This window comes from Gossypium raimondii, chromosome 12 (genome assembly GCF_025698545.1).
Source record: "Gossypium raimondii isolate GPD5lz chromosome 12, ASM2569854v1, whole genome shotgun sequence".
NCBI lineage: Eukaryota > Viridiplantae > Streptophyta > Magnoliopsida > Malvales > Malvaceae > Gossypium > Gossypium raimondii.
Genome location: NC_068576.1, coordinates 39,392,170 through 39,464,258, shown reverse-complemented (window position 1 = coordinate 39,464,258; position 72,089 = coordinate 39,392,170). Strand labels below are relative to the sequence as shown.

Here is a 72,089-nt window from a genome sequence, read left to right as displayed (position 1 = left end):
TTAAAATTTCTATATTAATTTTTAAGGGTTTATCCACTCTTTATTAAAGAAAATATTATTTGAAAAGATAATTATGAGAGTTTCGAAAATACAACATAAACATGAAATTGCCATTATAGGTAAGCTGCTGATTGCACCAACCAATTGACATAAACAAGCAAGAAAACATTGAAAACTAAGAGTTTATTGTTTAACATTTGAACTCAATGAACCTACAATGTAATAAACTACTAACAGTTTCGGATTTCAGAACCTATAGTTTCCGAATACCCTCCCTCTATCTCTCGAAAACTTCCAGGCCGAAACCGATTGAACCGGAGTTCCCTTCCATCCAACGATCACACTCTTTCCGCACTTGTCGAGCGTGCAATAACTAGCGGCACTCGGAAACTGTTTGATCACCAAACTACCTTGGTATAAGGACGACTCGCTAAACCCCAATTCGGTCATTCTAAACCTCGCGAAGAATGCCGACCACACTTCCAACTTCACACTTCTAACGACCCTCTCTTTGCCTTCCATCGCCACAATGTTCCGAATCCCATTGCAAAGCACGGACTCGACCCCGGCTCTCAATTCACCTTCATGTTCCAAGCAAGTGTCAAGGCAGTCAAAAAATGTGCTGTAAAAGAATAACGCTTCGATGAATCGGTTCACGAACGACGGAGAGTTGTGGTTTGCTTCGATTTCGATGACAATTACTATAGTAGGGTTCAAAGTTTTCATCACCCGCATCAGATTTTCCAAGCATGTAGGCCTTGAAATCATTGTTCTAAGCACCAACGGACAGAAAACAACCAACGATTCGTCGTTTCCGATTTTGAATAACTCTTCCTTGATGTCTTCCATGTCTTCGACGTAAACCGCAATGAATGAAAAGGGTAACTTAAATGACGCAGCAACACTTTCCAACCTCTTTCCGGTCTCCGCTATCTTCTCGTTGCCGACAAATCCCACGGCCGTTATCTTGAGAATCTCGACGTGGCGAACTTCACGTTCCGACAGAGCTTGCATTAGGCCGGTCCATTGAACTCCACTCCGAAGTTCAAGATCAATTATATGGATCTTACTAGCCGATGCCACGTTCTCTATAATGGCTTGTATTCCCATGAATTGCGTTACTTGAGAAAACGGTACATACTCATGCATTCTAACCGATATAAGGTTCGTATTCAACCCGTTTTCAATACCGGTCTTAAATATCATCTCCGGTTCCTTCGCTATAATCCTCCCCATTCCTTTATCAATCCTTTCTCGAAGAGCTTCGGCAAAATAATATACGATCCGTTGGACCGGATTGGCTCGTTCCGACGCAATCCATTCGCAACGCGAAAGCAAGCGGTTAGCACGTTCGAATTGTTCGTAACCAACTTTCTCCGCTGCGGTTAGGAGTAAGTGCACGAGCTCGACGTCTTTCGTCTCGTCATCGGACAAACCCGAAAGAGCATGACCGAACGGATGCATAATCATGGAGAAATCATCGTACCTCATGTCCGAAAGCTGTATGTACCTCGCTCCGGTCACCCTCATGATCTCCTCCGCTGAAAGTTTCTTCTGGCCGCCACCACGTTTATCCGTTCCATCCCCGCCGTCACTCCCAACGTATTTGCTGAATCGCAATTTCTTGAAACCATTTCCGTAATTGGTTAGCAGTTCCAGAGACGACAACCGACACGAAGACTGCATATTGCAGTCCTTAATGGGTTTCATGTTTTCCGGCCTAGAAAATTCTTGGAACGCCATGTTTCCCGAGAAAACAGAGCTCAAACTGAATTCATCGGAAAAAGCTGACTTGGTTGCTGCTCGTCCCTGTTGTTGTTCTTGATTTTCAGACATCTTTGTTACGTTTTGATAAAGACCATGATTAGGAAAAACAGGATCATTGTCTGGATCATCTCCAATTTCTTGGAATCCAAGCAGAGGGTCATGTTTTCCTTTTATTACAGTACCATCTTTCTCGAAATCAGGAAGACTGTAATTTCCTTGGATTCCATTGAAGTCGAATGGACTACTGAAAGGGAATAATCCATTATCCATCTTAGAACTTTTGAAACTTTGCATCAAATTTTACTTCCACAAGAGTATCTATGTAATAATAATCATAATAAATATCAACTCCAAAAGATTTTTTTTATACCTACTAATCGGGTTAATTGCATTAGACATCCTTGAATTACAATTCAAAATTTAAATTAGTTCAAAGAATTTCAAAATATCACTATCATATTAATTAGATACTTCTATCAACATTGTCAAAAATATATATCCTATGAGATAGAGCATATTTAATACATTAGGATTAAATTGTATGCACATTAAGCACGGAAGGCTTTTTAGATTTTAGATATAATGATAAATTTAACTTTCAACGTTTATTTATTTAGATTTTAGATAAAATGATAAATTTATTTATTTTGTCATTTCGCTTTATTTTTTTTCTTTATCACTTTGGTTCTCAACCCTCAAAGTGTTGTTAAATTGTTTTTTTTTTAATGGACAAAAGATACATGAATTGTTTAAAGTTGTTTTGCCTGACGTGAATTACCATGGAAGTTGTCGTGTTAATGTCGTTAAAATTTTAACAATTCAATCAATTTATCTATCCAACAAAAAGCAATTTAATTAAAATTTGAAAGTTGAGGACCAAAATAATAAAAAAAGAATTAAGATCAATGTAATGAAATAGATAAATATTAAGAGCCAAATTTATCATTATGTCTAAATTTTATACTTATTATATTTTTTAACATGTCAGACAGCGATGTGCCTAGAGGTTGGAGCCTTAGCCCCCGATTAAAATGATACAATTGCAATTTTAGTCTCTCTCATGCAATTTAATCCCTTTTAGTTTATTTGTTAAATAGAAAAATTACTTTTTTTTGCCTCATCAAAAATTAAAATTTCAATTTAAATAATTTCAATACAAAGTTTTTAGCTTTAACTCCCAATTTTTAATTTTATCTGTCTTCCATCATATATTTCTTAACTTTACATTTCACGTCAAATTTAAGTTATTCATGCAATAAATATACGCGTGTCTATAATTTAACCAACGTATTTCAAATATGTTCCATATTAAATCTAAACTTTTACATTTAATGCCAAAATTAACAGTTAAATTAACAAAAAGAAAAGAAAAGAAAAACTTGATTGATATAATATTATACTTGGGAATCAATTTAAAATTTAGACAATAGTTGATGACTTTTAATGGAATTAACCCATTCTTTAATCTACAAACAGGGCGTAGCTAGGGGTTGACACCCTAAAATAGAAAATTTTTCATTTAGGCCTTTTAAATATTTAAATTAGTAAAAGTAAAATTACAATTTGACCCCTTAAAAATAATAAAATTTTAAATAATCTATAATTTTTCATAACAAAATTTGACCTAATAAAATTTAGACAATAGTTAATGACTTTTTAATGGAATTAACCACTTCTTTAATCTACAAGTAACAGTGTAGCTAGAGGGGCTGGTAGAGGAGTTCGTCCCTTCCATTTAAACCTTTTAAAATTTAAAATTAATAAATATAAAATTATATTTTAATTCTCTTAAAAATAATAAAATTTAATTTAATTCTTTAAAAATTATAAATATAGGAACTAATAAAATAATAAAACTATATTTATATTATTATAAAAATTTCTGTACATCATAGTAACGTAAAGGAAAAAGAAAATGGGGTTGGATTGCGATGGTGAGACTGATATTTCGATGTGGGCAACATGTCCGGCCGCTCACGCAAAAAAAAAAAAAAAGAGCCAATTAAATACTTAAATGGCATGTAAAAATATTGTGGTTAATACAAATGGCACAAAGGACGATAGGATATAATATTTGGTGATTATTTCCACATAGCAAACGAAGGCAGCCATCCAAAATTAATGTTTAAATTGTGGGATCAAAGCAGACATTTATGAATTAAATAAAAGGAACGAAACTACATGACAAGGAGATAGTTGATAAGTACGAGAGAGACACAAAATAACAGCACGAGTATTAATTTTGGTGATTATTTTTTTATGATTATTAAGACCCATAATTACATTTCTGGGGATAATCAAATTTCTAACGTAATGTACATATGCTGAGCAGCAATACAGACTGAAAATAAGACATGAAGCCAGTTCGATGCGGGCCACTGGAAAAATATTATACCCAAGAATTTCAAAATTAATCCACCAAAAATACCTTTTCTTGGGATAATATATGGACTATTTGTATAAAATTTGAAAGAATTTAAACAAAAATAATAAGCTTAAAATGGGTTTGACCAAAAAATTAAGTTTATTAAATATACGAGTTGAACTTAGGTTTCAATGTACACAACTCAAGCTCAACCCGTTTACAAATTTGTAATATGATATTTTTCTTTTCTTGATATATTATGTAATTTATATCATGTTAAATTAAATATATCAAATTAAAACATAAATATTAAAAATGTTAAGTTATTTATGTTTAGAAATTTAATAAAATATAACTAGTTTGTATTTTCGTGCGATGCATGGTGGATTGCAAATATTAGATTTATAATGCTTTTATAGGATTAATATTGGATACATTGACAGTTTACTTATTTTTATTACTCAAGTAACATTAAAATTGACATATGACATGTCAACCAATTGACTTGCTTGTAGAGTCTCATTTTATAATATTAATTTTTGTTTAAAATTTTAATGAGTTTCTTAAAAAATCATTAATAAATTGAAAAATTAATGTAACTGCAAAATATTTAACTAAATTAAAACAAGTTATATTAATTTTATTTAATTTTAAAATATTTAATATCAAAATAATATAAAATTCCTTGTGATTGATTTTAATATTAATATATTATAATTTAAATAATATTATCAATAATTTCTTACAGATTATTTATTTTATATATATTGTTAAATAAATTTATTTTAATGTTAAAATTGTTAATATTTATTTTTAAATTTTAAATTTATTTTTCTCTAATTTAATCAATGAAATAACTCTTATTATATTAGAAAGATATAAATTTAATTTGATAAATATTATTAATATGAATATATTTAAAAATTATATTTTAAGTTTAACAATTTAATATTCATTATTTTTAATGTTATAGCATTAAAAATTAATTCAATTAAGTGAAATCTTGAAATAAAGAGATAATTTATTTAAAATCAACTTTATATTTAATATATAAAAGAAATGAAATAACTTAAAAAAAATAAAAGGCAAAGAGTAAAAAGTAACTTACCCAAATTGTAAATTAGTATTTCAATTAAAAGAGTGACGTGTGTCAAAAAAGTTGTGATGTAAACATAACTATTTATTTTCTTTTTTTTTGTAACCTCATAATGCTATAGTGTATAAATAAATAAATATATATATATTACTAGATACAAAATAAAATTAATAATATTTTTTAAAAATACTATGAATGGGCCTAATCGGGATTAGCATAACCATTTACAAATATGGGCGGATTTAAGTAAAATTTTAGACCCATATTTTTTTATAATCAAGCTTAGGCAACTATGTATGATATTAATATCATGCATAAACTTGACCTAACTTATGAACATTTCTAGTCGTAACCCAGTTATTGCCACTAAGTTCGTTAAGTCAAATTTTGCTATTAATCTCTATACTATGCGTAAGTTGTGGATTTAATAATTATAGTTTAATTTGATTATTTGTAGTATTTGTATTATGTATAAATTGTGAATTTAGTCCTTGTACTCCAATTTAATTATTTTTAATCTATGTACTTGTTTAACCCTAAACATTTATTTTTGTAAGTGTTATGTGAAAATATCAAATTGACATAACATTATATAAATTATAAAATGTTTGAGAGATAAAATTTTGACCAAGGAAAAATTAACCTTTTTTCCTTTTAAAAACGAATCAAATTAGAAAATAAATATTAAATACAAAACTTTCACTTTCACCCAAAACTGAATTTTCAAATTTTAAAAATAAAATAAAATAAAAGTATGTAAATTAAATCAATAATTTTTTCATAGTGTAGCAAAATTTGACCTAATAAATTTATGAAAGGCCAAGCATCATTATTGGAAATATACACGTGCCAAGTGGAGATTGATTGCGTTTATGGGAACAGGAGCCAAACCATGCTGAAGCTAATGAAGTGGAGGATGTGGCCGGCAATATTGTTGTCCTTGAAATATCAACACACATATATTTATATGGTGCAGCAGTTTGTGTGGATATAAGGTAGTTTATTTTATTACAAGGTGGGGGTTCGAGGGTTGATGGTGAGTGACAAGAAAGGTTGAAGAGAACCCAAGTTGGAGGAGGTTTTTTTTTTGTTTGTCATATTGCCAAAAAACCCAAAGTCCCTTTTGTTCTTTTTTCTCCATCACAGTCTGATTGGAGCTCTTCATTTCAATCCTTTTGGTTTTTATTTTGCCCTCTAAGTTCATTAATCATTATATCACCACCAAATAGCTTTCACTGTCTCTTTTTAATCTCTTTTTGGCCATTGCAGCATCAAGCAGAAAGTTGCAATGGACGGTTCTATCTCTCCAAAACAAAATCAAAGCCAGGCATCCAAAAGAAGGTTTCTGTTTTATATACATACTAAATTGGTTCATAGCAGGCAGCATGCATTTAACTTTCGTAATGTTTTTAATTACCAGGAAAGTGGTTGAAAGGACTGTTGTGACTGTAAAGATGGGAGAAAATGGTGGAAAGTTAAAGAATGACGGACCACCTTATGATTCATGGTCATGGAGGAAATATGGTCAAAAGCCTATCAAAGGGTCTCCTTATCCAAGGTATTTCATGTTTTTTTCTGCATTTTTTGATTCACGGTTGTTGAGTTCATGTTTTGATCATGCAGGGGGTATTACAAGTGCAGCACATCAAAAGGTTGTTCAGCAAAAAAGCAAGTAGAAAGATGCAAAACAGATGCTTCAATGCTCATCATTACTTACACCTCTAGCCATAACCATCCAAGCCCTCATCTGCACAACACCAAAACCTTATCACAGTCACCAACTAAAGAACCCCAAAGTGATGATGATGATGGTGATAATGATGATCGGGCCCCAACCACTAAGCAAGAACACCTACCTGATAAAGATGAAGACCAATTTCATTATCTACAATCCCCATTAAGCTTTCCCCAAAACCAAGAAGAAGATCCTTTCAGTGGGAATCTAGAGAGAAGCACAGTGGGGTTATTGTTGGATGAAGAGCCAGTCTCTTGTTGTTCTCGTATGAAAGCAGCATCATCATCTCCCACACCAAAATCAGAAGAAAATGATTTCTTCGATGAGCTTGAAGAACTACCCATATGTTCAGCTTTCACAAGGTTCATGAGAAGCAAGTTTTTCGATGAAGGAATTCCTGTTGTCCCTCCTTGATCTAAGTGTATATATATTTTTACAGCCTTGGAAAACATGTAATTAATTAAGGCGATAATTGAAGGGATTATTATGCCTCCATTACCAATGGTTCATTTTCTTTTCTTTTTGTTTTGCCTGAGGGCTCACAAAATGAGATAGTTGGATCACTGTGGCTTGAAAACTGGAAACCAAAAAAAAGAAGAAGCTTGTGAATTGGTGCCATTTTTATTGATATTGGAGATTGGGATTTTTTGGGGGAGAAAGGTAAAAGAAAAAAATCTAGCAAGTCGAATGGATAGAGAGATAGAGGGGGCTCTTTGATTGATGCTGCTTTTTTTTTTGTTAGGTGAGCAGCTCCTTTCGACATTAAAAATGGATCCACGAGGTTCACGCGAGACTGCTTTGCTTTAAGAGCTTTTGTTTTTTCTTTTAAATAATCTTCTTTTAACGGATGCTTAGATTCCATGGGAAGAGAAGATTTGCATAATGAGTTTTTGTTTACAAGATTTAAATAAAAATTTTATTTTAAAATATTAAATTTTTTTATTATTCAATCTAATTTGAGGTATTTAATGCATTGAATATTGTTATGGAAGGGGTATGAGACTGGCACCAAATCAACATTGTTGGTGGCGGTTTGTGCTCACACGCTTACGGGTTAATATATATGTATACATCATTTCCAGTCTCTACAATCACCAATTGTAATGATTTAGTAGAGAATCTCTGTCTCTCTGTACAGTCACCAAATACATTGTATGATTCTGTAGATAACATATTTTGTTTAAAATTGAACTGTACATAGAATAAATAATTGTCATATCATTTTTAAACAATAAATGGTAAGTATATTCTAATTTAATCTTATTTGATTTTTTAATAGTACAATGATTAAATTAATCCATTTAATAATAGAGACGCTAATTTGATTAGGAGGGTCTTCGTAAGTACATTCACCTAAAGAAAATATTTAAAAATAGTGACATAGGTTCAAATATCACCATATGTTAATTTTATAATACTAAAAAATACTCAAAAATAGTATTTAATAAGTTTCACAAATACAATCCATTATTAAACAAACTTAAAATAAACAAGCAAAAAATTATTATTCCATAAATTAAACAATAATTAATCTCATACTATGCATATAACAGTCCATAATTCAAAAATCAAAAATAAATAATAAAAAGTAAATTAAAGTTAAAATATATTTAAAATTAATTTTTTGATACAAATAAATAATAAATATTCAAATTAAAATTTAAAATTTATTTTTTATGGTACCGGTTAGTACACTATTCCGATTGGTAAGGTGAAATCAACCAATACACACTGACATGACTGATACTATCAAAATTCGAATTGAAACAAATCCTCAAATTTTTTGTTTCAGTTTACTACTGGAATAGAGCGTTCCAATCAATACTGGAACGAAATTGTCTACCATGACTAACACACTTTGGTGATGGTCAATTTTTTTTAAAGAAAATTTGCAGCCAACGAGGAAGAGAGACAGAGATTCTCTACCCCAAGTCGCTAACAACTGTGGTGATTTGGCAGGAAATCTCTACCTCTCTGACCCCAATAAGACCCATACATACCCCTTTCCCACCAACACCCCTTCCTCATTATAAATACTCCACATAAACCCAAAAAATTAAAAAAAACCCCAAAATAATGGGGGAAAAATCAAATCCTAAAATATATTACAAAAACCCTAAACCACTTATAAAATACCACTTACAAATTCCAATATGAAACTTTTACCCATATCTTGCTTGCATCTCACAACCAAGATAACAATAAGAATGGTTGGCTCAACTTTAACCAACAGTTTAATGCATTTACATATTAATTTCACATCGAGTTTTCGGTAGTCTTGCGACATCCACATAACAATACAATTGTCAGGTCCTTCATACTTACAAATCTCCCAAAGTTGTGACCACTTTATAAATGAAACCCGTACCCTCCACCAACACTTCAGCACTTGCCAATGTATAATGTTGAAGTAAATATGATGTCTTTGTAACCAACCCACACATTTACGCTATAGAGCTTAATAACAGTTACAGATACATCCTTATATAGAAACTATAACCCTACACACATCTTTTTTGATGTTACATTTGGCTACAAGATATGACTACGTACTATATCAAGGTATTTGATGAACTCAAGTGCATGTGTTGCATATGGGCCAACGCTAAACATAAGAGCCAATGGTTCGTTGCGTATAACTAATCCACTAGCATAATGCCCTGGTTGAGGGAAGTAATCATAACCATTTATTTGTTCTTCGTTATACTCGCCTCTCACCAGGCACATCATTAGCATCTAGATCACTAAATTCCTCTACCTGAATATTGAGGACATCATCCTTAATGAAATCTTCTACAAGACAATCCCCAAACCCTACACTGGTTTGAAAACCAGATACCAATGTATCTACTAACAAAACATTAAAATCAAAGTCATATCCATTTACTAAAGACCTAGTAATTGATTGTCTCAGTGGGTCAATATACATGGCATGAACTTGGTATTGTTGGTTCAATAAAGTTGAATTGTGAACATGTCTTGAAGACAATGACATAGTAACCATTGCGACCCTCTAATCCCCGTCATCCAATTCCAAATAAAGTTCAACGACATAAAGGTTATCATAATCAAAATGTATTGATATCATTGTCAAAGAGTGACAATGTATTATATGTACGATGTGTCGAGGATAATGGATATTTATAGATTGATCTTGATAAGATCAATTACAACATCTCACAATTTTTGAACCAATCTTCTTCTTTATTTACAAAAATGTAGCACTAATACTAAACCTCATTCTAAGTTGATTCTTGGACTCAAAAAGACAACCATGGTTTGTCCAGCGAAGGATTAGTTATTAATCTTCGAACCCTAAAACTACACAATTAATTAACTAGACTAATTTAATTGAATCAATTTCAAATAGAAAATATTATCCTACTCACAATTTCAACTATTGACCATTATTTGTAACACCTCTATACTCAATCCAACCGCCAGGTCAAGATATAGGAATGCTACATTTGTTGTCAAAGCAACGAAGATCATACTCTAGTAAACTGAGTTTAATATAATGAATAATTTGATATAACAATCATAATGTTTTTATGTCAACCTGATTTTGTATAAAAATCAGATAAATTTTCGAGTGAAAATTTATTTCGTCATTTATATGTATAAAATAATGCCAAGTATCGGTACTGTGCATAAGGTATCAGTACATTGTCTCAAGTATCGATACCCCTGCCTAGTATCGATACCAGTTTAAGCTTCGAAATTTCAGAAAAATTCAGTAAAAATCAAAATATCGATACTCTTGTTAAAGTACTAATACTTCCCTCAAAGTATCGATACTCTGTACAAGGTATTAATACCATTTTAAGGCTCGATGTTTGAAAATTAAGGGAAATTTGCTTAAGTACCAAATCTATAACACTTAAGTCCCTGCACCATAAACCTCAAAACACAACCAATCCAATTTTCATTTCAACCAAATGAACTCAATTTCAATGATCACATAACTTACCTCAAACTCATTTAATTAGAAGTAAATTTATAGACTAACAAAGTATTCAAGTTCTACAATTTAGTCTATTAAACATTTCATTTTCTCCTAACATAACTTATGTACATGCCAAAACTAAACTAAAATGTTTAAACATACTGTGTTCCTAGCTCCTACCCATGTGTTAAAAAGAAATGCGTTAAGCTTGTAACAACTTAATAAGTATTTTAAGAAATTTAAACTTTTTAAAATTGAGAATTACCGCCAATTATCATATATATAATATTATTCCATACATAGGAACCAAACATGAGTGATCAATTACTAATACCTACATTACTTAACATATTGCTTTGATAGTTTTTCTTGTCACATTTTTCCTTCATAGCCCATTGTAGACTAAAGAGAACATTTAGGATATACGAAACAGGTACAAAGGTGCATCAAAGTGCCATTTTAGAACAGAACAACACCAATGTGCTTAGCCAGAACAAAACAACAACATAGTGTTTATAAAAATAGAACAACATTCTAGTGCATATCATAACAGAGAGCACGCTAATTTTTCATTAATGGCATGCCATCTGTATCCTAATAGTTCTGCTCTCACCTACATGGACTTTAACACAATTAGAACATAACATTTTTTCAATCAAAGAGAAATAAGACAAACTTTTCAACTTTTCACCTTTTACAATTTGATCATTGTATCTTTAATTTCAACATAACTTATAACTTCACTATTCATTCAACATTCATATCATCAATGCTTAAATACTCTTCTTTTATGATATCTTTTCAAAATTCAAAACTTCACGTCATACTTTATTTACTTTTCAAATTAGTCGCTTTCTCGCTATAATATACCATTTCAATTTTTCCACATAAATGGAATTTAAATTATTTTCATCTATACTTATCAATAAATTATACACTTAATACTAATATATTCATAATTAAACTAACTATTTAACACTATTTTTATTTAAATTTAAATAAAACAAAGCAAAAACACTTGAAATACTTACAACCAAATCTTGGATAATATGTTTTCCTTTATTTTCACTCAATGACCACTTGTTTTCCTTTGTCACCAATACTATTTAACACTATTTTTATTTAAATTTAAATAAAACAAAGCAAAAACACTTGAAATACTTACAACCAAATCTTGGATAATATGTTTTCCTTTATTTTCACTCAATGACCACTTGTTTTCCTTTGTCACCAATTTGGTCTTCACCTTTTTTTCATATCAAAACTATAACAGCTCGTTTTCAGTGAAATTGGAATAGTAGTTTCGGGACCACATATCCGAGCCCGTAAGAAAAATTATTTTAATATTATTTCATAATTTTCATTATGATAGAAATATCGTATAGAAATTTTGATAAGAAAAATTTTACCGATTTCATATTTAATTGAGAAAGGACCAAATTGCATAAAATGCAAAAGTTGAGTTCTAGTACTATAAGTATCAAATAACTATGGAATACAAAATTGGAGGTCTTTATATGGAAAATAGACCATTAAAAGGAGTTAGTAGACAAGTTTGATGATTCATCTATAGAAAATTAGAAAAAGAAAAGGACTAAATTGGAAAGTGGAAATAATAAAAGATGATAAATAATTAAATAACAAAATATCATCTTATTTCATCATATTTCCCAAATTAAAAAGATGGAAACCCTAGTTTTTGGGTGTTGAGTTCAAGCAAGTTGTTTTGGCTCAATTAGGTATGTTTTCTTGCCCCATTTTTAGTAATATTTATATTTTCGTGATCGTAATAGCTTAATCTAGCTATCTCGGGGATTAATTTGTAAAGTTATCAAAGTATTAAAGTTTTGTCATGGATGAATATGCATGAATTATGAAATTTATGGTAGAAAATGAAAGGTTGTTGATAGATAAACAACTTTTGTAAAGTGAATTTTGATGAAATTGTGATTTAGGGTCTGAATTGTAAAGATGTAAAGTTCATGGAAAAATTCTAAATTTTGTGAAATATATGGGCTGTAAATGTTATATGTAAAAATTATCTAGGCTTGGAATAAGGATTAAATTACATGAATTTCATTTTCCGAGCCTAGGGATGAAATTGTAATTAATTAAAAGTTTAGGGGCAAAATGGTAATTTTGCCTAAGATGTAAATTGAATTGAATAGAATATGAATTTTATTAAATTGAGCTAAATTTACTTGTATAGATCCGGATAGACCAAATACGGAGTTAGATCGAGGTAAAAAAAAAGTAAAGGATTAGTAGCATACAAGTTCACGAACATTATCGAGGTAAGTTCATGTAACTAAATTGTGTATATTTATATGCTTGAATTGAATGTTGTTTATGAGATTGTGTTGTTGCTATGAATATGAAATTAATATTATATCTGACAATTGCCTGACAAACATCAAGTCCCGGTTGAATAAATGAAATTTGATGGATACAGGATTTCCCGTATTAGTTGTGTTTCTGCATATGTTACGGACAAACCATAGCTCGAAAGAGCATCCCGTGTTATGGTTCTTGTGAGCTTCCCGTTAATAGCTTTTCGGAGCATCCCTATCAGTTGTGATATTGCATGTGTTGTGGACACACCGCAGCTTTTATGAGCATTCCGTTATATGGCTCTTCGTGAGCTTCTCGATATGGCTTGCTTGAACTTCCCAATATATGACTATCCGGAGCCTCCCGTTAATGGCTTTTCAGAGTTACCCGTTATTGGCTCGCATGAGCTTCCCGATTATGGCTCTTATGAGCTTCCTGTTATATAGCCCGGATAAGCTTCCCATTACATGGCTCATATAAGCTTCCGTTATATGGCTTGAGAGAGAGCTTCCCGATTATGTGCTTAAATGAACACCCCCGAAAATGAATTGACGGATTTCAGATTCGTACACTTCATGTGTACTACCCTTTTATCCATCGATATTTTAAATGATTCAACAGGTAAAGTTCTGATATGAGATGGTATGAATTCAAGATGAATTATTATGAGAAAACTTGAAGTACAAAGATATGATATGATATGATATGATATGATATGATATGATATGATATGATATGATGTGATATGCACATGTTCATGAACACTTGAAATAATAAATACATGCATGTGGAAATTGAATATTGATGAGCTCATTCATGTTCTTGATATTTATGTGAATTACTTGACTAACATGCTTGATGAGGATATGTGCTAGGCAATTGGCCAAATTGGTTTGAGCGTGTTTATTTGCTTATCTTAAATATGAAATTAATTGGTAAGTTAAATTTTTGTTATAAACTTATTAAGCATTAAATGCTTACTCTGTTTTAATTTCTCTGTTTTATAGTACTCGGAAGCTCGTAAAGGTTGGAAGCCAGTCGGAGCAATATCACACTATCATTCATCTCACTTTGGTATAAATAACAAAAAATTCTTTTGGGTAGTAATGACATGTATAGGTCAAGTTTGGCCAAATGATGGCATATATGTGTGTTGGTTGTGATTTGCCATTGGTATGGCTTAAGTGAATATATTTTGATGTAAATATATATGTGTTTGGTATAAGTAAACAAATATGAGTTTTAATCATCATGGTAAACGTGAATGCTAAGATATAAGTAACAAAACGACTTGTTTTAAACTTGATTTGTATTTATTTGAGTGATTGGTATTGCCTTGTGAATGTATTAATGTGTTGATGTAGGTGTGAGACAAGTTGGGTGAAAAAAGTGGCCTTGGAAAGGGCCTATTTTCCTCCACACGGGTAGAGACACGGGTTTGTGTCTCAGCCATGTGTGACACACGGCCTAGCACATGGGCGTGTGTCCCTTGTATCTTAAAATTTCAAAACAGAATGCTTAGAAATTTTTACACGACCTGACACAAGGGCGTGTGGCTTGGCTGTGTAACCCAAGTTAGAGATATACACGGGTACAGACACGGGATGGGACACGACCGTGTGCCTTATTTCGAATGCCCACACGGCTCAGGACACGGACGTGTCACATGACCGTGTAAGCCACACGGCCTGACAACACGGGCGTGTGTCCTCTACACCTTGGAAAATTTTTGAGATTTTGCGAAAATTTCTCTGAGTATCCGGTTTAGTCTCGACTTGTTTCTAATGTATGTTTTGGGTCTCGAAGACTTATATAATGGACTTTATGAATAATTTCTGATATGAATGTTACATAATATGAAATGTCTATATTTGATCTGTATATTTCGGTAATGCTCTGTAATCTTATTTCGGCGACGGATACGGGTTATGTGTGTTACAAAAATATTCAACATTTACTTGTTAAAATCATAATCAAATAACATATCTATACTATATTAATGAAACTAACATGAATTTCATGAAGAAACCTATTATTCTTACCTTGATCTCTTGAAATCAAAACCTAATTTTTATTTTCTCTCTCCTTCAAGGCAACTATGAATTATCTTTGCATGAAATTAAGGTGGCTAATAGGTTTCTCTATTGATTTTACTAAGAAATCATAAAAGAAATATGAGCAATTAAGCTTGGAAAGGCTTGAAAATGGTGGAAAGACCTAATTATAATAAAAGCAAAAGTTTCATGATTTTGGTGAGTGACATGAAGCACATATGAAAGATAAAAGGTTCTTCTCATCTTTTCTACATTTTTCTACTAAAATATCTCTTAATTAAATAATCATAATAATGATTTGCAATTTAGTCCACCAATCACTATTCCACACAATTTCATCCTTAATCATTAAGTTTTTTCATAATTATCTAATTTAAGTGATTACTATTTAACCCTTCAACTTTCTCTACAATACCATGCATGATTCATGCTTTACTTTGGTAAAATTTCACTTCTAGTCCTTCCTCATTTTTCCTCCAATTCAATGTAATTATCTCAACCTTTTGATTTTCCTACTTTTGCCCCATCACTTTCCATTCTCCTACAATTAAGTCATTGCCTCGAATTAAAATTTTTTATCTCAAAAATATTTCTAATTTTCTACCAACTCTAACTACTTTCTACATTAATACTCGAAATTCCTATTTTATTTATGTTTCTAAAATTCTATAATATTTGTTAGCTCGATAAATCAAACCAAAATTCCCAAGAGGGGGTGAATTGGCTTATAAAAAATTTTGAGAAAGCTAGAAAAAGAATTGAAAGATGAACACGATAATTTAGAGTGGTTCGGCCTCAATTGCATACTCCACTACCTTAGCTCTCCACACCTAAGGATTTTCTCCAAATTCACTAATTTGGTAACCCTTGAGGATAATGTTTAACCTTACAACTCTCTTAAGATTTATGCCCCAAAATCTTAAGATTGTAGCAGTCCCTTAAGGTTTCTACCCAATCCTTAAGAATTAACCCTTTCTCAAAGAGGACAAATAAGCAAACTAAGAAGTAATCCTTACAAGATCAAAATATTTTCCAATTAAGCACTAATACAAAGAAGAATACTTGAGTTAAATGAATATAATAAAAGCTCACAAGTGTTTACAAGAAAAAGTATGAAAGAATTAAGCTCTTAGATTGTTTTTATTGATCTTTAAACTTTGCACATGTCTCTTGTTGTTGCTAAACCTTTGGAATATGGTATTTATACCCTCTAATTGATTTCCAACTGTTGTGGTTGTTGTGAGAGTGAATAGAGCCGTTGAGATGAAAACATCATATCATTAAATTCACCTACAATAAAAGGTATCAATACTTTTTCTATGAGTATCGATACTATTAGCATTTAATACTTGATTTAGTTACCGTTAAATTTAGTTTACAACGATACCAAAGGTAATTTATCGATACATGGTAAAAAGTATCGATACTTTTTGTAAAGGTATCGATACTTTTTGTGAAAATTGAAAATAAAATGTCAATTTAGTATCGATTTTAGAATGGGTATCGATATCTTGAAAACTATCGATACTTGGACAAAAAGTATCGATACTTTTTGTCCTGGAGCAATACTAACTTGTTTGAAAACAGTTAAAACATAACTGAAAATGTTTAATTTAATCGAAATCATTTCAACTTAATTTTAACAATTTGTTCAACTTAACTTTTATTCAAAAACACTTTAATTTGTTATATCAAAACATATTATCAAATAAGACTTAGTTTAACAATATTCTTGACTTGACTCAATACTATTTCTAACTCAAAGGCATAACGAGGATGTTACATTATTGGATGAATATTTCCTGTTGAAAATACCGCAATCAAATTTCACATTTTATTACATAAAAATTATATTAACACTGGTCCATCAATTATTATAATGGTATATTTCATTTTGCTAGCATATTACGTGGTTTTTCATGAGGGTTTAGGGTCTAATAAAATTACGAACTAATACAAATATATAAAAAAATAAGGTAAATTGTACCATCAATCACTAAACCATGAATAAGTTTTTAAGAGGTACTTTTTTAATTGGTATTATAATAATTTTTGTCCTTAATTTTTATACTTTCTGTTAATTTAATCTTGATTATATATAAAATGATAAAAAATTCTTTTTTTAGATTAGAAATTTCTAAAAATAAAATAAAATAAAAATAAAAGTTGATAAACTTTTCAAAAATAGATGAAGTGAAAGAAAATGAGAAAAAATTATTTTTAAACCCTTCAACTTTTCTCTTTATATCATCTGAATAGAAATGTCCAATACCCCATTCTTTAAAAGAACACATAAAAATAATAATAAACATTAAGAAAAATTATCAATTCTTTGTTTTTATCCTCTTCTATTTCTTGACATAGCTTTTTGTTATAAGAAAATAAAATTTTAAAATATAGTTTTTTTTACAATTTGGGGTTTGAAAATTAATTTCAATGTATTGAAATTTTAAATTGAATTTGAACAAAAATTGTGATATATTATATATTTTTTGACTAAAAATAACATTAGAGTTAATTTCACAAGCTGCTGTAATATTTGCTCTAAATGTTTTTCAAGGGCATAGAACTTGACTTGATATTACTAATTTGGTCTTAAAAGTCGGGTGACCAAAAATAATAATTTTGAAAACTTTAATGATTAAATGGTAATTCTTTTAGTTAAGTGACGAAAACTTCCCTATATTTTGACAACTAATGCTGTAGTTTACTAAACAAACTTCATTTGGCGACAATTTTGCATTCTCCTTTAATCTTCTAACCCTCGTCACCAATATAACACGAATAATTATTTTCAAATACTCTAAGTTATACCTAACATTATTTTATAATATTATTAAGTATATTTATCAAATTTTACACTACTTATTTCTATAAAAAAAACAAAATATATTTAAAAATTTCCACTATTTCAATTAAACTCACAAAACATTAAAAATTAATAAATGATATACATTTCTTAATTGAATTAGGCTTAGTTTGGATGGGCGGTGTGTTTAGCTCCGGTGAGGTTAAAAATAGCGGTGGCGGTGAGATTAGTTACTGTAGCGGTGAGATTGGGTACTGTAGCAGTGAGATTAGAAACAGCGGTGGAGTGTGTGTTTGGATTCCAACGCAACTGTAGCGGTGAGGTGAAAATAGAAAATGACTTTTAAGGACATTAGATTAAAAATGATATATAATATAAATTTTTAAAATTATTTAACAATTATAAAATTAATAAATGATTAAAAATTATTACAATTATATTTATTTTCAATAATAAATAATTAAAAATGAATTATTACAATTACATAAATATGCTACTGCTGGTTTTTACTAATTCCTAGCACATAAGTTACTGAACAGCTCAGTTTAACAAGAAGGTTTAACAGTGTTACTCAATTGAACTAATTTCGTTATCTATGTTTGTATGAAATTTTGCCTACATACCAAATCCTTTAAAATGTTTTACTAATACAATATTATAAGACATTGGGGGTGATAAAAATTAACTTAAACTTTAAGTTTGATTTAGTTTAACATTGGAGTTATAATATAAGATTAAAGACGTCAAAATATGACTTTATAACATTAGCATTGTTAAATCCTGTTTAGCCTACAATCAATCAAAACATTATTTCAACAGAATTGGATAAAATATTTTAAAATGTAACATTCATATTTTCAAAATATTTTTATACTTTTCATTTCATTCTTACTATTTATATAATAAATCAAATTTAAATATATGATTTCGCTTCATTTATATTGAAACCCAAGGCATACAATTCAAATCTAGATTCATGTTTCCAACATCACACTAGTGTATTTGTCTAATAGATTGGAATATTCATCAGAAGAGAAAATGCAAAATGATTCACATTTGAGCTAAAGATGAAGCAATGCAATGATGAATGAAAAATGATTCATTTCTTAATTTCAGAAGAAATCCAATAGAAACCACATGTTCAATTCTTCATCAACATATCTGATTCATTTCTTATTGTTCATGGTTCAAAAACCATCAAAAGCTTGAACGGGTCAAGTATAAGATACATGACTAAAGCCTAGATAAAATTACAAACAAAATGTAGCTGACATACCAGCTATAACATCAAACATAAATCAACAACTACTCCTACTAACTTTAAGTATAAATTACATTGCAACTAAATCAAGTTACAAATGAACAAAATAAACAAAATGCTGCTGCTTATCTGGTTCAGCTTGGATGCTGGTCTGCACGCTGGTTTGCTGCTGGTTTCCTATTGCATTGCAGGCCAAAGTTCAACAACATCCTGTGCACCATCCTTTGCAACAAAAGAAAACCATTCAAAACAAAGACTTATTGATTGAATCCAGGAAAATGGACAAGCTCCAGCCTTAGGATCATTTTATAGATAAAAGTTATTAAGCATCTAACCTAAAACCAATAGGCAATAGGTTGAGAGGCCTAACCTGAATATAAAACCGAAACAAACCCAATATTTAATAACTTTGGGATAGCACTACTTAAGGCCCCTTCAAGTGTAGATCAAAGGGCATAGACATGGACAACCTCAAGAGGGTTCCTTGTACTGCATTTTTTGGTTAATGGGTACCACCAGAGATGCAATAGACAGCAGTAGGTATCTCAATTTTTAGATAGAACTTTATCTAAGCACAAACAAGTCTAAACCAATGTGCATATGTGCACACATGACACATGCCATACAAACACCATTGCATTAACCATATGACATAAAGTGGTATGTAGTTATATGAGATTCAATTATTTCTAACAATTTGAAGTGACTACCAGTACCTAAATATAGTAAATACTAACCAGTTGGGCCTTGATTTCTTCTTGTATCCATGTCAGATTTTAGCCGGTTGACAATGCTTCTCTGGGGAGAAAAATAAATGTAAGATAATTAAGAGATTTTTAAGAAGGATTGAGAATACAAATTAGGATAATGAAATGACAGAAAGTGCTGCAATGGAGAAGCACGATGAACTGATAAAAAAACATATCATGACCATGACAGCCGGTAATGCTGCTAATCTAATATTTGGAAACAAACCTGTTGGTTATAACTATCAGTCAAAGATGAATTTTCAGCAGCCAAAGATTCTGCTAATGTACGTGAGGCCTCAAGAGCTCGTTGCAGTGAAAACTTTTCCTGAGTCAAGTCTTCAATATGCTGCAGAATAAGGATGAATAGATTAGAAAAGCCAAGACAATGAACAGAGAAAACATTAATAAACAAAACCGTTAACAAATTTGTAACAAGCTCCCTAACAATTTGAACACAAGAGAATAAAATGCAGATCAGCATACAGACAGCATAGCATTTTAAAATACAGCATAAAACTGAATTCATCCTGCGCACCATCCTTTGCAACAAAAGAAAACCATTCAAAACAAAGACTTTATTGATCAGACTATTGAAGAGTCATAAAAGAAGTCACAGGAGTCTAACAATAAAAATTCCCACTGCAAGCATCTTTAGAAGCAAAAGTTTGCAACATTGATCATAAGAACAACTCCGATTCTACAGAATAGCAAATAAACTCACTGATTCTACAGAATAGCAAGGAACCATAAGAACAATATATCACGTTTGCAGTGATTCTTTGATTCTGGATATTAACTGATCCAAAATCCGACAACTTAGGTTATACATACTAAAACGAGCTATTTTTTAATGCTTTTCAAGAGTCACGACTTCCACCATATGTCAAGAAAATAAGCAAATGGCATTGAACCAATCTGGTAGATACCACAAAAGTTCACTGGTTTTGCAAAAGTTTTAACAACCTCTCCCAAAGCCCAGTGAAAATAAAAGGAAAAATGTAAAACTTAAAATATTTTTGGGAGACGAGAATGCTAGATCAAAAATCCACAGGACGGATATACTCCAATGACCATCATTACAGAGCCATAAAGCTATGTAAAAACTCTCTGAGAAAGAAAAGTGAAAACAGATTCCGTCAAGGTTTACACCTGAGCATAACAAATGTAAGTCCCTTAAATAAGAGAAAAAGAAAAAAGAGGGATCAAATAACAATGTCCTCAGTACACCCCCCATGTTATCACTGAAATAATATGGATTATGGACTCATAGTACATGCATATCTGATGCAGAACAGGGGAAACTCAAGATTAGAAAATAATCAACAAAAAAAAACTAAAACACGATATTGAAGCATAATTACAAAGGCCTTACAGAATGTTAACCAAGCAATAAATAATGGAAATGAAGCAAGACAGTTTTATTATTGAACTTCCGATCAAGAACTTTTGCTCATGTCAATCCAAGAACACAGAATTTAAAAAAAAAATGCAAAACCAAATAAGGAAAAAAATGAAAATTTCAATTAGAAAAAAAGAGAAACACAGAAAATCCAAGAACACTGATTTGCAACCCAAGGGGAAGGGGAAAGGGGAGAAGAAGGGTAACCAAACATCAGAAAAGCCTGAAGAAGAATGCAACGGAAGAATATATGGGTAAAAGAGGAAAAAAAAAACCAATTGAAGTTACCCAATTTTCACTGGAACAAAAGGCTCCAGTCTGAAATTAAGCCTCCGGTGAGGTGAAATGCATTCTCAACGCACTGAAGAATGCTTTCCAAACAGCCTTGCGTTTACTAACGTTTCAGTTGCAATTTTTTTTAGCCTAAAACAGCCAACGCACTGAGATGCAGTTGCATCCAAAGGGAGCCTTAGTTTTCTTGTACTTTTTAAATGACACGGGGTTTAAGTTTGAAAATTCTGCTAAAATTGAAAATCATATATCTTACATATCCATATGATTGAGTTTTAGGGTTAGCCATACACTTCACATGTTTCTAACGGTTCACATGGTATCATTAAATAATACAAGTCTTGGATAAGAATCTACAAAATGATTTAAATTTGTAAATTGTAGGTGGTAATTGAATTAAAGTTTTTTGTAATAAATTTTTAGGATTCAATATTTTTTTCACGATATTTAGATACGAGGGGCGTAGAACGGAAAAGGAGCATGCATGAATCTTGTTGGGGTTGGGGAGACAGATTTTTTTGCTCTATCTCGTCACAGTCGGCAACTTGGGGTAAAAAAATATCTACCTCTCTGCTCAACGCTGACATGTTCTTAAAAAATTTGTCTTCCATCACTCAAATCGATACTGCTGATGGCGATTTGATGTCAATCTTGGACCCCTCCCCATAACGTTGTTCAATCCATTATATTATGGTAAATGATTGTAGGTATATATTATTTAAGTAATAAATTATGTATTTTATATTATTTTAAAAACCGTAAAATCTTTTAATAAAAATAAAAAATTTCAAAACTTGACTGGTGATTAAACGGGTCAAACCATTAATTCTAAAATTCGAATAGTTCGATTGAATAAATTATTAAAAAATATTACAAATAGAAAAAATAATTCAACCAATTGGTCTAACTAATTCTGAATCAAAATCTCAACCGATTCTCAGTCTAATAGTTTGATCGGCTTGTCCAGTTTAATTTTGAAAACAGTGAAACACGGAATAAGGGTGAGTTTGGATGGACGGTGCGTTTACCTGCGGTTAGTGTAAAAACAGCGGTGGCGGTGAGATTAGATACTGTAGCGATACTGTAGCGTGAGATAAAAAGTAAACTAAACGCACAACACCGCACCAAATCGCTCATCCAAACCCACCCTAAGTTTATCTCTTTTGTGGGATGGGGATGAGAATTTGGCATTTGACTTAACACTATCATTAGAGTTGTATATGAATAGAATATTCAATTAACAGTTAGATTTTTATTTTTATTTATTTATTAAACTAAATAAGATAACATGAACAAGATTTTAAAACTCGTTTATTAAAGGAATCGATCACGAACAAAACTTGTTCAGTTTACTTATGTTTGTAAACAAGCTTGTTTAATAAATCATTTAAAGCTTATTTATTATTCGATTATTATATGTTAATAAAATTATCATTGTTTGTGTGCTTATTTTATTTATAATATAATGTTTTATATTTAAAACAAAAAATAAGATAGGCAGTTATTTTATTGTCTGTTTATTATGCATAAATATTGTTTGTGATGTACACGAACAAGTCCGTTTAACTTAAACGAACGAACATAAACATATATAATTTTAAATAAAAACAAAAATAAAAATCCGTTCATTCAAGCTCGATTCATTTACTACTATAAATAACACCAGATTTGTCTAACGCCCATGTTTGCATACATGCACATAACTACTCTACTTCTGATTTAAAAATTATCTGTTTATTTCATTTAAAAATTAAAATCCAATTCATAATACTGCTAATTACCTTCGATTAAATTTGTATTTGATACACTGGTCAATCATCCAAAAGACACCACCGGATAAAGAAAATAACAATTACATATTTTAAATTATTTTAAAAAATTATTCATTGGTTTATTGATAATGCATCTTAATATGCTTAATTATAGTAAATGAACTTATATACAGGCACTGCATTAACTACAAACCATGATTTAATTAAATTTCGTTATGAATTATATATTATTTATTATTTGTGCATCAAATATAAACCCTACCTATAACAGCGTCATTAACCGAACTACAATTTCTAAATTAAATAAGTAGATAAATTAAATCTCTGAAGGTCTGTTTATTTACATGTAAGATTTTATGAAAATATTTTTGCATTTTCCGTGTTTGTTTTACGAAAATAAGTTCTGTTGAAATAGTAAGTCATTTTTCAAAAAAACTCGTAATTTTATTTTTATATAAAATTAACTTAAATCAAGCTTAATATTATTATATTAATAATAATTTTATTTTTAATTTTTAAAAATATTAATAGAAAATATTATATTTTTAATATTATTAAACATACATATTTAATTATTTATATTTAGTCATGTAATGAATTATCAATATAATTACTATAATATATTATTTTAATAATAAATTTTAAAATGATAATTTTAAATAATATTCTTCACATATTATTAAAATATTCAATATTAATATTTTAATAATAAATACTTATTACAATTATAAATATATCAATAATAAATATTTTGTAGTGTAAAGGTTAAAATATGTCATAAGTCTATGCTATTCACAAATATGCAATTTAGTCTTTGTACTTTTATTTTAAAAATTTAATCCTCTACTTTTCGATTTGAAAATTAAGTCTAATTGTTGACACTGTAAAAAAATTAATTTTGTTGATGTCACATTTTAAATAAAAATATTCACTTGGTAGTCATGTAACTAAAAATGACGTTGTAATGTATCTAAATTTAACAAAATATTTTTAATATATGCAAAAACAATGTAAAATATAAATTTATAGATATAAAATAAACTCAATTAACCAATGAAAAGATAAGAAAATCTCAAATGTTACATTTTGTTTCATTGAAAACAATTTTATGAAATATTTTAAGAAATCTATTAAACAATAGAAAATATTTTATACAGATTCATCCAAATAACAGAAAATATTTTATAGACTCATCCAAACACCAAAAAATATTAACTTTTCCAGGAAAGTAGGTCATTTTCCAGAAAACATTTTCCGAAAACTATTTTCAGTAAAACAAACAAACCCTAAAATTAAAAACTGATAGACTAAATTTCAAAAACCTAAAGAGTACAAGGACTGGGGCATGATTAGACCTTTTATCTTCGCATTTCAACATTTATTGACCTACCTAGTGTGTTGCACTGAAGCTGTATTAAAGAACAATGACCAAAGTATTGGTGGGTGGTCATGTCAAGGCTAAAGAAAGGTAATTTAGTGATCTTTCAAACTGTACTGCAATGTTATAGCACGGCATTTTTCTTCTGCTCGTGTCAGAAACCCGACATCAATGTCGAGTCGAGTCACCCGACCAGAAGCCATGTTTTGACTTTTTGCCGGTTTCACAATATCTGCCATTAGATTACTTTGTTAACTGTACCAATTCAATCTTGATCACGGTGAAGGCGTTTTCAGTTCATTATTTAGTGATTTCAAACAAATGGGGAGTCCATGAAATTCACATGGAACCTGTTTTTCGAGGTTCGATACCGGTATATTTAATTAACATCAAAATTTGACTCGAGATTATCTAGTATTCGAAGAGGCAATCAGAAAACCGAACAACCATTTCGAATTATTTCTTAGCCATGTCAAATGATAGTAAAAATACCTGAAGGAAGATCCGGCTATTCGTTACTATCAGCTGTAGGAGCTAGTGGCTGAAGAGCTTTAAGAGGATTCATAATGACACTGTCAATAAGTCCGTATTCCTTTGCTTCTTTCGCGCTCATGAAAAAATCTCGGTCAGTATCCTGGTTAATCTGATCCAAGCTTTGACCGGTGTGGTAAGCAAGATACCCGTTTAAATTTGCCTTATGATGCAGCATTTCATTTGCCTGAGAATCATATTTAATATTCATACAGAGGGTAAGGAAGGAAGTACAAAATTTAAACACGAGGCTTGTTGAGAAAAAAAGCATAATACCTGAATATCGATATCAGTTTGACCTCCTTGAGCTCCACCAAGAGGCTGATGTATCATTATCCGTGAATTAGGTAAACTATACCGTTTTCCTGAAGTTTTGAAGAGAACGAAGGAATATGCAAGTTTAGCAGACAGAACGAGAAACTACACCAATCAACGGAGCTATGAACGGCAGAAATCTATTTATATACCTTTAGTTCCCGCACTAAGAAGAAAAGCTCCCATGCTGTTCAGGGAAAAACAAGACATATCCATTAACAATAATAAACAATTGCATTCGGATTTAAACTGAAATCTTATTGTATGAATGCACTTAACATCAAAGAGCTTGCGATCCAAAATATCAATAATTAAGCTCTTGCACCAAAAACATTATTTTGTCATATAATTTATAAAAGTCAAGCTATAATCCAATACTCGGCTTCCAAACATTGGAACACGAAAAATACAATCAATCTCTTCAACTAATTCAGCTATACAAAATATATATTACGCATATTAAGAAATATTCTCATCAAGGATCAAATATCTGTTGGAATGAATCGAGTACCATAATTAAGGACCAAAGTTAAGATCAATATTCCTTAATTAAGAGACAAACAAGGCATAGCCACAACACTACAGGTTTCTGGTCTTCCATATTGTGACTTGAAAATATAATTGCATATTTTGCATTACAAACAGAAAAAACATCAACAAATTTATTACCTGGCAGCAAGTCCAACGCACACAGTCAAGACATCAGGCCGTATATACCTCATAGTGTCAAATATGGCCATACCTAACAAAATGCAAAACCATACAAGCCAGGCAAGTCATGATGCTTTTTGACACAAATCGAAGCAAATACAAAGACAAGATTCTCATTAGATGAATATATTACCAGCTGTAACTGATCCTCCAGGAGAATTGACGTACATGACAATGTCCTATCCAAAAATGTAAACGTAGTAAATAATATTCATAATGGCATTAGAGGTCATGGCGTATACTATTGAAAGAAAGCATGGAACCAAACAGACCTTCTGAGGATCGACAGCATCAAGATAGAGAAGCTGAGCTACAATAATGTTAGCCATATCGTCATCAACAGCTCCACCACATCGAATTATTCTCTAAAAATTTGAAACAAACAACCGAGATAAGAACTGATAAGCAATAAGAGAGTACCAAAGTCTAGTAAAGGCCAAAATGCACAACCAAAACAAATCCATACATGCTGGAAAAGTTGGCTAACAACACTTTGAAAACGCTCTGGCACCATTGGAGGCGGCCCCTGCCCTTGCGCATTCATAGGAATGTAAGGCGATGATGGCAGTTGCAAATCATCCCTACATAGTTACAAAACAATACTTCATCTCTTTTATAATAGTTTTCCATTAAAAAAAATGAAAACAACAACAACATAGAGGTGCAGTTTAAAACAAGCTTGTACGTTATTGACCAAATTCCCTTCCGAGAGCTTGTCTCTGCATCCCAAAAAGCCTTTGGCTGAAAACGCATTACTACATTATTTTGATTACTAACTAGCTTCTTCAATTTCCTGAAATTTTTTTTTGAACAATTAAGCTTTCAAACTCAGTCAATTATTTGACAATTAAAAACAAAATAAACCCAACATCTTACACACTCTATAAACAAACCAACATTAAAACAAAAACAAAAAACATGGTTTTTAAATCAATCCTAGTGAATTAAACGATTAACTGAAGAAAAAATATTTTAATTTGAAATTGCTATTAGAGTACCTGGTACGACGAGTATGGGAAGGAAGGGACAAGTTATGAGAATCAAGACTGGTGCTTGAATTTGGGTTGTAAAGCAGAGAACTGAATTGAATCGATGAGGCTGATGTCGTAACGCATGTGTGCGCCATTTTTTTTTAATCTACGTTTTAGCTCTCTGAATTTCTGAAATAGATTTAAACCCAAAATGGAAACCACTTTGTTTCAGCCAATGTATTGGCGTGTAATTTGGGGTTTCATTTATCTCGAGTTCTAGGGCTTATGGGCGGCGATGGCTTTAGCAACTGACTGATTTTTTTTTTCAAATTTGGATCGATTTCATAAACAGTTTATTTGGTTTAAATAAATTATTTTTAAAAAAATAAAAATATATCGAAAATAAAGAATCAGTTTAACTGATTCAATCGATTTTAAGTGATTTATAACTAAATTGGTTTGATCTCTCTTTCCAAATCGATATCTTGACCAGATCCTAGTCTAACGAACCATCCGATTCAATTTAAACAATATTGATATTACCCAAATGACGACAAAATGATCCGCTTGTTCCACTCGATTTTGAGTTCCGAATAAGTTACACCTAAACCTTCGAGACTTGGATATATCTAACAAAAGATTTTAAAAATTTGATGTTTGGCCCATTGGTCTAGGGTGTCCAAGCACAATTAAAATTTTGATAGGGTTACTTGCACAACTTTAAAATTTTCATGCCAATTAATGTTGCTTAATTGGGACCGGATCGAGAATCTTTTAGAGTACAAGTTTGGAGAGAGAGATTAGACTAATTGATTTGTAAATTACTCCAAACTGATTGAACCGAACTAAAAAAATCAATTGTACCTATTTTCTCTACTTTTTAAAAAAAAATTATTTTTATGAATTTTTTAATAATCTATTTAATTAAATTGAACAAACCTGTCAAACAAGAAATTAATAATTTAATCGGTTTGACCGTTGGTCTAGTTTTGAAAATTTTGGCATTGGTTGAATTTTAACTCAATTAGCATAATTGATGTTGCAATAAAAGGATGTGAGCTTGAATGTGCTTAAGTGCATATTATCTTTCAATTTAAATGTTCAAGGATTATAATCGGTTTAGGAATTGTATAAATAAATTAAAGTTTGCTTTTAAATCTGAAAGGGTTTCAAAAAATATTAAATAAAAAAAAGAGATTGAGTAAAAAAAAAGTTAGACCCTTTTAAAATATAGTTTGAGCTTGCGCTTCAATTCGAGTCCGGCTCGACTAAGTTTGTTTATAAATATTGTAATACATTATTTTATTTGTTAAAATATATCATAAGTATTTGTACTTTTCACAAATTTGAAATTTCGTCCTAATACTTTTATTTCTATAAATTTAATTTCTTTACTTTTTAAATTTCAAATTTTAAGTCCAACTATTAATATCTTTGTTAGTTTTTTTGTTAAATTTGTTATTGTGACATTTTGAAATAAAAAAAATACACATTTGGTTGCTATGTAACTAAAAAATCACTTGTAGCGAATCTGAATTTAATAAGATAATTTTAAGGCTTAATTCACGATTTGACCTCGAAATATAATCGTTTTCCCACTTTGATACCTAAATTTTTTGTCCTAATTCAGTACCTAAAGTATCATTCCATTATATATTTTGGTCCAATTTTTATCCCCATTCAAAAATAGGTGAGCAATAAAAAATTTCCATGTGGTGTTTTTAATTTTAAAAATATTTTTATTATATATTTATATAACAATTTTAAAAACTATAAAATATAAATAAATATATAAACAATTCAAAAATATATAATAATAAAGTATAAAATAAAAATTCATTAATTCCATCAAATAATTAATGTTTTTAACCCAAAAAATCTAACAAAATTTTTGGGTGTTCTTCATCATGTGAGAAAAGAGAAAATTAGATTCTCTTATATTTTTGTTCACCAAAATCTAAACAAAAACAAACTCAAAATTGTTTACAATCTCCTTTAAATAACATTTTATATATTGCATTTATTTTAATTAATTTAAAATTAAAATCATCTTTCTTTAAAAGTTTCAAACCAAAAACCAAACTAAACTTAAAAAAATTTCGAATTCCGGCGTCAATAGCCTCCTCCGGCCTCCGCTCACCAATAGTCATTTGAATTAAAATTTCACCATTCTCTTGTTTCCAACCCCCTCTTTTCAATTTCAGCATTTATATTTTTAAAAGAACACTAAATTTTTGTATATCTACAAATAAATCTCGAAACTTCAACACCAACACCAAATCTAGGTGTTTTTCCCTGTCAGATTCTCTCCAAGTTTCAGTATATTCTTCTCCTCTTTATAAACTTCTCTTTCACTATTTAGATCGATCATTTGAGTTAATGAATTTTTTATACATTTTTTTTGGATGTATAGTGTCGATATTTATGATATGAATATGCATCTGATAATATAGAGGAAGATTTTAGTATGGTTGTTTGTATTGGAAAGAAAGATGGAGTGGGAAAGAAGATGAAGGAGAGAGAGGAAGAGATAACTGAAAAATGAATTAAAAAATATTTTTTATTAATTAATTTTAAATTTAATAAATATATTGTTAAGTAAAAAATAATTTAAGTAATATATTTTATGAAAATATAAAGGCCATGTTTTTTTTTAAACGCGAATTTACTTTTTGGACTAGAAACCATAATAAAGGGATACTTTAGGTATCAAATTGAGACAAAAAATTTTAAGTACCAAAGTGAGAAAATGAGTGTACTTGGGGACCAAATCGTAAATTGAGCCTAATTTTAACATTGTTTAACAATTGAACTTGAATTTTGAAATCTAAAAATAGAGGAACTAAATTCCTATAAATAAAAGTATAAGGATTAAATTCTAAAATTTTGAAAAGTAAGAGACTTATGACATATTTTAACCGATTTTATTTTATATAATTATATCACATAACCATTATATCCATATAACATTATAATGTAATAAGTTATCTATTTCTAAAATGTTAATAAAAAAGAAAAACAACATATAAATTGGGCAATTTACCTAAAAAAGCCGTTTTTTTCAAAATTTACCGAAATGGGCCGATTTTTTGATTATTTACCGGAATGGTCCATTTTTCGGGAAATCGCGTCCACGTCAGCGCGATGTCAGGGTACGTGTCAAGACATCGCGTCCACGTCAGCAGGTCGCTACCGACGTGGACGCGATGTCCCCAAGACGTGAATACAGACTCTAACGGTCAAAAATTTGACCGCTTGCCCCCAACAGTAAAAAAAAAACTATAAAACCCCCACCCTTTTTTTTCACAAACAAATCATATCTCAATTTCATTCCAAAATCCTCTCAATTTCCTTCCAAAATTCTCTTAAACTCTCAATTTCCTTCCAAAATCCTCTCAATTTCATTCCAAAATCTCTCAAATCCATATTAAATTTCAATTTCCCTCAATTTCATTTTTTAAATAATTTCAAATTTTTTATATTTTTAAAATAATTTTAAATTTTTTATATTTTCATCAATGGCCAAATCATTGATTCATCTTGATAGGAATCACATATCGGTGGAGCAAATGAAAATGGTAAGTATTAAATTTAAATTTTAAATATTATTTAAGATATTTTTGTTTATGTATTTTTAGAAAATTATTAATTTATTATTTGTTATAAAAGTCTGAAGATCGGGTATTGGAATGCACTATCCGGGATATGCATGGTCCTCCATCACCATTAGTAGAGAACTACCTGTGGGAAGCGAGTTTTTGGCACGTGGCGATGGTAGGCCGGGGATGCAAGTTGGAGCCGAAACTGATCAATGCGTTGATCGAGAGGTGGAGACCCGAGACGCACACATTTCATCTTCCATGTGGTGAGTGCACTATCACTCTAGAAGATGTCCATCTGCAATTGAGATTGCCGGTGGACGGGCACCCAGTCACCGGGTCTGCCCAATCTAGCAATTGGGAGGTGGTGTACTACGAGCTTTTGGGCGCTGTTCCGGATAAAATGGATGGAGGTAAGGTGGAGATGGGCTGGTTACGTGCCACCTTCCCCGATCCGAATGCAAATTCAACCGAAATTGAAAGAATCCGATATGCTCGATCATACATTCTTCAAATAATTGGAGGTTATTTGATGCCCGATACGTCACGGAGCCGTGTACATCTAAGGTGGCTGCTAAAACTCGTTGATTTTAGAGGAGCCGGTGAATTTAGTTGGGGGTCTGCCGTTTTGGCAACATTATATCGGGAGATGTGCGGGGCGACGCGACCGAGGAGAGCAAACATTGGAGGTTTCCTGTCACTACTACAATCATGGGCACGGTTTCGCTTTCCATTTCTATGTCCTCGAGTGAACCACCCACATACATTCCCACTCGTAACGAGGTAAATTTTATATTACATTTTGGAATTATTAAGTAGATTTTGTAAGAATAAAAGTATGCTAAAAATTTATTTAATTAGGTGGAACCATCCGCAAGTTATCGTGGATTACTTGTCTCGAACTTGAAGATATACTATTATTGGAGCAACGGTTGAAGCGTAGTAAGTATTATTGCAAATAGATATTTCCATACATTCGCTAGTGGGACCGGTATATAGTATTTAGTATTTAGTATTATGTATATAACTGATATTTCTATCATGTTCATGTAGTTTCAATGGACACCATACGAGGATCCGGCAATCCGGGCAGTAATCCCGGAAGAGTTTTTACAAAATCCGAATGCTTGGCACGCGAAAGTGGTGTTGATCAACTATGCAACTATGGAGCCTCACCAGACAGACAGAGTCCTACGATAATTTGGATGTAGACAACCGATTCCTGCGGATCCTGAGGTGTTTGACGATCACCACAAAATCGACCTTCGGCTATTAGGTACAGATTGGCCTAGATACTGGTCAGAGTACACGGAAATGTGGGAAAATCGGCATGAATATCTACCTACTCGGGAAGAAATCATCGTTTCGGAGTTAGCGTGCGTTCCAGAATACATGCCATGGTTTAGGATCCATGGGAAGCCGTATTTACTTACGTCAGAGGAGAGGTAACGGCAATTACGTCTCGGAAGGAGAATGCGCTGGCCTCTAAATCCAAGACGAGAAGACTTCGAAGGCAGCCCCTCAACAAGGCCCAGACAGTCACCCAACGCATTATCAGCGGGCATGCAATCACTGGCCCCAACGAGAGCACCGATGCAGTCACCTGACGCAGCAATTCAACAGATGATACCGACACAATCGCCTTTCCCTATGATGCCAGGTGTGTTTCCTAGCCCTTATATGTACCCTAACCCGTACATGTATCCTTTTCCGAATCCTATGGCAGGTTGGAGCCAAATGCCCGGATCAGCTCCATTTCCTGTTATGCCGAGCAGACCACCGATAACTAGGGCAGTGGCACAGGAGGGGTCGCAAGGGGGGCCGTCGGGGAGCTCTCCTTTTTACCAATCGCCAGCAACGCATGGCTTTCAAACACCGTCGCCGTTTATGATGCAAACACCTCCACATACACTATTCTTTGAAGGTGGATCATCGTCCCAAGTCCGACAACCAGACGCCGAACCGGAAGAACAACAATCACCACCGGAGGAAGAACAACCGCCGCCAGAAGCTAGAGGAAGGAGGAATCCAGCGCGTAATCGTCGACCGCCGCTATGTGGAACCGAATCCCCCGATCATAGACATTGATTACCGTATTAAAATTTATTATTTGATGTAATGAAATAGAAGTTTATTTGATGTAATACGCATAGAAATTTTCCCGAGTTATTTTGATATTATTTGATATAATAAAATAGAAGTTCTATTTGATGTAATAAAAATCGTAATTTATTTCATACCCTAACCCTAACCTAATTTAATTAAAAACCCTAACATTAACCTAATTTAATTAAAACCCTAACCCTAACCTAATTTAATTAAAAACCCTAACCTTAACCTAATTTATTTAAAACCCTAACCCTAACCTAATTTAATTAAAAACCCTAACCTTAACCTAATTTATTTAAAACCCTAACCTAACCTAATTTAATTAAAAACCCTAACCCTAACCCTAACCTAATTTAATTAAAACCCTAACCTTAACCTAATTTAATTAAAACCCTAACCCTAACCTAATTTAATTAAAACCCTAAACTAATTTAATTAAAACCCTAACCCTAACCTAATTTAATTAAAAATCCTAACCTAACCTAATTTAATTAAAACCCTAACCCTAACCTAATTTAATTAAAACCCTAACCTAACCTAATTTAATTAAAAATCCTAACCTAATTTAATTAAAATCCTAACCTCAACCTAATTTAATTAAAACCCTAACCCTAACCTAATTTAATTAAAAACCCTAACCTAACCTAATTTAATTAAAAACCCTAACCTAACCTAATTTAATTAAAACCCTAACCCTAACCTAATTTAATTAAAAACCCTAACCTAATTTAATTAAAACCCTAACCTTAACCTAATTTAATTAAAAACCCTAACCCTAACCTAATTTAATTAAAACCCTAACCTAACCTAATTTAATTAAAAACCCTAACCTAACCTAATTTAATTAAAAACCCTAACCCTAACTCGATTTAATTAAAACCCTAATCCTATCCCGATTTAATTAAAACCCTAACCCTACCCTAATTTAATTAAAAACCCTAACCTAATTTATTTAAAACCCTAACCTAATTTATTTAAAACCATAACATAATTTTACCTAATTTGATAATCTTACTAACCATTAACACACTTTTTGGGCTTAATAATTTTACATAATTTGATAAATTTACTAACCATTAACAAAAGTTATTGGGCTTAATAATTTTACATAGTTTTACATAATGTTAGATTTGGTAAAATGTTTTGACCGGTAATAACAATTAAGAAATTAAAGTAATTTGATAATTTTACTAACAATTATCACAATTATCAATTAATAATTGAATAAAATATAATTTTTTCTACAATTACATTCAACTATTGCGATTAGGGCATGATCGACTTGTATGGCCTGGGTTCCTACACCATCCGCACAACTTCATTGATTGGTTCGCCACGGATATCCATATTGTTCCGTATTCTAGTGGAGCAAGGTCGACCCTTCCTGACTTGACGCAATTCTCTATCCGTAATGACTTAAAAGGAGCAAGAGATACGGGCGCCACTTACGTTCATCTGGGACCGGTGGGAAAACGTGTTCCATCGTTGTACATGTTTTCTAATTTGTACACTTCGTCCATATAACTCAGCGGATCCAGACGGAGTTTCTGACAAGCTGCAATAACATGAGCGCATGGATAACGAAGTGCATCAAACTTCCCACAGTCACACGTCCTGTTTCGCAAGTGTACACGATATTGCCCACCAACAACACCTTGGTGCGGTCTATCAAACTCCGTCACGCGAAACCATAAATTGTCTCGATCGTGTAACACTGTGTGCATGATGTTTACCCTCGCCTTCGCTTTGTTAATTTCTTGAACTACCTTACTGCACCATACATGGCCACCCTGCATCTGGCTTGCATAAGTTGCTGCTCACTTTGGAAATAGCGCCACCAAACGGAAATATGTCTCACGCACAACCGATGTTATCGGTAGATGGCGCGTTCCTTTAAGAACAGAATTTATGCATTCTACCAGGTTCGACGTCATAGGGCCATATCGTAGGCCTCCGTAGTATGCTTGTGCCCACTGTTCGAAACTTATGTTACAAAGGTAGTCCGCCCCTTCTTCAATTTGGGATCATAAAATTGCCAACATCTCGTGAAAACGATCTTTATTTATTTCATACCCTGGCAATATAAGTTCATAACGAATATTTTATACCACTTCTACCAATAAAACTAAGGTAAATTGACAAATGAAATAATACAGTTATAGAGTAAATACCCATGTTGGTCACTTGTCGTCGTTCGCTCTTAGATGGATATTGCCTGTAGTAGTTCGAAGCAATGTGTCTTAGGCAATATCTATGGTGTGTGCGCTGCCACAAGCTTCCCTCTCGATCAAATGTAGCTAGCATACCGGCGCCCCGGTCTAAAACAATGCAAATATCAGGTTGGGGGCACACATGCCTCCTTAACCTAGAGAGAAAGAAATCTCGGTCATCAGACGACTCCCCCGGTGTTATTGCAAATGCAATTGGAAGAATTCTCCCACCGCCGTCCTGTGCCACTGCAACTAATAGCTGATGAGTATACCTACCGAACATGAAGGTATCGTCAATTTGTACCAACGACTTGCAGTATGGAAATGCGTCTCGACATTGCTTAAAGGTCCAAAATAAGCGTTTGAACACTTGGCATCCACGTCGCAATCGGTCGTTGTAGTACGCATTTTCCGTTTCAAGGTCTGTGATGGCACCTGGGACGTATCTCTCTAGCACCTGACACCACTACCATATTTCATTATATGAGGCGTCCCACCCACTATGCATCTTCTCCAACGCCTTTTGCTTAGCTATCCACGCTTTGCGGTAAGAGGGCGTGTACCCCATTTGGTTACGGATATTGGCAATTATCACCGGCACTGAAGTCATAGGATCTGCTTTTATCGTGGGCAGTATCAAGCTAGCCAACATAGCTGAATCCATTTTGGGATGAGCTTGTGAAACACCTACAGAGGGAGTACATTAAATAATGCAACATGGCAAAATAAAATTATTATTCAGATACATTCAATGCTGTACCTGCAGCACATGTATGTGGACCTTTGTACTTTTTTATTTCCCACAACCCTATCCTTTTCCTTAACGAGGCGACAATTTTCCATGAACATGTACCGTCTTGCACCGCACACTTCGCCTCAAACTTATCAGATTTTGATTTAACGACGTGGTAATTAACGCTGTTTTTGATGCTATGCTATTTTAAAGCACCAATAAAACAATCCTTATTGGTAAACTGATTACCAACTTCAAGTTCACCGAAATCTACTCCCGAGCTTGTACGATCGCGTAACCGGTGTGGTAGATTTGGAAACTCTAACGCATCATCTGCTGCCAGATCGACATTATGCATGTGGGCTGGAGGTGAGTATGCTCTGAATCGTGGATTTTCTTCATCATCTGAACTCCTTTCACCATCTTCACCTTCTGTTGGAATAGGCTCCGGTTCAGAAAATAATCCCACCTCTACACCATCCGGCCCGGGCTCTCGAGGTGGATCCACATCGGAGTCATCTTCTAACCCACAATCATCTGTAGCGTACGACTTTCCGTCACCGGTTGATGTCGTAGGTAGTACGTCATCCCTTATTCTTGGCATTTGATAACGTCCCCAATTGGATGTAGATTGCCATCCACTAGAACTTGATGCAGTTCCCCAGTACGTATTTTCAGCGTCAAACGTCGAGCCACCGACGTACATGTCCCATCCACCGAAAGAGTACCTTGCGGGGGATGTGCATTCGACACCGCTACCGAACATGGGCTGTTCCGTATTTTGTAACCCGCTAACCGAGTGTTGGCCAGGGGTCGTGTATACATCTCGAACACCAGACAGAAGTACATCAGTTGGCGACGTAAATTGTACATATAACTCAATATAAGTTGCTCCGCTACCAAGATGAGTCTGCACCATTGCCTCCAAGCTACGAACACCTTTTATGTCGAACGAGTTATATGTCACCGGATCAACATAAGAACAAAATCGATACGTGATTGACAGAACTTTCATTGGCGTCGTTTCGAAGATTTTACACCTAATTCTTTTACGAAGTTCTGTCAAATATATGTTCTGGTTAAACGACAGTCGCACCATATTCTCCGACAAAAAAACACCATTCTCAGTGTGGCAAACCTCACCATCGTAGTAAATAACAGCACTAATACGTTCACTCATTTTGAAACTCTTACTTTCTTAGCCTCTCTAAAATGTTTCTGCTATGACTTATACATTCTAAGAACATTTTCTGCCTAATTTATAGCTTCAGCCCAAACTTGCTACTGTAGCAAAATCGCATCCACGAGGGCGCGATTTTATACTATTTGCTCAGAAACGTCAAAAAAATTATTTCTTACATGACCAACTGTAGCGAAATCGCGTCCACGAGAGCACGATTTCACAATTTCTTCTCAATTAGCATCCTCGAGGGCGCGATTTTATACTATTTGACCAGAAACGTCAACTCGAAATAGTTTATTTCGGGACCCTTAAACCCTAAAAAGCCTGCACCCTAAACCCTAAAAGCCAGAAAAACCAAACGTGAAATCAACGTCAAAATCGCGTCCCCGAGAACGCGCTACGTGGCAGGACATTGCGTCCACGTCAGCGCGCCCTGCTGACGTGGACGCGATGTCCTGACACGTACCCTGACATCGTGCTGACGTGGACACGATTTCCTGGAAAATGAACCATTCCAGTAAATAATCAAAAAATCGGCCCATTTCGGTAAATTTTGAAAAAAACGGCTTTTTTAGGTAAATTGCCCCATATAAATTATTAAACAAAGAAATAGAATAATTATGAAATAAAAATAATAATATAGACGAGTTGAAAACATATTTGAATGAATTATTTCTAAATTGAACGAATTTAGGCAAAATTAATATCCATATTTTTAGCGGATCAAACTTAAACAAACATGAATTATACTATAGGATATATAAATTTGGTATAACTTAGTGTTCACATATATAATTTAAAAATAAAAAAATATTTTTAGTCCGTTGAGTTATTTTAAGATTTTAGATGAGGCCCCAAAAAATGAACTTAGATATTCATAACCAAATTTCATCAATAAATCCTCGTGGAATTCAACAGATAAATTTGAAAATATTGGTAAAAAGATTTCTTTAGTCTCTTTTAATTTCAAATCGAGAAAATTGATTCCTTTAAAAAATCGAGTAATTTAAACCTTGAAAATTTTAAAAGTGAGCAATGAGGGACAATTAATCATAATGTTACATAATTTTGATTGATACAATAACAAATTTAGCCCTCAAAGTTTACATATTTGATCAATTTAGTAATGATTTAACAAATTTAGCTTGGAACATTTATGTAAATGATTTAATAAATCTAGACTAAATTGACAAAACATGTAACCATCAAGAGTTAAATTTGTTCTCATATCAATTAAAATTATGTACAATTGATCAAGACATTAATAACATGATTAATTGTCCTTAATTACTCATTTTCGAGATTGAAAAGAATTGAAGAGATCTTTTACCAAATACATATATTTTGTAGAATAACAAACCCTAAATCTTATTCCCCAAATTATCTAATAATATATGGTTATCGACAACTCTAATGACCTACCTTCGACCAAAGTCATATTTAATTTCTATATCGATCATAAATGTGTTATGATCTAGTATTAATAATATTTAAGTAGTACCTTTTATCGATAAAAATTAAAATGTTAGATTACATAATAATATAAATATTATAAATATATAAATAAAATATACATTTTATTTATTTATAAAAGTAGTATTTATGTATATACATTAATACACAATTTGTATTATAAAGGATGATCTTCCAACATTGAAGTTCGAGAGAAAACAACGATCCTTTTTTAAAATATATATATATATATAAATAAAAATGTTTTAATAAAAAAACAATTATAAAAGAGCGAAGAACATAAGATTCCAATAAAAAGAACATAACGTTTCGACTCTTTAAAATTTATTTTAGTTCTTAAATGGTAGTTCAGTTCCGACTAAAACTTGACCATGTCGACAGCGATATGGAGGAGGACTCTGTGCAGAGCTAAAAGATCTGAATCCATATCCCTCATCGGTGATGCCAAGTTACCTTCATGGTACACGTCGATGCAGGTGTTTACGCTGGTCAGATCGCCGCTCAGCTGGTTTCTCAAATCGCTCCAGTTGCGTTCCTCGATGGCACGTAGAGCGAGTTCGTTGCCGTCGGGGATTAAGTCGTAGTTTTCGGTGCATACGCGAAGGCATGATTGAGCATTTGGTGAGGTTTTGGGGTCGTCCCTAATCTTTATAGCGAGATTGAGGGCTTCTATGGTCATGTTAGTTGCTACGTGAATCCCGACTTTAAGGACGTTGAGTGGGTCGATTTTGATACTGTCGTTCAAGTACGGAGAAATGAATCTTACGCATTCGATGGGGTAGTCGGTTGCTCCACAAATTTGATCGAGCTCAGGGTAACTACCGCCGGGCAATATTGTAAAGGTTGCAGATGGGGTTGGTGCTTCAGGTGGAGGTGCATAACCGTCTGCTGCTTCATCTGGTGCATTAGGTGAATAGTCATCATCAGGTGCCTCGGGTGTGGAATCAGGTGATTCGGGTGTGGAATCGGGTGACTCGGGCGTATCAGTAATGTCTGAAGGAGGTCTAGCACAAGCTGAGATAGCCACGAGGGAGAAGATGGAGATGAGGAGGAGGGAACGTTTGATCCCCATCTTCTTTTAGGAAAGTAAAAACAACGTTCGATTTCGGGGAGAAATGGGAATGGTGATTCGATTGCTTATCAAGGCATGAGATGTGCATGGAAATAGCATATGCGTGCGGGTTTTAGCCATACAAAATGTACAGATATCTTAATTTTAGGGTAAACACTAACCAATTCACCGAAATTCACTCGAAATCCTATATTCTAATACTGGTTGGTTCTATAAATTAACTATTTTAATGATTAAGTTATGAATCAAATAATTGATTTAACATTAATTTAACCAAAACTTTCACATATAAACCGATAATAAAATCAATAAAAAAGCAGGAAAACAGAGAGAACATTTATTTAACAATCATAATTGATAATTGGCTTAATGGTAAATTTGGCCATTAACGTTTACATGTTTTGTCAAAATGAACCTAATTGTATTTTTGAGCTGTTTTCTGGCCATTAACCTTTGTTTTTTCTTCTTCTTCTTTTTATAAATTGCTTTTTTAACAGATTTTATGAAAGTACTCCTAAAAGTTAATGGGAATGATGTACAATATTTTTACTGAGATATAATTTATTACTTAGGTAATCCAATAAGATAATTACATGTGAAAATAATAAAATAAATAAATCATACATGAAATTAAAAAACTTTTAATTTTAAAAAAATAAATGTAATTATCTAAAAAGGTTTCAAAATGAATGCATACTGAGAGGTTTCAAAAAAATTATACAAAATGTGTGCATTAATTTTGAAACATTTTTTAGATAATTACGTTTATTTTCTTTAAATAAAGAGTTATTTTTTAACTTAATGAATTATTTATTTATTTTATTGGGTTATCTAAGTAATAAATTACATCTCATTAAAAATATTCCACATTATTCCGTTAACTTTTTAAGTACTTTTCATCAAATCTGTTAAAAACAACAATTTGAAAAAAGAATAAAGGTTCATGGCTAAAAAGGCTCAAAAATATAAGTTGGACCATTTTGACAAAACATATAAACGTAAAGTGGCCAAATTTGTCATTAAGCCTTAATAATTTAACAATACTTGAGGTATATTTTATGAAAAATACTCTTAAAATCAAATCCCATGGCATTTAAATTTTATTTTAAATACTAAATAAGACCCCAAAAAACTTGTTTAGTCAAATAAATATTCAGTAAATTTAAAGTTTTGATGATTTAATGTAGGAAATAATGATTAATTCATTCCATAATTTAATTAACAATAATTTCGATTAGGTTTATCAGAGAAAAGTAGATGACAAAGAGGTTGATTGAATAGAAGAAGGTGGAGAATTTCGTCTTTCAAAGAAATTTACCATAAATGATTTAAAAATATGATTTCAAATTCATAACTAACTAATTAATATATAATTAAAATATGTTGTTAGTCTCTGTACTTTGATTGAAATTTAGTCCCTGTATTAACAAAATTAAAAATAAGTCATCCAACTTTATTTGTTTATAAAGCCCAGTTCAATAATTAAAATCGTAAATATTTTTATGAAATTTTGTCTATTTGTCATGTTAACTAAGTCATCCTCATGTGACATGGTATATGATTGTTGAAAAATAAAATGTTAAGTTGACAAAGTAAGATGATATTGATTGGATTAAGATTTTAAATTAAAAAGTAAGAGAATTAAAATTTTAATTTTTAAAGTATAGAAACTAAATCTCAAATTCTATAAAAATATAGGGATTGATAACATAATTTAACCTTGGTATATTTCTTAAGGTCAATGACTTACCGGTTATCATGGATTATATTATTAAAATGTTAATATAATATTTTAAAGTTTAAAAACATAAAATTGCTTTTCTTGAAAGAGCAATTAATTGCTATATACATTAAAAAATGCTATATACCATTAATTAATTCATTAAAAATAATTAATTTAATTTAATTGATTGGGATATAGATATTTTAAGTATTCATAAATAAAAAAACCTCGTCTCCTATTTTTAAGTATTGAATCGTTTGGAATGAATATTGTAATAGTATTCATGTGTTTCGTTAAGAGGAATAAATATGTAATATAAAAAATACTTGAATGACGAATATACCCTTTAATATTTTTTTGCATCAATTAAATATTAAATAATAATATTTTCTATCAAAAAATAAAATTTTATATTAAATTATACTCAAATATTTTTTATTTTTTTAATTAAATTATATTAAAATATTTTATATTTATATTTTTAAAATTTGAAATTAATATTTTATATTAAATTATATTAATTATTTCTTGAGTTTAATTTAATTAATTTACCTTCTATAAATCTACACCATCTATCAAATTGAAAACAAAAGAAAATTAGATTTTAAGTGTCAATATGCAATTTTTTTTATTCAAATTTCTTAAACATGTAACTTTTATACTATCAAAGTATTTTATTCAACAGCCTACCAATGTTAGTGGGAATGTTTTTATTTAATTTATAATTTTCATCTTTACCACTTATATGAATGACTAAAATTTTAAATTTCACATCTTTTATTTATTACATTTTAAAATAATACACTATTATTAGAATTTATTGTTTCTCAAGTTATCTTCATTATAGTTGACACACAACAAAAACATGGTCAGAGTAATTTATCGTGGGTGAAGGACCTAGATGTAATTGAATAAAATGGTAAGTCCTTTATTGTACTCATAAAGGTTTATTCTTAATTTGACATTACATGCCTATGTATGTTATGGTGTAGAATATGATTATGAGTATTGAGTATAGACAATGAAATAAGAAGAACATACTTAATCCAATCATTAAAAAGCAAACGATTTCACCAAATAGTTTCTGGATTGCAGCGGTAGCACAACTTTGAAGATTCACCATAAATTGTAGAGATCTAGTTAGAGATTAAATTAAATGGAATTAAAGATTATATAATCTAGTTTGAAAAGAAAGAAATGGTGTAAGCAACGGAATTGTAAATTTTGAGATATATTAGTTTTTATGGGATAAGGTAAGAGTGAATTCGGGTTCCCCTGTTTTAACTTTGAAAAATCATAAAAAATTTTACAAAAATGATTAGGGGATTAAATTTATATGTTTAAATTCTTAATGAGTCTATTTTCAAGAGAAACAAACGGAAACATCATCCGAACTTCGTACTGAAAGATAATTAATTTTTAGTAAAAAAAGTCGAAACTATTAAATAACAGAACAAGAGAAATTTTGAAGAATTTATTGGACTGATTGTCTAAACTAAAAATTTTACATATTCAAGGGCAGTGAATGAAGGGCAATTTTACGTAGCCATATTTTGAAATAAGACAAAAAAATATCTAATTATAGGCAAATATTGTGAACTCACACCATGCTTTTGGTAGATTATCAAATATACTAGACGAAAGAGACACAGCCGACCAATATGTATCAAGTCTTGATCACTGCCCACAGGTGAGAAAAGCATGACTGTATCAGCAGCATCTTTGTACTTAACAAACAAGTAGAATCCATATCCTACCATCGCCAAACCAGCAACAGTCATCAAAAAGTTCAAGAGCTTCAGCAAGCATTCTAAGCATCCTCTACAAGCCATCCTCAATAATGATACCAACTGACATTTACACATTACATGTATAATCGAATCATCAAAATGGGTATCTGAAGTTGTAGAAGAAAATAGAATAATGTGAACTATTCCAAACTCATTTCATTATTTTAGAACTTTTTGCAGATAAAAAAGAAAGCAGCAAAAAAAACTAGCTTCTTTCACTGGGGATACAGATATTTTAACTTACAATGTTATATATACACGCACACATGCATCAATATCATGGTTTTCTCCTGATTGTTCTGAGGAATCAAATTGGGTTTTCAGAATTCTCGTTTCCAATGAGATCCCAGAAATCATCTTATTTATGCAAAGTAAAAAAGACATTAATCAATAATAAACCTAACTTCACAAGTAAAATCAAACCCAATACAATGCTTGATATATAATTTCTATGCACTTACTGTTACGGAGAGATGGGAATCGGGTGAACGAGTCGGAGATGAATCTGCCGGTTCTCAACAGACGGATTCGAGGGAGGCACCACTGTCGACGGGTGAACAAATACAGGGTGGGGCAAAATTTTGCTATTACGCCCGTTGTTCTTAGCCCCCTTCATCGGTAAATCAGAAGAATAGGAAAGGAATAGCCATTCGGCCGAATGAAGAGAACGGTGAACCATCACTGTTCATCCGAGGGAATGGCTCCCCAACCAAAGGTGGATTAGAAAGAATGAATGAAGGAAAAACAATACGAATTTCAAATCTGATTTGAATTGAAATTCAATTTTATTTCTCCTAAATCAATATTATAAATACATACAATTCCACTATCATTAGATCATAAGTTATTTTCATAGAATTTTATTATAATTTGTTGCCACTATATTGCTTCAACCAACCATGATGAAAAAAATTGTTTCCTTTTAACATTTTTGTTCTGTTTTTCTTTGTTTCCATCTCATCATCTAAGGGTGATGGTGAATTAGTATTTGAAAATTATATTAATATCAATCTTACAAAAGTTATCGATGGTGACGGCGGTATTTTTTTCAAAAACTATAGTCAAATCAATCTTAAATCGTGTTAATGGGCCGGAAAGTATTGCCTTTGATTGTAAAGATGAAGGATCATATGTTGGTATATCCGACGGAAGAATATTAAAATGGAAGCCGAAATTTTGTTGGCAAGAATTTGTCGTCCCTTGACCATTTAAGTATATTCCCATCTTATTCATTCTTGTCGTTTTATTTTATAGTGTTACAAATTGATTTTTCATCGAAACATTTTTAACTTTTGGTTTTTCCTTTGGACCAGGGAAAGGAAATTGTGTGATGGCATAAGAGACTCGAACATTAAACCGATATGCAGAAGACCATTGGGCTTGAAGTTCGATACTCAAACATGTCTTTTGTATATAGCAGATGCCTATTTTGGTCTTTTAGTCGTTGAACCGAATGGTGGCACGGCTGTAAGACTGGCTATTTCGGCAGAAGGAGTTCCATTCAGATTTACGAATGGCCTAGACATCGTTACAAACACCATAATGGTTTATTTTATTGATAGTAGTATTCTTTTTCAAAGAAGGTACTAAATTATCATTACTCATTAATTGTATCTAGGGGGATTTACTTATAAATAATTAATAGGGGAATTAATATATAAATAATTCATATAGAGTTTTTTCATATCGAAAGAATAAATTATTTTTTAATTGTGCAAGAATATTGACTTTCTCGTAAGTTCTAGAGTTTAGGATTTAGGGTTTAAAATTTGGTTTACTTTAAATTTCTTTAGAATTTTCTTTCTATTAAATTCGGCATCTAGCATAGTTAGATAATTAGTGTTTTAAATTTGTAGGTTCATTTGCTTCGGTTCTTGCTTTTCATTTAATAATTAATTAAAATCGGATGCCTTAATGCCAAATTGTAGATTATAAAGGATTAATGTGGTTGTTATAGGTCTATGCTTCAACCCAGGTTTGTAAGCGTGAAAAGTAAATAAAAGTACACAAACATAATTATAAAAACCTTAAATTAAAAGATATATTGAATAATAATAATTCCATTTTTGTTTGTATTTGAAAACCAAATCTACTTCCACTTAAATTTCCAGTTTAAGTGACCATACAGGTAGGTAGTTGCTTAATTTTTCAAAGCCTCGCGGTTCTTTTATTGGCTATCTTTGAAATTCTTAAAGCATGGCTAGAAATTTAAATTTTAGGCTTCACTACTGTATCATCCCAAAACCCCTTGGTTGTTAAAACATAAAAAATGTTGTGGCCCTAATATAAGTATTTTAAAATTATAAGGACAAAATATAAATATGGGGAAGTTAAGGGGCCAAAAGTGTAATTTACCATTTTAAGAAAAGGGTGAAAATTTAATAGATATTTTTATGAATTTGAAATGGAGACATTGATATGTGAATTTGGAGAATTGAAAGAGGACTAAATCAAATAAAATGGAAAAGTATAGGGACTAAAGTGTAATTTCTAAATTATGGGTGAAGGACCTAGATGTAATTAAATAAAATGGTAAGTACTTTATTGTACTCATGGAGGTTTATTCTTAATTTGATGTTACATGCCTATGTATGTTATGGCGTAGAATATGATTATGAGTATTGAGTATAGACAATGAAATAAGAAGAACATACTTAATCCAATCATTGAATAGCAAAACATTTCACTAAACAGTTTATGGACAGCAGCGGTAGCACAACTTTGAAAATTCACAATAAATTGTAGAAATCTAGTTAGAGGTTTAATTAAATATGGAAATAAATATTATCGAGTATAGTTTCGTATGAAAGAAATGGTGTAAGCAATGGAGTTATAGATTTTAAGATATATTAGTTTTTATGGGACAAGGTAAGTGAGGATTCGGGGTTCCCTTATCCTGACTTTGAAAAATCATAAAAAATTGTACAAAAATGATTAGGGGATGAAATTTATATGTTTAAATTTTTAATGATTCTATTTTCAAGAGAAAAAATGAAAATATCATCCGAACCTCGTACTAAGAGATAATTAATTTTTAGTAAAGAAAGGTCAAAGCTACCAAGCAGCAGAACAGGGGAAATTTTGAAGAATTTATTGTACTGGTTGGATAAAGTAAAAAAAATTATGGTAAAAAGATGTCTAGGTCTATTTTCAAAAACATCAAGCAGATCATAATTTTGAATTCTGTAGCTCAAGATATAAATAATTTAGTGACTATGACACAAGTAGACAACTTTGGTATGAACACATAAGTAAATAGTGGAATTATATATAACGTTGCATATAAGCATGTTAAAGATTCTAATAAATATATACATAAAGGATGTGGAATGAAGATAAGGAGGAGGAGGGAAAAAACATAGTAGATGTGTAACAGCCCGTTGTTTAGTGGTGTCGAAAATAGTGGTTTCGAGACCACAATTCTGATGTGTCGGTCCATAAATATAAATTATTTTATATTTACGTGGTCATTAGTGTCATATTAAAAATTTGGTTAAGAAATTTTATTATTTAGATAATTAATTAAGTAAAAAGGACTAAATTATAAAAGTTGAGAAAGTTGATTTCTATTAGTTAAAGTTATTAAATAGTTATTGGAAGGTAATTAAAGGACTAGAATAGTAATTAAACTATTATTACTCATAGTGGACGGTAATGAGCTTATAATTGTTGAAATTTGAATGGAAATAATAAGGGCATAATAGTAATTAGGTTAATAAATGAATTTAAAATAAAACATGGTGAAAATTTCTAGTCCATCTTATTCCATCTTACTTTCTAAAGCTGAAAACCATTTTTAAGGAGAAAGGAGCTTTGGTCTAGCTAAGGTTCTTTATTGGGTACGTGTTTGATACTTGTTTTTAGTGATTTTTATGTTTTTGAGTTCGTATTAGCTTATCTAGCTAACCCGATGACTAATTTGTAAAATTGTCAAATGTTTTGGATTGTGCCATTTTTGAGTTTGAGTTATTATTGAAGCTTTATGGAAGATGATTAAGTATGGTTGTTAGATAGGACTATTTTGTAAAGTAGTTTTTGATGATTTTAATGTTTAAGAACTAAATTGTTAAAGTGATAAAATTACAAGGACTTGATATGAAATAATTGTAATTATGGAATTTAGTGAGGCCCTTGAATATTTGGCTAAGCTTGGATTTGAATAAAATGGTTAAATTGCATGTTTTGGGCTTAGGGACTAAATTTCATAAAAGTAAAATGTTGAGGGTAATTTTATAAAATGGAAAAATGACTTAATTGCATATAATGAGTTCATTTAACTATTAGAATTAGTTAATTGAATGAAATTAGATCAATAACGAGTGGAAAATTAAGGAAAAGAGAAAATTACAAAATAGTCCCTATACTTTTGTCGTCACTGCATTTTAATCTAGTAAGTTCGTTCGGTTTAATTGTAAAAAAATTTAAATGCTTTTTATATAAACTTAGTTATTGAATGTTGATTAATGAATTAATGTTTGTACATGGAAATAGAATTAATGTGTTATTATCGCTTGATCACTGATGAAATACCTTGAGCTGGATGAACGTAGGACAGAGTACGATTGATATGCCAATAGGTTATTTGTGCACGGTACGGGATTGGTATGAGATGTGACGATGATTTCTATATATCCTCTGTTCGCTAAATATACCGAGGTCATGCATTTGTTGCGGACTATCGAGTTATATTACAGTGTTTATTTGGTGTGTTATGATGGCGGACGATAGCCTTCGGGCTAGGCACTTGGTGCCGAGGTGTGTTATCGGTTGGATTAGCTCGTATGAGTGCCTGGTGTGTTCTGGATGGTTAACCGTGTACTTGTATTCGTATATCGTTCATCAGACAATGTTTTATTGATCATTGAATGCTATTGAAATGTGAGAAATTGATTTGTACTATTGTTGAGCATTACTCACCTGTTGTGAGCTGTGATTGACAGGAATTCAATTAGTAACCTTGTTATTTGAATTATTATTTTAATTCGGTAAGCTTTACATTTTAATCGATGAACTTACTAAGTTTTATGTAAGCTTACTCGTGTCCTTGTCTTTTTCTTTGTAGATTACGTATTTGTGGAAATCGGGAGATCAGATCAACTTGAAAAATCACACTATCCGATGACCTCTTTGGTAGATTTTGAATTTAACTTGGCTTATATGACATGTAATAGGACCATTTGGTCATGATTGTATTGGTTCATAACTATTTTGTAATGTGTATGTGTTATGGTTTTGATATTATGGAATGAGTAACTAATGTGGTATGCATGTTAAGTTCCAAGTTTAACCTTAAGTATGGAAAAGTAAGTTTGATATGAATTAAGTAATGCATGTTAGAATTGAATGCAAGTTATTTTGAATGACATGAGGCTTGTGTAATGTAATTCTAGGTAGGTGAAATGTTAAGTGTTTGAAATGTGATGTCATTGATGACATATTAGTTAGGTCTCAGGTTGATTGTTTGGCATGCTTTGGGTGTATTGAAATGCATTTTGAAGTCTTATAATCATTTGTTGAGAATTGGTTTAGGTACTTAAGCATTTGGGTATGAAATGAGCACATTTTAGGTAATTTTTTGGCACACACAGCTTGGGACATGGGCTGACACACGGGTAACCCACACGGGCGTGTGCCCCGAACGTGTTAGGTGCAGGTTTCACAAGAGCTGGCAAATGGTCTGCAACACGGCTGTGTGACCCAAGAGAGTGAGTTGCACGAGTGAGCACACGAGTGTGTGGAGTAACCACATGGGCGTGTGGGATAACCACACGACTATGCTTGGAGCCACACGGTCTCGGCTCTGTCAGACGGCCTGGACATACGACCGTGTGACCCCTGTTTTGAAAATTTTTAGTTTCTCCCTGAATGTTTTGATTTGCTTTGAATTGGTCCCTGATTGTTCCTAAACTATTTGTAAGGCATTGTAGTTTCGATTTAGGGTCCACAACTTACTCCAATTTGATTATTTATGAATTTGTTAATTAAATTTGTTAAACTTGATGCTATTTGTTATTATTTGTTTAGTATTGTACACTAATACTTTATAACCCTAATTTGGCGACGGATATGATTTATGGGTGTTACATTTAGTGGTATTAGAGCTACGGTTTAGTCAGTTTTCGGGCTGAATGTAGCGTGAATTGTAACACCTCTTACCCGAGACCGTTTCCGGAGTCGAGCACGAGACGTTACTTGACTTAACTTACTAGGTTGAGGCATAAAACTTTGATTTTAAAATTAATTTCACTATTTACAACAAAGCTGTCCAATCGCATAGCAGTTACTAAATTAATTATAAATCAAGATACAAAACTCAAAATTTATATCCGTAAATTTTTCCTGAAACTAGACTCATATGTCTTCTTACTATAAATTTTTCAGAATTTTTGGTTTAGCCAATTAGTACAGTTTATTAGTTAAAGTCTTCCCTGTTTCACTATTCGACTGTCCTAACCTCTCGTCACTAAAATTCAATTTTCTCATTGTTTGATTTTAATATGGTGTTCTCACTTGTTTCTACAGAAAATAGACTCATTAAGGAATCTAGAAATATAAATTATAACTCATAAATATTTTTTTACAGTTTTTAATGATTTTTCCAAATCAGAACAGGGATTCTGAAAACCACTTTGACCTTGTCTAACTAAAATGAAAATATCTCAGAATACATAATTCCTTTGTCTACACTGTTATTTTTCTATGAAAATAGACTCAATAAGATTTAATTATATATCTTATCCACCCTCTAATTAATTTTCTACTATTCTTGGTGATTTTTCAAAATCACGTCACTAGTGCTGTCTCAAAACTAATTCACTACCAATTTTTACTTTTTCATAATTTCTATGCATAATTTATCACCTAGACTTTTATAACAACAAACGCCTTCGTACTTAGCCATTTTAATAACTATTCATCATCAAATATTTACATATCATCTTTTAGCATTATCATAAGGACATACATTCAAAATGACTAAGTCCCTATACATGCCATAGTTCAACATTGATCATCATAAAATACCGAGTTGTTGTGGTTGATAGTGTGGACGCTCTCCGACGTCTTTAAGATCCCTGAAGTAGCTTTGCAATACTATAAAAGAAATAAAAATAAAAGAAGTAAGCATAAAGCTTAGTAAATTTAGAAGTAAATAAATAACAACACTTGACACAAATAATTATACTCAAGTAACATGATCCCTAATTTCCTCTTTACTTAATCTCTTACTCGTTCTCTTGCTTGTTTACTTAGCTAACTCATGATTATAACTTACTCTTCTCTTGCTGAAATGCTGGTTCTCAATTGATAACATAATATGTTCTTAACTCTTATAACTCACTTGAATTTGCTATTTATGCTTTTACCTGAACTTTCATGGAACATAATATGTTTACTAGCCCGTTGAGCCACATTGGAATAATAAGGATACTTGGGTCTCTTTTCTGATAATAACATGCCAAAGCCATGTCCCAGACATGGTCTTACATGGGATGTTTCTTGTACTGCCAATGCCATATCCTAGATATGGTCTTGCATGGGAGTTCTCATATCGGTGCCCATGGCATGTCCCAGACATGGTCTTACGGGGGACCTCTCATCTTGGTGCCAATGCCATGTCCCAGATATGGTCTTACATGGGACCTCTCATAATCTCAATGATGCCAATGCCATGTCCCAGACATGGTCTTACATGGGATCTCTTTACCCAAATGTCATGACATTTGTATCCAATACACTCCTAATGTTTCAACGGGGCTTTTATCACTGATTCTCTGTCATCTCATACTTAAGTCAACATTAAATAATTTCATCAAATAAATACATAATTCCTGAAAAATAGAAGCATTAATAATAATTATTGAAATATTGTATTTATTTACCGTAAACTTACCTCGGTACAAAAATGTGATCAAATCTAACACTTTAGTCCTCAATCTTTTTCTTTCCCCGGTCTAGCTCTGAATTTTGTTCTTCTTGATCTATAATAGAAAATTTAGCTTATTTAATACTCACATTCATCAAAACAGTCCTTGACTCAATTTTGGCAAAATTATAGTTTTGCCCCTAAACTTTTGCATATTTACACTTTTGCCTCAAAGCTCGGAAATTAAACTTCATCTCTTATTCTTATGTTTTATAACATGCTGAACATTTTTCCCTTCTATGAAAACACAAATTCTTACTCTAACACTTACTTATGAACATTAGCTATTTTACCAATTATGTCAATTTACTCGTTTTCACTTAAAATCGACTAGCAAAAGTTGTTTAACATAATTCCTAGCTTCATATTCTACCATAAAACATCAAAATAAACATATTTCAGCTATGGGTATTTTTCCAAATATGAACCCTAGGTTAAATTATTGCTAAAATAAGCTAAATTAAGCTACCGGGACTCCAAAAACGTAAAGAACATTAAAAACAGGGCTTGGAATCACTTACTATGAGCTTGAGAAAGTGAAGAAACCCTAGCTATGGCTTCCTTCAAGTTTTGGCAGCAAGCAAGGATGATGAACACAATTTTTACATCTTTTTCCCTTTTAATTCTATTTATTTACTAAATGACTAAAATGCCCTTACTTAAAAAAAATCCTATTTCATTTATCTCATGTCCATTTTTGTCCATCACTAACTAATGGTCTAATTACCATATAAGGACCCCTAATTTATAGTTCCATAACAATTAAATACCTTTAACATATAAAACTCAACTTTCGCACTTTTTACAATTTAGTCCTTTTGACTAAATTGAGTGCTCAAACGTCAAAATTTTTGAACGAAATTTTCACAAAATCTTTCCGTGAAATTGTAGGCCGTAAAAATATAGTAAAAATAAAATTTTCCTCATCGGATTTGTGGTCCCGAAACTATTGTTCCGACTACGCCCTAAATCGGGATGTTACATGAATGAAGTTTAAAAATTACATGTCATATAAACATGTGATAGTGTGATATTGATTGATCTGATCTAACCCATGTTTTCTTATAAATTTTAAAAATGTCATCTGATTCTGATTGTGATGAAACTAATGAGGTTAACGGTAATATTTTGACTACTGATTTTGGTGCAAGTCATAGTATACCAATTCCACAAATATTTGAAAACAAGGTAAAAAATATGTTCTTTGGTTTAATGGGACAATGGTTCTTTGAGTTTATGAGAAACAATCTAGTGGCTCAGCAACCTCCACTGTAACAGCCCGTTTTTCAATAGTGTCGGAAACAGTAGTTTCTGGGCTACCAAATCTGACGAGTAAGTTCTTAAATATTATTATTTAATATTTACGAGTCAAATGTGATTTTAAAAAAAGGATTTTGATTTGATAATTTATGTTATATAAGTGATTTATTAAATTCAAGTGGTTTTAGAAAATGAGGTATCGGGACCTTATTTTTATAAACCGAGTTGTAAATATTTTTATAAATATTTACGAAGTGTCATTAATGTGGTATTAAATTTTCGTTAAGAAATTTTAAAGTTTCAATAGTTAATTAAAAGAAAAAGACTAAATTGAAAAAAAGTGCATTCCCGGGACTCCGTTCCCGTAAATTGCATATAGGGTGAAAGCTAAATTATAGATTAAAAATTAATTAAAGGGACTAAAGAAGCAATTTTACCATTATTTCTTTAGTGGGACGACATTAGGTAAGATATTTGTAAATTTATTATATATATTATAATAATTAAAATTTTCTTAAGTATTAAGTATATATATTATATAATTATAATAAAACAAAAGTAATAAAAGAAATAAAGAAAGACAAAAGCAAAACAAAAATTTGAAGGAAAAGAAAGAAAGATAAAGAAAGAAAAGGGAAAGAAACAGACGCAAAGGCTTAGGGACTTCAAAGTTTCCAAGTTCAATTACAAACGTTGTACCAGAATCCTCGACTAAAAATGGGAAAGATAAAGTCGACGTCGAATATCTCAGAATTCTTGGTTAGGCACTTAACTTTTGATCGCCGATTCAACATCCAATAACAATCCTGAATTGAAATGTGGTGATGTTTATCCTTTGTGTCGGCATGTACCTAGGGTGTCTAAATAATAGTTATTTTGTGGATTGATTGTAAATAAGGTTATAAGTTTAATATTGGTTTGGTATATATATATAAACATGTATTTGTTTTTTAAGCCATATTATGGCATGAAAAGTTGAACCAAATCTAGATATGTGCATGTGCATTTAAGTTAGTGTTTAAGTGCTTATGAACTAGGCAAAATGAATTGAATTTGGTAAGTTTATAATTTGGATTTGAATGATGCTTTGATGATATGTTTTGATGATATAAATGAGGTACCAATGATGGTACATTGGTTAGACACCTAGGATGATTGTTTTGACATGGTTTGAATGTGTTTGATCGTGTTTTGAATTGGTTAAACGAATGGTTTTTGAGTTGATTAATGTCCAAGCTTGTAGGGAATGGTAAACTTGGGGTTTAAGGCACATTTTAGGTTCACATGGGCGTGTGACTCGGCCGTGTGAGACACACGGCTAGCACACGGGCGTGCGAGGCCATTTTGTAAAGGTACACGGCCTGGCACATGGACGTGTGGCTTGGCTGTGTGACCCAAGTCAGAGAGTTACATGGGCACTGTAACAGCCTAATTTTTAGTGATGTCAGAAACAATGGTTCGAGACCACCAAATCCGACAAGTGAGCTTTTAAATTTTATTATTTAGTATTCACGATTCAAATGTGATTTTAGGAGAATTTTGGAATTAGTAATTTGTGTGTTATAAGGATTTATTAGGATAATTGGTTTCAAAAACAAGGTATCGACACCTTAATTTTATAAATCAAGTCATAAGTATTTTTATAAATATTTACGGAGTGTCATTAAGGTAGTATTAAAGTTCCGTTAGAAAATTTTAACGGTTTGATAGTTAATTAAATAAAAAGGACTAAATTGAAGTAGGTGCAACACTTGCTAATTAAAGAAATAGTGATTAAATGGAATAAAGGTTAAATGAGGAAGGACTTGAAGGGTAAATAAGCCTAAAATGAGAAGCTGGATGACATGAGTGTAGAAAATAAATAATGAAATGGTGTGAACTAAGGGCAAAATGGTAAATTAGTTGAAATTGAAAAAATAAAACAAGTGACCAAATTGAATTCTAAACATTTCTTCATCAATCTTCAGCCAAAAACAGTCATAAGAGAAATCTTAAAGCTGGTTTTTCATATTTTTACTTCATATCAAAAGCCCGTAGACAATTGTGGGAAATTAGGAGAATAGTCCATGAACTACTACAAATCTTACAATTTAATTCAGGTAAGTTCATATGATAAAATTTTAATGTTTATTTATTAAATTGATGAATGGTATTATGTATTTATTCATATCTATTGATGAAAATAAAATTATTGTTAAATTATGAAATTAAGTTGAATATTCAAAGCGAGTGGAATGCAGGATTGAATACAATTGTTCTGTGGCAAATGATGAATTGACGGTAAATGCAAATGATGAATTGACGGCAAATTACGCAAGTAAACCGAGGTTCAACATTTGTTGTGAACTTTCGTGTTTACTTTCCATTTAGCTCTCATGAGCTTCTGTTAACTCATATGAGTTTCCGTTTAACCTTAAGGGGTTTCTGTTCAACTCTAATGGGTTTCCGTTCAGCTCTTATGAGCTTCCGTTCAACCCTTATGGGTTTCTGTTTGGCACTTTTGTGCTTCTGTGTAGCCTTCGGGCTTCTGAATACGATACACTCATATCTGTAAGCCGTTCTCCGATTCAGTAAGATTTGGTAAAAGACTTATGTGATTGAAATTGAAAGATTTATCGTTTATTATTAATATTGATTTGAAGAAGTGTGTTCATCGATTTATGTTGTGTCTGACAGGGAGAATGTATGATTTATTTACTATTTAATTTATTATATTAAGTTCGGTAAGATCTATATTTAACCTATCAAACTTACTAAGCTTCATTAAGCTTACTTGTGTTTTTTAATGTTCTTGTAGATTAATGTGAGGTCAGGAGATCCAATCAACACATCGAGTCACACTATCCAACTTAATCCGGTAGTTTTTGCAATGAACACTTTGGTTTATATGACATGTATAGAGTTGGTATGACAATGAAATAGATTGAAATGTGGTTGTGAATGATAAATGTTTGTATGTATGTAATTAGTAGTAGAATTTGATAAATCAATTAAATGGGTTAAATAGATATGTTTAGGTAATTTAAGTATTGTGATGTTATGTCATGTTTAAAACATGATTTTGGGATGTATTGATGTATTGAAAAGTTGTGTATAGGTTGATATTGAAAATGGGTGAGAAAAGTGGCCTTAAAATGGCTTATTTTCGTCCACACGGGCAGAGACACGGGCGCGTGTCTCAGCTGTGTGTGACACATGGCCCGGCACATGGGCGTGTGGTCTGGCCATGTGTCCCTTGCATCTTAAAATTTCGAAACTGAATACTCAGGTTTTTGCACACTGCTTAGCACACGGGCATGTGGTTTGGCTGTGTGACCCTTGCACCTTGCACACGGCCTAAGACATGGGCTTGTCTCCCGACCGTGTGGTTCACATGTCCAGGCCACACGGGCGTGTGCCCCCTACACCTAGGCAAAATTTTGAAATTTTGAGAAAAATTTCTCTGAGTTTCCTGTTTAGTCTTAACTTGTTTCTAATACATATTTTGGGTCTCGAGGGCTCATATAAGGGACAATGTGAGTGAATTGTGATTGATATTTAATATGTGTATTAAATGATATAAAATGTTCATAATTAGTTTGTAAAGTTTGGTGATGCTTCGTTACCCTGTTCTGGCGATGGATAAGAGTTAGGGGTGTTACAAGCATAGACACCGGCTGGGACATGACCGAGTGTCCCTACTTCGAATGCCCACATGGCCGTGTGAACCCTGCAGCTTTGAAAAAAATTTTAATGTATTCCAAAAAATTTTCTAAGTTTCCAAATTAGTCCTGATTTATTTCTAACGTATATTTTGGGCCTCGAGGGCTCAAATAAGGGATAGTATGCATGAATTGATTGGTTTCTGATCTGAATATTATATGATATGAAATGTTTGAAATTTCTGTGTATTTGATCTATAAATTCTGGTAATGTTCTGTAACCCGGTTTCGGTGATGAATACGGATTATGAGTGTTACATCCACCCGCTGATGTACTCCCTGTTACACCTCTTGTGATAACTCCACCCCTTCCGACAATTGAAATGAGTCGACGTGTCCTGGTTGACAAAGTTAGAAAATATGGTGCTAAGGAACTTCGGGGTAAAACTGAAGATGATTCGACTAAAGCTGAGTATTGGCTTGAAAATATTCAACGGGTTTTTGATGAAATGGCCTATTCTCATGATGATTACCTCAGATGTGTTGTATCACTATTGAAAGATGAAGCTTACAGTTGGTGGTCAATGTTAACAGCGGTAGTATCAAAAGATAACATCAACTGAGAATTTTTCAAAACAAAATTTAAGAAGAATTATGTCAGGAAAAGATACTTGGACTGGAAAAAGAAAGAATTCCTAGAATTAAAACATTAAAATAAATCAATAGCAGAATATGAGAGAGAATTTTTGCATCTTATTAAGTATGCTAGAGAAATTGTGCCGAATAAGGAGGAAATGTGTATCCGTTTTGAAGACGGGTTAAATAATGAAATCAAGATGATGATTGGAAGGATTGAGATATGACAGTTTGTAGTTCTATCTGATCGAGCATAGAAGATGGAAGAAATCTATAACCACAAGAGGCAGAGAGAGAAGAAGGCTCAGGAATTCAGTAAAAGAAATATTCCTAGGTCATTTTCTGCACTACCACCGAAGAAAGCAAAAGAAGATGATAACCGTATCACTGCATCATCCGAGTTTTCGAGTAGAAGTAAACCGAGACAGTATGATTCCAAGTTGTAGAATAAACCTACTAATAGTATGGCCAGTGTCCGTAATGCTCTGAGACCAGTGTGTGAACACTGTGGTAAACCACATACTAGTGAGTGCAGGGCCAGAATGGGGGCATGTTTTACATGTGGATCAACTAATCATTTTGTACGCAATTGTACGAAAATGATTGGAGAGAATGATGACCGGAGTGAGAAACCCGTGTCTACACCTAAAAGAGCAAATGTCCTGGTCAGAGTAGTAATATGGGTGTGAACTGCGGTGGTACTAAAGATACAGCTATTAGATCTGAAGTCAGAGCACTTGCACAGACTTATGCTATCCGAGTCAGAGAAGAGGTTGTTGTGCCTGATGTCATTACTTGTATATTCTATCTCTTTGGTGTTACTGTATATACATTGATTGAACCTAGGTCGACTCATTCGTATATTTACATTGCATTGGAAACTAATAAAAATTTACCTGTTGAATCAATTGTGTTTGATGTTCAAGTTACAAATCCATTGGGTCAAAATGTAATAGTTAATTTAATATATCGTAAGTGTGCACTGAGAGTTCAGGGCTGTGAGTTTCCCGCTGATTTGATGTTATTACCCTTTCACCTATTTGATATAATTTTGGGAATGGACTAGTTATCGCTACATGATGCTGTGGTAAACTGTAGATAGAAACAAATTAATTTGAGCTGTCCGACAGGTGAATTGATTACAGTTGAGTCTGACATTAAACAGTGTTACCAGAGTTGTTTCAGGTGAATTGATTACAATTGATTCGTAAGGGTTGTGAGACATTTCTGACTTATATACTGGATACTCGGGATTCTGGGTCGAAGCTGGATCAAGTACCCGTTGTTAATGAATTTACAGATGTATTTCTTGAAGAGTTACCAGGATTGCCACCAGAACATGAAGTTGAATTTGTTATCGATCTGATGCCTGGAACTACACCGATATCCATTCCGCCGTATAGGATGGCACCGACTGAATTGAAAAAACATAAAGCATAACTGCAAGAATTGTTATAGAGAGATTTATCCGACCGAGTGTATCTCTTTGAGGTGCACCAATGTTTTTTGTGAAAAAGAAAGACGGTTTGTTGCGTTTATGCATCAATTACAGACAGTTGAATAAGGTGACAATAAAGAATAAATATCATTTGCCTCGTATTGATGAGTTATTTGATCAGTTGAAGGGTGTAACCGTATTTTCTAAAATAGATCTCAGGTCGGGATATTACCAGATGTGAGTAAAAGACTGTGGTGTGCCGAAGATTGCTTTCCAAACCCGATACAGTCATTATGAATTTTTGGTGATGTTCTTCATATTAACAAATGTTCCTATTGTTTTCAAGGATCTAAAGAACTGAGTTGGGAATTGGGTTGAAAAAAATTATTTAATTGAGAAATTAATTTAGTTAATTTAATTTCTTAAATAAAAATATTTATTTTGAAAAATAGAAAGCAAATATTGGGTTAGATTAAATTATAAAGTGTTGGGTCAAAAGTCTTAAAAGCACTTAGACCTACTACATGAGAGACCTAAAGCCCCTCATAATGGATGAGAGAGGCAACAACACCAGTATTATTAATCTAGGGTGTGCCACCCACCCCTATAAATAGATGACACCGGTTGATCTAAAAAATACACTTCTTGAATATAGAGTTCTCATTATTAATGTAATTAATGGATATTTTTATTAAACCAATTTATTCGAAAAAATAATTATACAAAATGAATATACTACACTTAGGGCACTAGATCCAACACGTTCAACTTAGGAGGGGAGCTATTAGTATACCTCTCCCTAACCTGGATACGTGTTAGTGAGACAGATAGCGTTGACCTTCCTTTTAACTTCACCTGAAATAACGCCCTGCTTGATCAGTCGTGTAACAGCCAATTTTCAGTGGTACCGAAAATAGTGGTTTGAGACCACTAAATCCGACAACTGAGCTTGTAAATTTTATTATATAGTGTTTATGAGTCAATTGTGAATTTAGGAAGGCTTATGAATTAGTGAATTATGCTTTAGAAATATTTGTTAGATTAATTGGTTTTGAAAACGAGGTATCAGGACCTCGATTTTATAAACCAATCTGTAAATATTTTTATAAATATTTACGAAGTGCCATTAAGGTAGTATTAAAGTTTTGTTAGAAAATTTTAACATTTCGATAGTTAATTAACTAAAAAGAACTAAATTGAAAAAGGTGCAAAACTTGCTAAGTAAAGAAATAGTGATTAAATGGCTTAATTAATGAACAAAGGAGGACTTAAGGAGCAATTATGGCTAAAACAAAGGCATGAGGCGGCATAACCAGAAAAGAAAACAAAAACCATGTGATTAAAGGGTAAAATTGTAAATTTTGTGAAATTGACTTAAATAAATTGAATTCTAAACTTTTCTAGGCTATTCTTCTTCAATTTATCAACGAAAAATGCCATAGGAGAAGGTTTGAAGCTGGTTTTATTTATTTTATTTCATGTAAGTTCAATTCTTGCTTTTTCCTTAAAATTTTTGTGTTTTTGAGACTTTCACAATAAGTCCAATTATTTATTCCATTAGTTTTAGATATTATGGGTAATTTTGAAAGTTACCATTAATGAGTGCTGGATGTTTATAATGAATTAACATGGACTTGAAGCTTTAATTTTGTTATATGGTGATTTTATCTTGAAATTTCAATAGAAATTGATTTTAGGACCTAATTGTGAAGACGATTAAATCTTAGGGTTTGACATTAAATTCTATTTATCAGAGGCTGTGTAATAGCTTATAATGTTTAGAAAAAGTGTTAATTGAGAAAAATTAGCTCATTTGATGAGTTAATTGGTAAGAGACTAAATTGCAAAAATTGTAAAGCTTGGGGTAATTCTGTAATTTTGAGATCTCAAGGGTATTGTGAAGTGGACTGAAATTAAAATATATGTTAATGAATGAAAAATTTTATATTTTAGATCAAGAGCCCGTAGATCATAAAAAAGGGAAATTAGCTGAATAATCCTTAAACTACTACCAATTTTACAATTCAATCCAGGTAAGTTCATATGGTTAAACTTTTATGATTATTGTTAATTTGGGAATGGTATAATATATTTATTCATATTTTGTTGTTAAAATTAAGATTATTGTAAAAGTATGAAAGTTGAATTGAATGTTTAAAATGAGTAGAACGCAGAATTGAGTACGATCGTTCCGTGGCAAAGAAATTAATTGACGGGTAAGAACATGGTTGGACCATGACAATGTTTAAATGTAAGACCATAGCTGGGCTATGGCATTTTGATGAAAAGACTATAACTGGGTTATGGCCCCATGAACGTAAGACCATGGTTGGACCATGGCAGTGTATATATATACATGTGTAAGACTATAGCTGGGCTATGGCATTTTGATGATAAGACCATAACTGGTTTATGACACTACAAATGGAAGACCATGACAGGGCCATGACAATGCATGTATAAGACCATAGTTGGACTATGGCACAAAAAGAACGATGTACTCATATCCGTAAGCCGTTCTTTGATTCAGTAAGAAATTGTAAAAAAACTTATGTGATTGAATTGAAAGATTTATAGATTATTGTTGATATTGATCTAAAGGAATTGTGTTTATTGATTTATATTGTATTTGATAGGGAAAAATGTATGATTTATTTACAATTTAATTTATTATATTATATTAAGTTCGGTAAGATCAATGTTTAACCTAATAAACTTACTAAGCTTCATTAAGCTTACTCGTGTTGTTTAATGTTCTTGTAGATTAACGTGTAGTCAGGAGAATGGATCAACACATCAAGCTACACTATCCAGTTTAATTTGGTAGTTTTTGAAATGTAAATTTTGGTTTATATGGCATGTATAAGGTTGGTTCGGTAATGAAATAATTTGAATTGTGGTTGTGAATATTAAATATTTGTATGTATGTAATTAGTAGTAGAATTTGATAAATCAATGAAATGAGTTAAAAAGGTAAGTAAATTAATTGAAATATTTGTGACGTTATGTCATGTTGAAAACATGTTTTAGCTTGTATTGATTGCTTGGTTGAGATATATTGGTGTAAGTGAATGTTATGTGTAGGTTAATGTCAAAATGGGCGAGAAAAGTGGCCTTAAAATGACCTATTTTTGTCCACACGGGCAGAGAAATTGTCGTGTGTCTCAGCCGTGTGTGACACACGGCCATGCACATGGGCGTGTAGTCTGGTCGTGTGTCCCCTGCACCTTAAAAATTTCAAATAGAATACCCAGGTTTTTACACACGGCCTAGCACACGGGAGCGTGGTTGGCCGTGTGACCCAAATCAGAGAGTTACATGGGTAAAGATATTGGTTGGGACACGACCGTGTGGCTCATATCAAATGCCCACACGGCCTAAGACACGAGCATGTCTGCTTACACGGCCGACCACACGAGTGTGTGTCCCCTGTTTCTAAGAAAATTTTTGAGATTTTGGGAAAAGTTCCCCGAGTACCCGATTTAGTCCCGATTCACTTCTAAGGTGAATATTGGGCATCAAGGGTCCATCTAAGGGACAATATGAGTGTTATATGATTGATTCTTAATATGTGTAACAAAGGTTTGGAAATGTCTGTATTTAATTTGTAACGTTCGGTAATGTTTCGTAACCCTATTTCGAAGATGGATAAGGGTTAAGGGTGTTACATTTATTAGTATCAGGGTTTCGGTTTAGTCGATTCTCAGAATGATAGTAATGTGTAAAGTGTCTAGAAATACATGTCATATAAATCTGTGATAGTGTAATGTGTATGATCTGATCTAACTTTTGTTTTTCTTATAGATTGTAAAGATGTCAGATAGATCTGAACATTCTGAACATGATGAGGTTAATAGTAGAGTACAGACATCTGAGCACGGGACAAGTAGTAACGTCTCAATTTCTTCGGTTCAAGAAAAATAATTTAAAAATATGTTCTTTGGGTTTATGAATCAATGGTTGAATGAATTTATGCAAGAAAGAAATCAGGCTCAACAACCTCCTCCCCCTACTGCACTGTCCGAAGTGCCTCCGGTAGCACCTCCACCTCCTTCGATTATTAAATCTAGTAAAAGTACTCCGATCGAAAAACTTAAAAAATTTAAACCCGAAGAATTTCGAGGTAGGTCAGATGATGATCATGTCAAAGCTGAGTACTAGCTTTAGAACACAATAAGAGTTTTTGAGGAATTAGCTTGTTCTTCCGAAGATTATCTAAGATGTGCTGTGTCACTACTAAAAGAAAAAGCTTATAATTGGTGGATGACTATAGTGGCCGTGGTGCTAAAAGAGAAAATCACTTGGGAATTCTTCCAGAGTGAATTTAAAAAGAAATATGTTGCCAAAAGATATTTGGATAAAAAGAAGAGGAAATTTCTTAACTTGCGACAAAGAAATCGGTCAGTAGCTGAATACGAGAGGGAATTTGTATACCTCAGCAGATATACCCGAGAAATTGTACCAACCGAAGAAGAAATGTGTATTCGATTTGAGGAAGGACTGAATGATGAAATCAGAATGATGATTGGGGGCATAGAAATACGATAATTTATCATTTTGTCAGATCGTTCTCAGAAATTGGAAGAGGTATATAACAGAAAAATGTAAAGAGGCAAAAGGAATAAAGAATCTTACAAGAGAAGTTCCTCCAAGTCATTTCTAACAATTCCGGTTAAAAAGTCTAGAAATGATTTTAGTCAAGCCACTCCAATGCTGGAATGATCAAATAAGAATAAGGCGACTCAACAAGATTACGGGATGACTGTTAGACCTACGGCTAGTGTGGGTAGTGTGCAAAATGTTCCTAAGCCCAAATGTAAATATTGTGGAAAAATCACTTCGGTGAATGTAAAGGCAAGACAGAAGCTTGTTATAAATGTGGTGCCACTGATCATTTTATTCGAGATTGCTCTCAGTTGTAAAGAAATGAAGAAGAGCAGAAAAAGAAACAGATGGACATTTTCCAAAAAAGTAAATGTTCGGGCCAAAACAGTGCTGCTGGGACTATTCGTTCGGGTAAGAGAGGTTCTGTTGCCCGGTCAGAGGCTAGAGCACCTGCACGTACTCATGATATCCGAGCGAGGGAGGAAGCTACAGCTCCGGACGTAATAGCTGGTACATTCTATCTTTTTGATGATATTGTGTATGCATTGGTTGACCCTGGATCCACGCATTCTTATATTTGTACTAAATTAGTAACAGAAAAGAAAATGTCTGTTGAGTCTACTGATTATTATATTCAAGTCACTAATCCATTAGGCCAAAGTGTGATAGTTAATTTAGTGTGTCGAAATTGTCCACTGAAAGCAAAAGACTGTGAATTCCCTACTGATTTGATGTTGCTACCCTTTCAGGAATTTGATGTTATTTTGGGAATGGATTGGTTGACAAAGCATGGTGCTGTATAAATTGTACAGAAAAACGGATTGATCTGAAATGTTAGACAGGTGAAATGATTACTGTTGAGTCTGAGAATCCGAAAGAAATTGTTAGAATTATTTCAGCTTTTTAACCTTAGAAACTAATGTGGAAAGGTAATGAGGCCTTTTTAGCCTATATTTTTGATACCCGAGATTCTGAATCAAAGCTAGAACAGTTACCAGTTGTTAATGAGTTTGTTGATGTGTTTTCTGAGGAGTTGCCGGGTTTACCACCTGATCGTGAAGTTGAATTTGTAATTGATTTAATTTCGGGAACAACTCCGATATCGACAACACCATACCGTATGGCACCAGTTGAGTTAAAGGAGTTAAAGACACAGTTGCAAGAGTTATTGGACAAAGGGCTAATCAGATCGAGTATGTCTCCTTAGGGTGCACCTGTCTTATTTGTGAAAATGAAAGATGGTTCTTTGAGACTATATATAGACTATAAATAGTTGAACAAGGTCACAATTAAAAATAAATATCCTTTGCCTCATATTGATGATTTGTTCGACCAACTAAAAGGTGTTGCGGTATTTTCAAAGATAGATCTCAGATCCGGGTATTATCAGTTGAAGGTTAAAGAGTGTGATGAGTCGAAGACTGCTTTCAGAACTCGGTATGGTCACTATGAGTTTCTGGTAATGCCAATTGGTTTGACCAATGCTCCTACTACTTTTATGGATCTAATGAATCAGATTTTTCAACCTTATTTGGATAGATTTGTGGTTATGTTTATTGATGATATACTGATCTATTCCAAGATAGAATCCGAGCATGTACAACACTTGAGAACTGTATTACAGATTTTGAGAGAAAAACAATTGTATGCAAAGTTTAATAAATGTGAATTCTGGCTTCATGAGGTCAGATTTCTAAGTCATACTGTATCAGCCGAAGGAATTCGAGTGGACCCAAGTAAAGTATCTGCAGTGGTGAATTGGAAAACTCCAAAGAATATAACAAAAGTACGAAGTTTTCTGGGTTTAGCAGGATATTACCGCTGATTTGTCAAGAACTTTTTGATGATTGCTTCACCGATGACTCGATTACTACAGAAAAACGTAAAATTTGTTTGGTCTGATGAGTGTCAACAGAGTTTTAATCAGATGAAGAAAATCCTAACAGGAGCTCCGGTCTTGACTCAGCCAGAATCAGGTGTACCGTATGTTGTTTATAGTGATGCGTCTTTAAATGGATTGGTTGTGTATTGATGTAGTCGGGAAAAGTAGTGGCCTATGCTTCTCGGTAGTTAAAACTGCATGAGAAGAATTATCCTACACATGATCTTGAGTTGGCTGCAATTGTGTTTGCTTTGAAAATCTGGAGACACTATTTATACGGTAAGAAATGTTATGTGTTTACTGATCACAAAAGTTTGAAATACTTGATGACTCAGAAAGAGCTGAATTTGAGACAGAGACGGTGGCTAGAGATACTAAAAGATTAAGACCTGGTTATTGACTACCACCCAGGGAAGGCTAATGTGGTTACAGATGTACTTAGTCGAAAGTCGCCATTGCTTGCACTTAGAGTGATGAACGCTCATTTTTCTATTAATGAAGACGGTTCGTCACCAACCGTAGCGGCATCGTCTGCTAAAATTTGCCCCTTTTTAATGCATTTACCCAGAATGTAGAACGAAACCTATGTTCCTTCAACGAATTCGAGAGTTGCAAGATAATGATCCTAAATTGGTGTTGAAACAACAAATGGTTCGAGACAGGTTGAGTTCAGAGTATACCATTGATGATAATGGTATGCTGCATTATCGCAATGGAATTTGTGTTCTGAATAATTCAAATTTAAAAAATGACATTCTTTCTGAAGCTCATAGTAGCATGTATTACATACATTTGGGTAGTATGAAAATGTATTGTGATTTGAAAAGAATGTATTGGTGGCCGGGTATAAAACAAGAGATTTGTGAGTTTGTGGCAAAGTGTCTGATTTGTCAAAAAGTCAAAGCAGAACATTAGGTACCAACGGGTTTGTTACAAGCTGCCATGATTCTTGAGTGGAAATGGGAGCTTGTCACGATAGATTTTTGTATCTAGATTACCTGTGACTCCGAGAAAGAAAGATTCAATCTGGGTGATTATTGATAGATTAACTAAGCCAGCACATTTTATCCTGGTCAGAACAAATTTTTCACTTGAGAAGTTAGCGGAATTGTATATATCAGAAATTGTGAGGTTACATGGGGTTCCCACATCCATTATTTTAGATCGGGATCTAAGGTTTACATCGAGATTTTAGAGTAAATTACAAGAAGCCCTGGGTATAAAATTAAATTTCAGCATAGCATTTCATCCTCAGACTGACGGGAAAACAGAACGAGTAATTCAGATTTTGGAAGATATGTTAAGATCTTGTATATTCGAGTTTGGTGATAGCTGGGAAAAGTATTTACCGTTGGCTGAATTTGCATATAACAAAAGTTATCATTCCAGTATCAAAATGACACCCTTTGAAGCTCTTTATGGGAGGAAATGTAAGACACTATTGTATTGGTCGGAATTGAATGAATCCAAACCAGTGGAAGTCGACTTGATCCAGGAAACTGAAGAGAAAGTTCAGATTATCCAGGACAGTTTGAAAGCTGCTTCTGACTGTCAGAAATCATATGCAGATTTGAAAAGAAGAGATATAGAATTTGCGGTTGGTGATCGAGTGTTCTTAAAATTCTCACCGTGGAAGAAAGTATTGTTGTTTGGCAGAAAAGGGAAACTGAGCCCAAGATTTATTGGACCATACGAAGTTATCGAAAGAATCGGCCCAGTAGCTTATAGATTAGCTCTGCCTCTGGAACTTGAGAAAATTCATAACGTGTTTCATGTATCGATACTAAGATAGTAAGATCTGATCCTTCACACGTGATTCCTCTTAGTGAAATTGAACTGCAACCAGATATGATGTATTCGGAAGAATCGGTGAGAATTTTGGCTCGAGAGGTTAAAGAATTATGGAATAAATGAGTACCGCTAGTAAAAGTATTATGGCAACATCATGGTTCGGTTGAGGCTACTTGGGAAACAGAGGAATCGATGAGATCACAATATCCGAATCTATTTCCAGGTAACAAATTTCGAGGATGAAATTTCCCAAACGGAGGGAGAGCTGTAACAACCAATTTTCAGTAGTGTCTGAAACAGTGGTTTGAGACCACTAAATCTGACAAGTGAGCTTGTAAATTTTATTATATAGTTTTTATGAGTCGATTATGAATTTAGGAAGGCTTATGAATTAGTGAATTATGCTTTAGAAATATTTGTGAGATTAATTGGTTTTGAAAATGAGGTATCGAGACCTCAATTTTATAAAACGAGCTATAAATATTTTTATAAATATTTACAGAGCATCATTAAGGTAGTATTAAAGTTTCGTTAGAAAATTTTAACGTTTCGATAGTTAATTAACTAAAAAGGACTAAATTTGAAAAATGTGCAAAACTTGCTAATTAAAGAAATAGTGATGAAATAGATTAATTAATGAACAAATGAGGAATTAAGGAGCAATTATGCCTAAAATAAAGGCATGAGGCGGCATAAGCAGAAAAGAAAACAAAAATCATGTGATTAAAGGGCAAAATTGTAAATTTTGTGAAATTAACTTATAAATTGAATTCTAAACTTTTCTAGGCTATTCTTCTTCAATTTATCAGTCAAAAATGCCATAGGAAAAGGTTTGAAGCTGGTTTTATTTATTTTACTTCATATAAGTTCAATTCTTGCTTTTTCCTTAAAATTTTTATGGTTTTGAGACTTTTACAATTAGGTCCAATAATCTATTTCATTAGTTTTTGATATTATGGGTAATTTGAAAGTTACCATTGATGAGTGCTGAATGTTTATAATGAATTAACATGGATTTGAAGCTTTAATTTTGTTATATGATGATTTTATCTTGAAATTTTAATAGAAATTGATTTTAAGACCTAATTGCGAAGAAGATTAAATCTTAGGGTTTGACATTAAATTATATTTATCAAAGGCTGTGTAATAGCTTATAATATTTAGATAAAGTGTTAATTGAGAAAAATTAGCTCATTTGATGAGTTAATTGGTAAGGGACTAAATTGCAACAATTGTAAAAGTTAGGGTAATTGTGTAATTTTGAAATTTAAAGGGTATAAATTGTGAAGTGGACTGAAATTGAAATATATGCTAATGAATGAAAAATTTTATATTTTAGATCAAGAGCCTGTAGATCAGTAAAAAAAGGGAAATTAGTTGAATAGTCCCTAAACTACTACCAATTTTACAATTTAATCCAAATAAGTTCATATGGTTAAACTTTTATGATTATTGTTAATTTAGGAATGATATAATATATTTATTCATATTTTTTTGTTGAAATTAAGATTACTGTAAAAGTATGAAAGTTGAATTGAATGTTTAAAATGCGTAGAACGCAGGATTGAGTACGATCGTTCCGTGGAAAAGAATGAATTGACAGATAAGACCATGGTTGGACCATGGCAATGTTTAAATGTAAGACCATAGCTAGGCTATGGCATTTTAATGAAAAGACCATAACTGGGTTATGGCATCATAAAGGTAAGACCATGGTTAGACCATGACAATATATATATATACATGTGTAAGACTATAGTTGGGCTATGACATTCTAATGATAAGACCATAACTAGGTTATGGCACTACAAATGTAAGACCATGGCAGGGCTATGGCAATGCATGTGTAAGACCATAGTTGGACTATGGCACAAAAAGAATGATGTACTCATATCCATAAGTCGTTCTTTGATTCAGTAAGAAATTGTAAAAAACTTATGTGATTGAATTGAAATATTTATAGATTATTGTTGATATTGATCTAAAGGAATTGTGTTTATTGATTTATATTGTATTTGATAGGGAAAAATGTATGATTTATTTACAATTTAATTTATTATATTATATTAAGTTCGGTAAGATCAATGTTTAACCTAATAAACTTACTAAGCTTCATTAAGCTTACTCGTGTTGTTTAATGTTCTTGTAGATTAACGTGTAGTCGGGAGATCGGATCAACACATCAAGCTACAATATCCAGTTTAATCCGGTAGTTTTTGAAATGTAAATTTTGGTTTATATGGCATGTATAAGGTTGGTTTGGCAATGAAATAGTTTGAATTGTGGTTGTGAATCTTAAATATTTGTATGTATGTAACTAGTAGTAGAATTTGATAAATCAATGAAATGAGTTAAATAGATAAGTAAAAGTAATTGAAATATTTGTGACGTTATGTCATGTTGAGAACATGTTTTAGCTTGTATTGATTGCTTGGTTGGGATATATTGGTGTATGTGAATGTTAAGTGTAGGTTAATGTCAAAATGGGTGAGAAAAGTGACCTTAAAATTACCTATTTTCATCCACACGGGTAGAGACACGGGTGTGTGCGACACACGGCCATGCACATGGGCGTGTAGTCTGGTTGTGTGTCCCTTGCACCTTAAAATTTTCAAACAAAATACCCAGGTTTTTACACACGGCCTAGCACACGGGTGTGTGGTTGGCCGTGTGACCCAAGTCAGAGAGTTACACGGGTAAGGATACAGGTTGGGACATGGTCATGTGCCTCATATCAAATGCCCACACAGCCTAAGGCACGGGCGTGTCTGCTCACACGGTTGGCCACACGGGCGTGTGTCCCCTGCTTTTAAGAAAATTTTTGAGGTTTTGGGAAAAATTCCCCGAGTACCCGGTTTAGTCTCGATTCATTTCTAAGGTGAATATTGGGTCTCGAGGGTCCATCTAAGGGACAATATGAGTGTTAAATAATTGATTCTTAATATGTGTAACAAATGTTGGGAAATGTCCGTATTTAATTTGTAATGTTCGGTAATGCTCTGTAACCCTATTCCGGTGACGGATAAGGGTTAGGGGTGTTACAAGTCGTCCAGACTAGAGGACTATCAATATTCTGTACTCACAATCACCCACTTGATAGGCCCTCCTAACAAGCCCTTCCACCTTTCTTAGATGGGACAGGCACCCACTTTTTAGGTGTGGATACTCCTCAAGTGTGTACACACCCTCAATGCAATGGAGGCCCACTTGGGCATAACAGCCTTATACTAACTGAAGACATAACAAAATGAGCCCCATAAGGCACGTCCTTCACATATTGCATGATGGCAACTTCCTTCATAGCAATTTGCCACATCACACTAGAGGACAAGAGAACCTCTCTTATAAATACCCTCCCAACGATGAAAAAAACATCGACTCTGCAACCTTTAAAGTACTTTAGGCAATTACCATCTCTCCCAGCAATCAGTCTGTCCTCTTATTCTTTTTTAGCTCTCCACATCTTTAAGTGAACTAGCCTCACCACGACTTAATCCTCCCTACCCTCCTTTTTGTAGTATCAACATTAATACAATTTTTTATTTTATAAAAATCAATCCTCTTTTGTAAAACTATCCGTTACCATATAATTTCTAATTGATAACCCACTCTTTTTTACCTTTCATTATTTTTTAAAATATAAAATTTATATACAAAATAATTCTCAAACACTTTTATTATTTGTACTGGGTTTCACCACCTAATATACTCCCTTTAAGAATTTAAAGTGAAGGTTATAAGTTGTTTAAAAATTATATAAAAAATACAAATACAACATAAATTTCAAAATCATTATGGAATTAAAAAGTTTAACATAAACCCTTGAAAATAAAAGAAAATGATTATGGAATGAAAGAGAAAATAAAATGAAAAAAGTTTAACATAAACCCTTGAATGCAAATCCAATAGAAAAAGGCTATAATGTGCATATGTACAAAATTTCATCCACCACTGCATGGGGGGAAATTTAACAGTGGTACAACAATTGGGACAACAAGAAGCACCCATTCCCCTTCTATCCACCAAATTACAGAATCTACAACACTTCCTAAAGGTTCTTTTTCGAAATACCATCGTTTCCTACAGAGAAAAATTCTCACTGTGGTATCGAGTTTTCACGAGCTTCTGAGTGAAGGCCGCTGCTGTTCCACTTTTTCTTCATTCAAAGTATTCATCGTCCTTCATGAAGATCTTCTGAGGGAACTGCAGTCCTTGAGATATTGTCATTGTCGAAAACGCTTAAGCCAGAGTAAGGACCAGAAGAGAACATTGATGATGTCTCGTCTGACTCAAAAGTAGTAGAAGACTGCCTCTGGTTGGGCCGGTTGTTTGAATTGGTTAACATGGAATCTTGATATTCCGTAACACGCTGCACCATTTTTAAAGACTGTACTACTTCACCCATTGTGGGCCTTTGGCTCGCTTCCGGAGCAACACAAGCAGCTGCAATTGTGCAAACTCGTACGAAATCTTCCTTCGGGTATTTCCCTCCAAGCCTTGGATCGGCAAGCTCCTCCAACCGATCCTTGTCTCTCAGGATTGGCCTTGCCTGAAAGCAGAACAGCCAACTTGTAATTAATATACGAATATTCTCTGCATATTCCCAAATGCTTTAATCCAGGTAATTACTTACCCAAGTGACAAGGTTCTCCTGTCCTGATGGTTGTGACATATCTACAGGCGTCCTTCCAGTGAGTAACTCAAGCAGTACAACTCCATAGCTGTAAACATCACTTTTTACCAGTAGATGTCCGGTCATAGCATACTCAGGAGCTACATACCTATAAATCAATCCCATTTTACCTCAGTGTTAATTGAAACAAGAGAGCAAGATACAAGAGTGGTGTACGGAACTAACCCAAATGTGCCCATTACACGAGTGGACAGGTAATTTGTTCTGCCTTCAGGTGCTTGTTTCGCAAGGCCAAAATCAGCAACTTTAGCATGAAAGTTGTTCTCAAGTAATATGTTGGATGCTTTGAAATCTCTGTGGATGACACACGGCTGGGAGTCCTCATGCAGGTATGCTAGTCCTCTTGCAGCATCAAGGGCAATCTTCATTCTGGTGTCCCAGTCCAGTGGACAATTTACTCCCAAGGGGCCTGAGGCAAAACAGGATCAAACTCAGTGCCACGTATTAAAAGCAACTCCAGATAAAAGGATAAACATCATTGAATGAGCTACCAATTGGTTAAAATTTAGAGAGCCAAATTACCATGGAGCCATGCTTCTAAGCTTCCATTTGGGACAAGCTCATAACAAAGCAGGTTTTGTGAAGCATCGCGACTGCTATAGTAACCTACAAGCTTCACAAGATTACGATGATGCAACCTGCTAAGCATCTCAACTTCAACTAAAAACTCTTTATCTCCTTGAGGCCCTCCACTGGTAAGCCTTTTAATAGCTACAGCTGTACCATCACTTAAAACACCCTTGAAAACTCTGCCAAATCCACCCTCCCCTAGTATGCTCGCAGGTGCAAAGTTGTTTGTTGCTTCTTTAAGTTCTTCATACTGTAAAAACCTTGTACTGCTTGGGT

At 32.6% G+C, this 72,089-nt stretch overlaps 6 protein-coding genes across 12 annotated transcripts in view; 1 reads left to right on the top strand and 5 right to left on the bottom strand.

Moving 5' to 3' along the window:
• Positions 1-92: 92 nt before the first annotated feature.
• LOC105764058 (DELLA protein RGL1) lies at positions 93-2,069 on the bottom strand. Its single transcript, XM_012582511.2, has one exon. It carries the CDS (start codon positions 2,059-2,061, stop codon positions 247-249), a length of 1,815 nt encoding a protein of 604 aa, XP_012437965.1. The 5' UTR covers positions 2,062-2,069; the 3' UTR covers positions 93-246.
• Positions 2,070-6,204: 4,135 nt separating this feature from the next.
• On the top strand, positions 6,205-7,458 carry LOC105764057 (probable WRKY transcription factor 65). Of its 3 annotated transcripts, none has more exons than XM_052624769.1 (4): positions 6,205-6,223; positions 6,498-6,569; positions 6,649-6,786; positions 6,852-7,458. In XM_052624769.1, the coding sequence occupies exons 2-4, from the start codon at positions 6,517-6,519 to the stop codon at positions 7,375-7,377; spliced, it is 717 nt and encodes a 238-aa protein (XP_052480729.1). In that variant the 5' UTR covers positions 6,205-6,223; positions 6,498-6,516; the 3' UTR covers positions 7,378-7,458. The 3 variants fall into 3 exon arrangements, with proteins under 3 accessions (XP_052480729.1, XP_012437962.1, XP_012437964.1); XM_012582508.2 differs by lacking the exon at positions 6,205-6,223 and adding an exon at positions 6,233-6,406; XM_012582510.2 differs by lacking the exon at positions 6,205-6,223 and adding an exon at positions 6,246-6,264.
• Positions 7,459-19,187: 11,729 nt separating this feature from the next.
• On the bottom strand, positions 19,188-22,077 carry LOC105764055 (protein BLISTER-like). 4 transcript variants are annotated; one of them, XR_001124514.2, is made up of 4 exons: positions 21,801-22,077; positions 20,340-20,459; positions 20,102-20,162; positions 19,188-19,586 (listed from the first exon to the last, which is right to left on the bottom strand). XR_001124514.2 is itself a non-coding variant. In XM_052624937.1 (4 exons), the coding sequence occupies exons 1-4, from the start codon at positions 20,859-20,861 to the stop codon at positions 19,564-19,566; spliced, it is 231 nt and encodes a 76-aa protein (XP_052480897.1). In that variant the 5' UTR covers positions 20,862-21,479; the 3' UTR covers positions 19,188-19,563. The 4 variants fall into 4 exon arrangements, 2 of the variants coding, with proteins under 2 accessions (XP_052480897.1, XP_052480896.1); XR_008191823.1 differs by lacking the exon at positions 21,801-22,077 and adding an exon at positions 21,486-21,764; XM_052624937.1 differs by lacking the exon at positions 21,801-22,077 and adding an exon at positions 20,835-21,479.
• Positions 22,078-25,224: 3,147 nt separating this feature from the next.
• LOC105764054 (ATP-dependent Clp protease proteolytic subunit 5, chloroplastic) lies at positions 25,225-27,820 on the bottom strand. Of its 2 annotated transcripts, XM_012582504.2 has the most exons (9): positions 27,509-27,820; positions 27,196-27,303; positions 26,977-27,091; positions 26,783-26,875; positions 26,644-26,689; positions 26,469-26,541; positions 25,952-25,986; positions 25,761-25,849; positions 25,225-25,671 (listed from the first exon to the last, which is right to left on the bottom strand). In XM_012582504.2, exons 1-9 carry the CDS (start codon positions 27,634-27,636, stop codon positions 25,462-25,464), a joined length of 897 nt encoding a protein of 298 aa, XP_012437958.1. In that variant the 5' UTR covers positions 27,637-27,820; the 3' UTR covers positions 25,225-25,461. The 2 variants fall into 2 exon arrangements, with proteins under 2 accessions (XP_012437958.1, XP_012437959.1); XM_012582505.2 differs by lacking the exon at positions 27,196-27,303 and having other exon boundaries at positions 27,509-27,819.
• An 11,326-nt stretch (positions 27,821-39,146) lies between these two features.
• LOC105762169 (uncharacterized) lies at positions 39,147-39,860 on the bottom strand. The gene has a single exon (XM_012580068.1). The coding sequence runs from the start codon at positions 39,858-39,860 to the stop codon at positions 39,147-39,149; it is 714 nt and encodes a 237-aa protein (XP_012435522.1).
• Positions 39,861-70,426: 30,566 nt separating this feature from the next.
• LOC105764053 (receptor-like serine/threonine-protein kinase ALE2) overlaps positions 70,427-72,089 on the bottom strand; it is a 4,560-nt gene continuing 2,897 nt past the window's right edge. Inside the window, exons 5-8 of the mRNA XM_012582501.2 lie at positions 71,766-72,089; positions 71,409-71,652; positions 71,184-71,331; positions 70,427-71,099 (exon numbers count right to left, since the gene is read on the bottom strand). The exon at positions 71,766-72,089 is cut by the window's right edge and continues 48 nt beyond it. Coding sequence (XP_012437955.1) covers positions 70,722-71,099; positions 71,184-71,331; positions 71,409-71,652; positions 71,766-72,089 — 1,094 coding nt within the window. The 3' untranslated portion in view covers positions 70,427-70,721. The remainder of the gene's footprint in view (positions 71,100-71,183; positions 71,332-71,408; positions 71,653-71,765) is intronic.

Coding starts and splice junctions, on each gene's coding strand:
- LOC105764058 (XM_012582511.2), bottom strand. CDS start 2,061: ATGCAAAGTTTCAAAAGTTCTAAGATGGATAATGGATTATTCCCTTTC.
- LOC105764057 (XM_052624769.1), top strand. CDS start 6,517: ATGGACGGTTCTATCTCTCCAAAACAAAATCAAAGCCAGGCATCCAAA. Junction 6,570..6,648: donor AGCCAGGCATCCAAAAGAAG/GTTTCTGTTTTA, acceptor TTTAATTACCAG/GAAAGTGGTTGAAAGGACTG. Junction 6,787..6,851: donor AAAGGGTCTCCTTATCCAAG/GTATTTCATGTT, acceptor TTGATCATGCAG/GGGGTATTACAAGTGCAGCA.
- LOC105764055 (XM_052624936.1), bottom strand. CDS start 20,651: ATGGTGCGCAGGATGAATTCAGTTTTATGCTGTATTTTAAAATGCTAT. Junction 20,163..20,339: donor CTGATAGTTATAACCAACAG/GTTTGTTTCCAA, acceptor TTTTCTCCCCAG/AGAAGCATTGTCAACCGGCT. Junction 19,587..20,101: donor AAGAAATCAAGGCCCAACTG/GTTAGTATTTAC, acceptor TTTGTTGCAAAG/GATGGTGCACAGGATGTTGT.
- LOC105764054 (XM_012582504.2), bottom strand. CDS start 27,636: ATGGCGCACACATGCGTTACGACATCAGCCTCATCGATTCAATTCAGT. Junction 27,304..27,508: donor TCCCATACTCGTCGTACCAG/GTACTCTAATAG, acceptor AAAAAATTTCAG/GAAATTGAAGAAGCTAGTTA. Junction 25,672..25,760: donor AAACTGATATCGATATTCAG/GTATTATGCTTT, acceptor TATGATTCTCAG/GCAAATGAAATGCTGCATCA.
- LOC105762169 (XM_012580068.1), bottom strand. CDS start 39,860: ATGGGGATCAAACGTTCCCTCCTCCTCATCTCCATCTTCTCCCTCGTG.